This window comes from Castanea sativa, chromosome 9 (genome assembly GCF_040712315.1).
Source record: "Castanea sativa cultivar Marrone di Chiusa Pesio chromosome 9, ASM4071231v1".
In the NCBI taxonomy this organism is placed as follows: domain Eukaryota; kingdom Viridiplantae; phylum Streptophyta; class Magnoliopsida; order Fagales; family Fagaceae; genus Castanea; species Castanea sativa.
Window position 1 is genome coordinate 35,818,569 of NC_134021.1, and position 72,089 is coordinate 35,890,657.

Genomic DNA, 72,089 nt, shown 5'->3' on the forward strand with positions numbered 1-72,089 from the left:
GGTAGTAAGTTTTTTACACGAGGCAGCAATAGAATGTTAGTGGTCTAAGTTATATTGTACAAACTTCAATTCTTTCATAGTGAATTTGTTTTACCTTGAGGGTAGCTAGGTTAAATCCTCCCCAGATTTTTTATCGGTTTGGTTTTCCTGGGTTATTATATCGTTGTGTTAATTTTCTTCACTATTCACATGATATGATTTGAATGTATTTAACCTAGATCATATTCATGAACTTGTTAATCAACTTGGCTTAATATTAAGTTAAACAACTTGTGTTTTAAGGAGTATAAAAACGTACAAATATAATGGAAGTTCAGAAGTTTTGGAGTTGTTATGTTAATATCAACAAGTTGTCTATTGGGTTGTAATGTCTAATCACAAAAGTTTATGTGAGTAGTTTGTAAATTACTTCTTTTATAATGAATTGCCTTATTGGGATATACAATATTTTTGGAACGATTTTTTCTAGGGATGTAAAGCTAACCCACTAACCTGCTAAAACCAACCTGATCTAATCCAAATTGCTAGGTTGGGTCGGTTTTAAGGGATTGATGGGTTGAGTTGGGTTGTGAAATTTGTTTTTACAGTAGGTCAAGTTGGGTTTGGATTATAAGATTCACAAATCCACATGACCTAATTCGACCCACCTATATTTAATATATATTTAAAATTTCAAAAATATATTAAAAATATATATTATACAATTTTTTTATTTACGTTTTTTGACCTCTCTTCTTAAATAAAACTCAAATCCTAAGGTATCCTCATATAGATGGTGTTGGTTTGGTGCTATACTCTAGATTATTTGGTTATAAATTGTTCTTATATGTGGTGGTATTATTCTAATTCTCAATTTAGTATTAATAATAGTAATTAAAATAATGTCCAACCCATGAGTCCAACCTGATCCATATGGGTTGGGTTGGACTCCTGTAGTAGGTTGGACTGGGTTGAATTTTTTTTAATCCACCATATTGAATTGTGTTGAAAATACCTTTCAACTCAACCTATGCAAACTCCTAATTTTCCTTTCTCTAATTCGTTTACAAATTATGTGCTGTACTTCGTTACTTTTATATCTCTTGCATTATCATTTTGCATATGCTAAAATGTAGTATTTAATAATTATTTCTGTAGATCGCTTATTGAGATATAATGATATTATTGATAAGCTGGAAAGATTATATTCAAATTGATAGGTTGATAAAGGTAATTATATTGATTTGTCAATCAAATTTAGCTTAAATGGTATTTTCTTCGCTTATAAAAACAAGATAAGGATGATATAAAAAGTTCATAACCCACAAGATAAGTGTGTAAGTTATTAATAAAACAATAAATTAAACTGACTTTGATTTCTTTTAATTATTAGACACCAAAACACATCTTCAATTACACAATTTATACAGAATTTATTAATTATACCACTGATTCAGAGCTTCAGACTCATGATTTAATTGATTAATTCAATAGAAAACTTTTTACTTCGTTGTAAACATAGTAAAGCAACTAGAGTTCTTATTGGGTGCTCTAATGATCTGGTAAAACGGAGCACAGATTATTAGCTGCAATCTATGATAATGAGGTTTTCGCATTGACTAGATAGTGTGGCCCGTATATTATTAACCGCAAATCACCACCAAAGAGTCATGGATAAAGTTTCAACTCATCGAATTTTACTTAAAAGTTATTTGGAGTAATTTTATTTTTAATTCAAAAAACGATGTACATATCATTCTTTAGTTTTTAATTACACCTATACTTTTGTTCAACTTTTTTTAAATAAATAAAAATCTAGCTTAAGCAAATACTCAAGTTGTTAATAGCTTTAGCTGTAATACCGTAAGCATATACTTTGAATATGTGTCAGTGACGACAATTTCTTCCTACGCAGGAAGCATAGCTTAAACAAACGCTCCAGTTGTTAATAGCTTTAGCTGTAATGCCGTTAGCATATACTTTGAATCTGTGTCTGTGACGACAATTTTTCCCTACGCAGGAAGCATACTAATTAAAAGAAAGAATTACATTTGCTATTGTCAACAAATTAATTATGGTAGTTTTCTAGAAACATGAGAATTGTCATGGCGGACAGGAAATATATGATTGACCACTGGAAAGTTCTTGCTCAAGGTAAATGCAATCCGTTTAATTTATTGTGATTAGATGCATTCAAGCTAGTTGGCTTAAACATTTGTGGATTAAACTCTTTAAGAGTTTTAACATAATTTCACTGTTTCTTTATATCTTATTCATTCATTGTGAGATGAATGGATGAGAGATTTTGACAAGTCGATCAACCTTTAACACACTTGGATTAGCACTACATTTGTACTGATGTAAATTATTAATAATTTCACGAAATCAAATCTCACATCTCATTATATCAAGCTATATTATCGAGTTTTTGTGTATTTACTTTTTTTTTACTGTAAAACAAAATCTCACAATAGGTCGAGGTGTCAGTCTATTATATGTTAAAATAAAATAAAATAATAGTTTCAAAAAATAAAATAAAATAAAATAATTACTACTAAACATATCATAACTCAAAATAAATATATTGTAAAATGTTGTAAGGGTTTGTAGTGTTTATAGATTTTCTCCGTCATCTTTACCTAAAAGGCTGCACCGTACTTAACTTAGATCCTCACACTTTTAACATGTGATAATCAAATGGGACAAACTATGTAGAACTTTAACCAAATCCAATCCAAAATAATAAGTCAGATGCTAATTGATATTTTATTTTTTCAAAGAGAATGCATCCATGTGAGTGACGTTAGTTTTCTCAGAACGTCAGCTAAGATTATCATTACAACGAAAGGTATATGCCATGGTGCAATTCTCATTATTGGGGACAAATATTGTTGAAAACTTTTGAAAAATTGGACCGACAACCCATTAGCTTGGTAATGTTGCGTTTTCGCAAAGCCTTTTGAGAACATAGTGATAGGCACAAGGACCTCTAAAATTAAACAACTTTGAAAAGAGATTTGAAGTAACAATGCTAGTCACAATGCACAGAAGCCGCACATTCGCATCTTTATATATATCTCTATCATGTATGCTCTGTTAATACTTAATGAGCTCACAATTGCAGTTCATCCACAAAAAAGAAAAAAAAGGCAAGAACACGGCTAATAAAGCAAGTGGAATCCACATATTTACTATCTCAACCACTTTACTTAAGCTTAAAGAAATCATTTTCATTAAGTGGTGTTAGTCATTAACACAACATAGCTAAATTAAGAGAACATTAGGATTATTTTATTGCAGAAATTGCTTGTCAATGCACATAGACATACATCTTTTACACGATGAAAAACATGGAATATATGTTTTTAGTTCTTTCTTAAGCTTTATGAGACAGCTACTAGAGCCAACTTCATTCATGTACTATATAATTTAATTACCTGCTCGATCTCCTGGACCTGGATTGTTCTTGACCTTAACCCAAAAGTAATGCAGTAGTGGTTGCCAACTTCATATCATTCTCTAATAACAACCACATAAAAAACGGATACGTTTTTCTACATCCCACTTTTGGTTGGCGTCTTGGCATCAAATTCATATTATAATCGTGTTTGGTTTCGATTCTCATCGAATATACGGTTTGCTTTGTCCCGTAAGAAAAACAATTCCACAACCTGCAAATAATATAATCTTAAGTGAAGTATCCTCTCAGCCACATGAAATCTTTAAAAAGTCAATGATATCCAAAAACAAAATGGACAAGTCACTGGCGTCTAAACGAACTATGTCGGGATATGTTTGATACTCAAAAGTAAACTTAGTAATCGAATAGTTATTTCGCAATTATGTTTATAATTTTTTTTTCCTATAAATATAGTAGGATTCCAACTTATAATGTTCACTTTATAATAATTATTTTTATTATCGCGTTAAGACGATGTTAATTATTTTTTATTGTAAGTAAGTTCAAACCCCATGAAACTTACTAATAGTTATTCAATTTTCTTTTTTTGCACTTTTATGATTAGAAATAGATATTCAGTAGGAATGGTTATTCTCATAGTTATAACCCGGATTAAGAGTTGAGTCATGGAAAAAGTAAATAAGAATTATATTAGAAATAGATATTCAGTAGGAATGGTTAATAATTTTCCAAAATATTCAAATATATATGTAAATTGAAAAAGTAGGCATGACTAAAGTACTAATTAAAATTAAGTCTATAAAACGAACTATCTAATATAATTCTAACTCATTGTTTTACAGGCAACAAAGACTACAAAACATAAAAATAAAAGGATATCATAGGACTGTTGTCAATTCTCACTAAATGCTTTAATCCCATGGATTATGATCTGGCTAAACTTAAAACTCTATTTTTATTGAAAAATTCAGTATTAACCTTATTAGAATTCTGCTTTTCCATTAGAATCTAGATTCATAAAGTGGTATTGCAACGGACTTATAAAGATAATTTTGTTCAAAATTAGAATACTGGTTAAGTAAAAATAATCCATCCGGGTTGCACAAGTTGCACCGAAAAAAAAAAGGAAAAAAAAAAAGAAAATATTTTATTGGATCAATTGCATAAGTGATAATTAATTAAAAATTAGACCAACTTAGGTATAGGTTCACTGAATTACTGGTCCAACCAACTGAACCAAATCAGGTTTAATAACTATAATTATTCCTTAACCTACATAATAAACTTTTGAAAAAACTATTATGAATTTATGATGAGTTAGAATCAAGCACTACAAAAAACACATTTTTCAGCTACGTTTTTTTAAGTTGCGTTTGAAAAAAAGCAGCTATAGAGTGTGTTTGAGCTGCGTTTCACACAAACGCAACTTCAGCACCAGAAGTATAGCCGTGCGTGTTGAACGCAGCCCGAAATCAGCTCTGTATAATCATTTATTGGTGTTTCAACTGTGTTTTTCTGGGTTGGGTTGAAGCCGCGTTTCAAAAACGTGGCTTTAAACCCATTTGAATGCAAGGTCTTACTAGAAAATAATAACTCTTATGTAAAAGTGGTTCAATAATTCTTGTCTAATAAATTCTTAAATAATAAGTAACAACCTGACATAATTCATAACAATAAACAATAACATTAGGTTTCAAATTTATCTACTTGGAAACATACTCTACTATAGTTATACATCTGCTAACTTTCTCAATCCAATCCTTCTATTGGAATGGCTATGGTCGTTTTTGATTGCAGGGACCTTCTAATGAGGCAATGGGACGTTAAGCTGAACCGTATATTTTGTGAAGCTAATGGGGTGGCAGATCTTTTGGCTAAAGAAGGTACTGACCAAGTAAAGAGAATAAGAGAATAAGCTCGAAGCTCATTTTTTGTTAATCATGCAGTTATGTGTGATTGAATGGGTTGGGGGTGTAGGTAGACTTTGCCCATCTTTTGCTGTAGATATTATTGATGGCACTACCCCTTTTTTTTTTGTAATTACTTGGTTTACAGAACCTTTGATGTTGGGTGTATTATAAAGTGAGGTGGTAAAACTTTCTTCAAAAAAAGAAAAAAAGTGAGGTGGTAAAATAGATAAATTAGTTTTTTGAGGTGCTAAAAGCTAAATTTTTTTAGTACCACTATTGTGAATGCTATAATTTCAAAAATAAAAATAAAAATTTTAACAAGCCTAGTATTAATTTTTTTTTTCTTTGCTGATAGATGATTGCATCATACAACAATTTTGCATATTTATAATTTGTTAATACTATATGAATATGTATTTAGAGTAATTTTTTTTTTTTTTTCCCCGGTTCCTCTAGCTTGGAATCCGAAGTCCATCCATGCTAGAAATTAATTTGAACGACCGTAAAAACAGCGGATAGGCCTCATACATAACCAACATGCATAACTAATATCCATGATATATCCAAGTCCAGAATAAATACAACAATAAAACATACATGCTCAAAAGCAACAAGGTCCAAAACCGGAAGCTAAATATACAAGGAGTGCGGTCGCAACTCGCAAATGTCCAAAGTCCAATAAGTGTCCAGGCTAACAATAAACGTCTGAGTACGACTACAAAGACAATAGCTGAATACATCAACGTTGATGCTAATCCCATGAATGAACAACTGTTTCTCTAAGGCTCCAATACAATCATGCAAATCTCTCTCTGTATGCGAAGTGTCTGACTTTTACATATTGAAAGCATTGTCATTCTCAACACAGCTTACAAAATTATCAATGGAATTTTAAACATTAAGAAAATCATGTACAATACTAGAAAGTGTGAATTTATTATTGAGCTTTTTGACTTATTGACTATCTTAAATGTAAAAAGTAAAGAATTTCCAGAATAAGCATGTCCTAAAAAAAAATTAAAGAACATATGGCACATAAAAGCATTATTAAAAACAAAAGTTCTTTAAGAAGACAAATATAAATAGAAGGTTATGATGGCATATGGCAGTGGTTGCAATAGTTGTATATGTCACTACGTTCATTTAGCCTTCGGATTTGCTTGAACCATATTGTAGATATATGAGATCATACTAGCATCCACATGTACGTTAATTTTCTTTCTTTTGTTTTGATATTAGGAGTCGGGTATTTGGAATGATAAAATAGTTTTTGGATAAATATTAGGTTTCTTTTGAATTGAAATGTTAGTTCTATCCTATAAAGTCGTCTCTTTATATGGCTTAAAGCGATAATAAAGAGGTTATAAAATATTATTATTGAGTGAGTTTTCTGTTTTTTATTTTTAATTTTTTATGATAATCATTATTGAGTAAGTTTTCACTTTGGAAGTTTGGATTCTCTTGAATAATCAATTTTTCAAATAGGAGATCTTGGTTCACTCGAACCAACCAACACAAAAATGGAGTACACGTCATCACACACTCGATATTAAGGGAATCATCTATTAAATTAGTTTCTTTCATAAGAATAGTAAAAATATTATCTAAAAGTTTGTCCATTTATTGAGAAGCCAAATAATAGCACGACAATTTCTCTTCAAAGATCAAGTGTAAAGAAATGGAAATTTCCTTTTCATTTTTCGTTGTTTTCATTCACATTGTGATTTTTATTGGAGAACCAACCTTCTATCCATCTAAGGCAGAACAATGTTTGGGCATATACTACAAGTTTACCTATCTAGCTCCTCTCTGTGGGTGTTTCTTAAAACAAGAAATGTTTACCCAATAGTAATCCTCAACCTTTGTTCCATTTAGGCCTAGATCGCTTCCCGGGGGACTCTTTCCACAGCCTGCCATTTTTGTGGCCAATTTAAATTCGAGCCTAGTTACAAGTATGAGGCCCAAAGCAAGCACAAGCCCATGAAAGAAAATTAGAAGAACAAATTCTCCCAAGGAAAATCGATTAAACTGTTGGGGTGCACGGCTGCACCGAGAGTCCAGCCCAATTGGGAATTTATTGAAGACTCCTAATTGTAATAGAAATAGGACTAGTTGGCTTGCATGAATAAAACTCCTTGTCCTAATTATACTAGGAGTGTAGGCGGTGGCAGGTGCTTTTATAAAGCATTGAAGCATGTGGTTTCACGTAGAAAGAGATATAGAGAGATTCAGAGATACTGAAGATTGAAATACAGTTCTGATTTTGGAAGCTGACTGAAGAAAAAAGAGTAGTGATTTGTGCGGCAGTGTGGAAAAAAAAAGAAGAAGTGATTTTTCGTTTGTTCAAGGCAGAAGATAAATTAAGAGTTTTCTTTGGGACGATTATTTGGGTGCTACAACCATAAAAAATTGAAGTATTTAAAGTGAAAGATCTTACTACTGAGTTTTGTGATGAGATTGTATTCGTTCCTAGAAATATTATTGTATTTTTCTAATTTATTATGAACTCAAGTTTTGGATATAACTTGAATGTTGTAATCTCTATTTTATTACAATGGATTGATTGGCCATATAATTTTTTAGTATTCTTGTTGATTGATTTTTTTATCACGATTTCTATTTTCTTTATTGCTTGGGTTATATTTTTAATTTACAGGCCACGATTTATCCCAACATAAACAACAGAGATTTCCATTCGTTGCAGGGGACGTGAAAGAATTACTGAAACAAATTGAGTTAAGGTTATTAATTCCTGTAACAATCAGAAAGGACGACAAAGAAAATAAAAATAAAAAATAAATTGCACAGATAAAGGAATCCTCAGTCACAAGTTTAAACTTGTCATCATTTCTTAAAAAATGACCTTCAATCGATCTAGGAAGAGATATGAAATATTTATTCTGGATTTGTCAACTCAAAACAGTTGCCAAAATTTGTTCTGGATTGTTCTTAAAAAAATGCTAATAAAGTGATCCAAGAAGAGATGAAGAGAAGAAACAATGCTACAGTGGGCCTTGTTGCACCGCCTGTTGGGTGCACGTGACACCCTTTTGGGTTCCAGCACACCATTAGTCAAAGCTCAATTGATGAGCTTGCTTCCTCAAGCTTCCAAAGTCAGCTTTTGGCTCAATGCAAAAGCTGAGCAAGCATTGGGAGGTCTGACCTCTTAATGAGAAGTGATACAAGCGTGTCTCACACGCTGAAGAAGAAGAAAGGACATTCGGCCTGGAGGAGTGCTGAAGAAACAGAGCCAACATTCGGCCATTGTGTGAGAGTTCCAGAGAGAGCAAGAAACACAAAAGGAGAGAGCTTCAGCCATTTGAGTGGTGCAGTCCGAGTGAAGAGATAGAGAGAAACACAGTGAGAGTGGGAGAGAGTGGAAAATAGACATTTTTCTTTGCTCAAATTACACACAAAGAGAATAAATTAGTGGAGTTCTTATGGAGTTTTTGAGTACTGCAATTATGGAGAGTTTGAGTATTTAGAGAAAGATTTTGCTACTGACTTTGTGGTAAGATTGTATTTACTCATTGAGATTTATTTGTTGTATATCCAATTTATTGTAGACTCTAGTTTAGAATAAACTTGATAATTGTAATTTCTATTTCATAGTAGATATTTTTCGGAGCTGCTCCATGGTTTTTCCCTTTATACCGGAGGGTTTTTCACGTAAGATTTAGTGTTCATGTGTGATTGTGTTTATGTGGTGCTTACTGAAATTTTTGTTTTCATAATATTGTGCTAAGTAGTCATTAATTTTAATTTACACATAGACATAGAGGGATTAGGATTTTTCCCCAACACCGTCTGTCCTTCAATTGATCCAGGAAGTTTTGAATAGAAGTAGAGATATAGGCTTCGATAGATTAAGGGTCAGTCGAGAGTTGATCGAGAAAAACTGAAAGTACAATGATTCGATAAAGTTTCGATTGATAAAGGGGCAGTTCGATATGCAATTCTTTAAAGCAAAACTTGCAAACTTTGATGCTTATGAATTATGATGCAGAGAGACTCTCGAAATCTTATCATCAATACCAACTCACAGAAACACCACTCATAGGGGAAAAAAAGAAAGAAAGAAAAAGAAACTCGCCATGCACTGATATTTTAGGCATCACATTTTCACCCAAGCGAAGTTCATACGTTCCTAACTCCTGATGGCAAGAAAAAATCTTTTTAACTTCAAAATTGTGGGCTTCAGGTACATTATTATAATGATTCAATACAATTAAGAGGTCAACTATGTTTTAAAATTGATTTTTGACTCTTACTATTATTAAAATGAGAACTTGTAAAGGGAAAGAATTAATGATGAAATTAGTTGAGAAATAAATTTCCAAGACTTTAAAACAAGTTCCAATATAAAACATTTTAGATTTCAAATTTTTTGAGATATGAGCCTTCAAATTTCAAATGTTCTGAGATATAGGCATATACTTGGTCTTGAAAATTGTGTATGCTAACCAAAAAGATTAAACTTTTCTTTGATATCAAACTCACAGTTTTCAATGTTTAAACATTAAAAACTTATTTGGAATCCTTTACCAAACACACCATTTATATTACATCTTGTTGAGGGACAGAGTATATATTTACCCAATTGAAATTGGAGGTCACCCTTGTATTCTTTGTACAAATAGCATCCCAGATTTTTTAACATGCTGAATGAAATATTCATAAAAACAATCTGTAAATTCTCGGAAATGACCATACTCAGGAAACTTTTAATTACAAGAACGTGAACATATTTGAACGCCCAGATGCAATAGGTCTTTGAAATGCATATAGCAGTGTTTGAAACCCTTAGCAATACACATTGTACGAGCTAATGATTCATGTGTATATTGAGATTGTTCACAAATTTCCATTTATGAGACACGATATGTATTTTGAAAGTCATCAATTTTAGAGAGATGAGGAAGTGAGAATGAAAGCGAAGATGGATGAAAAGAACTAGAGACAAGGTGACTGGCGTGGACTACAATAAGAATGAGGAAAACCGATTGCATCATTTCCGCTGTATGTTTTCTCATAACTTTCGTAGCCATGTATTACAACCAGTGGCGGAGCTAGAAATTTAGGTCAGAGAGGGCAAGATTAGAAGACAAGATTAAAAGTAAAAAAATGAATCTGAAAAATTTTTATCAATATTAATAACAAAAGAAATAAACAACTATATGCTAATGTAATTACCATATATATAGAATCTAACATAAAATCATGGTTTTAAAAACCAGTACGGTAAAAGAATTGAAAAAGAGACTGGTTATCGGTTTTTTGGTCAGACCAGTGGTCAAACTGATAACATCATAAATAATATAATTAATTTTTTAAAATAATAAAAATTAAAAATATATATTTTAAGTTTTTTTAACTAAGAATATTCAAATTAAACATATATATATATATATATATATATATATATATATATAATTTTAAAAAATAACGTGAGTTTAGTTTTCGTGCATTAAATTTAGGAATAAAAATAACAAAACCTAACAGTAATATTTTTAATTTTCCAATGATATTTTTTTAACAAATCTAGTGGAGCACTTGTGGCAATAATATAATGACTTGTAAAATCATCTAATATTAATATGAAGTGCTATGTTCCCAATATTTGTACAATACTTTCACAACAAATCATGTGTGATAAGTTGTTATTGATTTAATTTGAACACACCACTTAAATTATTTTTATTCACTAGTATTAGCTAGTAACTATCCTACACTTAAGATTTATTGTAAAAATATTGTGAAAATATTGTGATAGCATTTCTTAATTTTAATTTTATTTTTCCCTTATCTCTTTTTTCTTTATCCACACATTTCTTTATTATTATTTTCTCTTTTTTTCTCCTCCACACATATTATTTCCCTTCTCTTTGATCTCTATCTTCACTTTTGACCACTTTTCTTTTTACTTTTCTCCACTACCAGACTACCACTTCATCCACTTCATATTCCACAACATACCAATATACTATATTATAATTATATATATGTAAAAAAATTTGCAAGTTCAGGGGGCACCTGCCCCCTCGCCCCCCCCCCCTCCCTCCGCCCCTAATTACAACCCACTTTAGAATAGTTTTTTTTAACTAGAAGCTTAAACATTTAAGCCTTTAAATACATTTGAATGATTTTGCAAGTTCAAAATACAAATAATTTAATATAATTTTTTTTTCTCCCTTTCATATAAAATGTTGTATAAGAATTATTGTTTCTTTTGAAAGTATGGGCATTTTCAAGTTGGTTGACTTTAAGTTTAAGTAATGGCTTTTGGCTAGATTCACAAGGTTTTATAATACTTTGGGTAAATTATAAGTTTGGTTTTGAATGTTACAAAAGTGTTATTTTGGTTCATAAAATTTTGTTATTATGTCAAAATATTCCCTACCTTAAAACAGTTGATAGAAAATGCTGAAGTGGGAAAGTGGCTAACAATATTACAATAAAATATTAGTTTTCTAGGCGACCTAATATCACATGTCCTTAATTTTAAAAAATAACATAAAATAAAAAGAATGATAAATGTACTACAAGTTTTATTATATGAAACTTACAAATTAATGTGACAATAAAAGTAACTGATAGGTGAAAGCTCGGATATGTGTGAAAACACGAGCTGTTTAGACCCCTAAATTAAAAATTACGGCTCGGTTAATTTTACTCTAACTTAACTAAGTGTGGAATAGAGTAAATATGAGCGAACAAACAATAAAACTACTCTAAGCCATATTCATCATATATCAACAATAAAATGAAAGTTAAAAGAGTAGGGAAGAAGGATGCAAACACAAGATAACACTGAAATGTGTTATAGAAGAGGAAATCGAAGAACTTGGCGAAAAACCTCTCCGCTGCCTTCCAAGTGGTAAATCGATCCACTAGACAATAAGTTGGGATACACGAATAGCAAGAGACCCTCCAAGCCTAATCTACCCAATGCACCTAAGCCCTCTAAGCTCCTACTCCAACAAGGCTTCTCGAAACCGTGTTTTGTCTAACTTTCCAGATCTCGCAATTCAGTCCGATTGCATCCACCAACGCTTAGCTTCTTCCAATACTTCCCACCAGCACCAAAACCTCACTTTACACTCAGAATGGGTGTGGTAAGTGTTTGAGCTATCAATTTCTCAAAGATATAGATATGGAGATGTAGGAGTTTGAGGAAAATCACAAAGGATTGTGTAGAGGATTGTGTAGAGGATTGTGGGTATAACAGTCTCTAACTCTCAAGTGTGTATGCTAGGGTTTTCTCTCTAAAAAGCACTCCTTACAATATGTGGGTAATGTGGGTATATATAGTGTGGGTGAAGATAAGGTGTAGCAGATATGCCAAAATAGTAAAATAGAATGTTTCGCGGGTATTTCGCAGGAAGGCCTTACCCGCAAATTACTGGCGAAAACTAGTTGTCACGACTATTCACATTGCAGTCATGTGCTCTGCACATGGCTCACTTCTCAGGAAGGCTTCTCACAAAACTTCTTGCGAAATCCACTTGGTCTTCAATAAAAGCTTGAGTCTTTACACATTCTCTCACAGACAACCCATATAATGAAATCCCACATAGACTATAGGATAAACATGATTAAACATAATTACAATCAAATTCGGCATGAAATTGAAGCTAATGCAAAATAGTTGTAAATAACGACTTTACAATCTCCCCATTTGGCTATTCCATGACAAAACTCCTAAAACAGACTCTAGACTTAATCATGAGTTTGAAAACAGTGGTAAAACTCACTTACACCTAATCTAGAAGTTGTGAAGCACTTACACATATACACCTGTATCTTGAAACACTCGCACACAAACAAAACTTTCATTAAGTTTATGACAAGTTGAATACAAGGTACGTTTAGGAACAAGTAAAATGTGATCAAGGAATTAAACAAGATATAAACTATGAAGCATAACTTGAGACATATGCTCTTTCTTAAGAGAACTGCACCATAGCATGTATTTCATACTACATGTGCTTACTCGACCAAAAGTGGAGGTGAGAGAATAAATCCTTGCTTCTTCACCGTGTGAGTCCTATGGATCTTTCATTAAGATCCTACTTATGTGCTTGTTACTTTTGACTATGTTACGAAGCTGAGGTTTTGATGTCTGCTACTTTGGCATGTTACCTATGGTCATGTTGGATTCGGTCTAAAGGGACATTGTTGGGAAAGCAATTAGACCAAAGTTAAAGGACATGAGTGCAAATGGAAGATTATTTTGTAACACATCCTTATATTTGTACTCACTGTTGACAGGTTATAGTGCTCATGGTAGCGAAATAATTGTGAATACATCTAGATAGTTATGATGGATCAAGCATAAGTCTGAGTATTAAACTCAAGAGGGGTTAGAGATGCTTGATTCGATGTGTTAATATATGTCTCGGGCATAACAAGATACTTTAGGGATGTTGCTATGCTGGTCTTGGTATAAGATTTAGTATAGTGCTCCCAAATATGTTTTTCAAGTGTGTTTGGCGGTCGCACAACCTATTTTCCAGTATGCATGCACTGAGAAACACATTGAGAGATGGATAATAGGGCCATGCCCACAGTGGATGAGTGGGAGATGTTAGAAACTGAAAAGGATATGGATGGACGCCCAAAGTGGGCATGTCCTTCTGTATACCTCATCCAAGAGTTATAGAGTAATGGTTTGGACCGTTACTCTACCCCATTAAGTCCACTATCCCACTCAATATTAATGGAGTGGTGTGTATATAAACACCAAAAGTGGTATCCATTGAATAGTGAACGAATTTTACATTTCTCATAGTGTTTCAAAGTGTTGTGAGGCTCTTAGGTTGTAGGTTATGTTTGCATTACTCTAGTAGTGTGCAACACCGTCGGAGAAACGTTTTTGGTTTGTGAATCATACAAACTAGAATTTAGAATGTGTTTGAACAGGTGGTTTGCGTGGAGGTTGGCTCTAGACAGCGTAGAACAATCTCAAAGCTCCTGTGTGATCATCGGTTTAGACCAAGAGAGGTATGCCAAAAAATCGATTACTTATATTCTGCTGCACGTTTCTATTTCTTACAGATTCATTGGTAAAAAGTAACAAGTTGGTGGAGACACTTTTTATGCATTAAATTGCAATGAATGAAAAGGGAGAAACCAAACATGCATGATGATATAATAAGAAGGGAACTTGCAGAAGTCCCACATGGCTTGTGTATGAGATACCGAGCTGTGGAGCTAAATATAAAAGTAGAACAAAAGCAAAAGAGAAAAGCATCTTTGTGCTTGGGGCAATGACGTAGCTAGTGAGGTTCTAACTGAGGCACATCTATTGCTGGTTGAAAACTATTTCAAACGCCCTCTTAGGCCTAGGTTTGGCCCTGACCTTTGAGAATTTCTGCAAGGACTCCCTCCGGGGTAAAGCCCTTCAATTGCTAGTTCCAAATGTTTACTTAACGCTCTGTTTGTTTCAACAATGATGTTTTCTAGAAAATAAGTCATTTTCCAAGAGCATTTTCTATAAAACTATCTTATTTTTCAATGTTTGGTAGCAATTTTAAATGAGTGGAAAAACAAACTCTTAACTTCTTTTATTTAGTTTGTTATGAGATAGAGTTGTTTTCCAAAAAAATTTATTAGAAAACAATCTCAAAAAATAAGCCATACTTTTTATGTTGATCAAAGATAGTTTTCCTTTGACTTATCTTTTATTATGCTACCAAACACTGGAAAACAAGGAAAACTATCTTTATACAAGGTTTTCTATTGAAACAAATAGAGTGTAAAGTAAAAAAAAAAATTAGAAGCATACTAGGAAAACTATACTTTTAAAGTAAAAAAAACAAACAAGGAAAACTATACTTTTAAATTACAAATTACTATTTTATTTGGCAGTTTTCTAAGTTTTAAAGTAAAAAAAAATTAGAAGCATACTAAACAAAAGTACTACAAGAAACCCAAGGGATTGAAAGTCAAAAAGTGTAATTTATAATTTAGCCTTTATATCTTAGAACATTTGCACCATCTAATTTTCCAAAGAAATTGTGGGAGAAAAAAGTAATCTAGAATTAGGATTCAAACTCCCTCTCTTGACTTACAACAATTTAATTATTAAACAAAAAAGTCCTTATTCTTGTTGACATTTACCTTCGTAAATTTTGAAATGGGAGATATGACTGGCATTTGCAAAAGAAAATGAGTCATTTATTAGAAATACTGAACATTGAAGCCCTATAGTTTATCATGCTTTCTTTCACCGCTCAGAATTTCAAAAGCAGAACCCTTGTAGTGTTGGCTAGTGCTCTATAATCTATATGTAATAGTTCTTCCTATGCACTTTGAAATGACCTATTTCATCTAAATTTCTAATCTGGACAACAGACTTTAAGAAAAGAGAACAAAAGAAAGGTTCAACTCTAAAATTTCCAAACAAACTATGCACTACTCCAATTTAATGATAGTGGGCATGTCTCAAAAAGCTTTTAAAAAATTTTGAGGGATGCATGCAATTATGGTTTTTTCAAGATTCATATAAAGTTTACATGCTGAATAACATAGGGCATGGCATAATTAGAAGGAACAACCCAATTTCTTGGAATCAAGACTTGCAACTAGTCCTAGACTCCTACTATATGTCTTTAAAATATAGATTCACTCAATAACTTTGTAGTATGTGTGGTGAATCTATTCCTTGGGTTTTCCTAGAAATGCGTTTAGTAGCCTTCATGGGTCCAAACTGCTTCAACTACCCTTATTTGCTAGATCATTTACTACACTTAATAGTTCATACTACAACAAAATTATTACTTAGCAAAAGTTTCATACAATATAGTTATACATTTGAGCCAGCTTTTAGCTTGAACTATGTGCTGGGTTTAGGCCTAGCCATCCATCCCTAAAGGCTCATACAACCCATGTCAAGTGCTAATTTGTTTCCTCTTCAACATATGGAAGTTCCTTTCCTACTTTCAACTTTTTTTTTTTTTTTTTTCTAATGGGAAAACGAAGTCCAAAGCACATAATTGTCCAAACCTGATCCTCTCATTTACATTATATCTCATTTCCTAGATGACAATATTTCCTTCTCTTTTATATTTAGCAGCCAATCTGTTTTTTTTTATTCAATTCATCTATGATCTCTATTTATTGCTACTTTTAATTTTTTTTCTTCTCAATTGGTACTCATTTATTTCATACAATTATAAGTTATTCATTTTGAACCTCCAAGTGATCATTTTGTGGGCCTGTGACTCGAAAAATTATACAGTCAGCTTAGTAATTCTTGTTACTAAGTTTTTTATTGCAATAAGTAGGATCATGATTGGTTTGTTACCATGGTAATGTTTTGGTTACTTTGATATGGAAATCTAGCCATGGATCGGATCATGAAACAATTTTTCTTTTTATTTGTTCTTTCATGAGGAGAAATTATTCTTCTATTTTTTTTATAAAGTGGATGAATTTTGTGCTGACTCATTATATGGTCATCTTTCATTTACTTAATCATGAGTTTGCCAATAATAAAATTCTGGCAATACTTGATCATTATATGGTCATCTTTCTTTTTTATATGGTATATTCTGTTTCTTTCAATTTATTCAGAAAATTTTATGACACCATTTGATATGTGAATTTTAAGTTTTGACCCACAATTTGATAACTATATGGTTTGATACATGAAAGAAAACATGATTTTCTATTGTAATTATATCTTGTCATAGAGTGAATCCTCAATAATTGCTAACAATCTATTTGCTGTCATGTCAAATATGCAGGCAATTGATAAAGTGGATCCTGGACCCGACCATGATACCCAATTGAGGTGGCAGCTAGAGCATCGGTCAAAATTGCTTTGGAGGCACACCGTCAACGAGGTATGTAGTTGTATTATTAATACATAGTCATATTATTACCTCGTGTGTACTACCTAACACAATGCTCGTCCGTGTGCAGTAGGTGCCTAGCGTCATAAAGGTTTGACGCCGTAAATGTGTACTACCGCGGGGTGGGCTAAACCCACGTATCACGAAATACATCAATACAATAGGTTAAACGCAAATTCTAACATAATTTTTTTGCTTAAATGCAAATTCTCTTCTATTATGTTTGTAGTCTTTCACTCTCATTCCCTAATCACAAACTTTGTTTTTCCAATCTTTTCTAATTGGATGTTGCTATTTGCTTTCATTTTTTCAACCTTAAAGACAAACTAATGGTTAAAAAAGGCTAATTATGTTATAGATAACGAAAGTTTTTTTCTTTGTTGGTTAAGATGAATATGAATTTCAATTTACATTCACTTTTTTCTAAAGGTTGTTGAATGTCAAGACATTTGCAGATCAAACAATGACGTGGTCAAGAAGAATTTTAAAAGCGTGCGAAAAAATGAAAGAATGTAATTTCATACATAGTTAATTAGAAATTGCTTCTTCTTTTCTATTTTTGTTGATGAATTCAGAAATTGCTTTTTTACTTATTGCACCTTATAGATTTCTCATCTATAAAACTATCATGATATGCAGTACTTTGAATTATTTAAAGTTTATGAATTTTAAATTAAAATTTATCGATTAACCATAACTTAACCCTAATCTTGAAGTGTGTTTGTTTCATTCGTGTTAGACTGTTAGGAAATAGACAGTTTTTAGGTTAATTAGAAAACCAAAAATTGATCATCTTTGTTTTTTATATATTGTTGATTTATGACATTTGAATTGGATGTTGATTTATGGGGTTTTTTTTTTAATGGCCAAAAATATTGAAGGTTGACAAAACAATAGTGGTGATGATAATATTTCTCAAATCTCAAGAGCATTGATTTGGTCCCTTCGCTAACTCGCCCCTATATGTAACTTTTTTAATTTTCCTTTTTTGTTGTTGTTTTTTACCCCTTTGAATGAATTTGCATAGAATGAATAGTGAGCAATGGTTAATATTGGAGCAAGAAAATGCAAAAAATTGTTTATAAAATTGACCAACTTTGTGCTAATTCAAAACCTATCTAATCAGATTGTTTCGATATCATAAGAAGCGTGTATTAGAAACAAAGCATTGTATTTGAATAGATGATGGAAATTGTTATTACATTTTCTTTATTTTTCTTATTCACTAGATTTTTATTGGTTTAGATTGAAATTGCAATTTTATGTAAGCTTATTTTAGTTTAGGAATCTTTTTAACATTGGATTATGACTTATGATATTTCTGATCTGTTGTTAACAAAATTGGACCTTCAAGATTCAAAGATGAAGCATGAAGTCATAAAGCATGGAATAACATATTTGACTGAATTTTTAATAATCGATGTAACTTTTTTTTATTATCTATTTTTGAATGATTTCATGTATTAATTCTATTTATTGTTTTTTTTTTTTTTTTTAACTTGCAAGTAAATATATTGATATTGATTGCCTTGGAAGTTGTAGAAAATAATTATATTGAACCCTGAATCTAAATATTCATGAGGTTTAAATTTACTTGAAGAAAATTATTTGTTTCCCAATGTTTCAAGTTTTTTATCTTTTGATTTAAAGTAAAATTCATGAACAAATCTTATCTTGAATAAAATTTATAAAATTATTTAAAATAAATTTAAAGGAATATACAACATCAAATCCGATGAAATTATTCATTATCTTATCTATTATCAATACTTAATACAATTGTTTGATCTTTTGAGTATTTATTATATTTTATATTTTAATTTAGTAAAATTTGCATATTACACATTGTGTTTACTTTAGGTAATTCATTGTATAATTAATATTTTCTTAAAACAATTAAAAACTCACAAAGTTCACACTATTTAATTAATAATATTTTTTTATTTTATATATAAGATAAAATTCTACTCTAGCCTAATCTAAGTGTATATGTGTGTGAAACTCCCTTTTGGAGACTTTAACCCCGGCCCTTGCCCCCCACACTCTACAAGTACTTATACTTGTGGAGTGACCATCACATTAAGGGTGTGCGGTGGTATTTAATTAACAAATTTAAACTCACAAAGATTTATATAATTGATCATTCGCATAGTTATTGTTTATCAAATAAATTTTATATTTTATAAGTCTATACTTAAAGTCATATAATGCACGGGTTTTTAACTAATTCAATATGAAAGAGCAGGTTTCACCGGATTATTCAAGGTTCTTGATATGGAGGTCGACCACGCCTTAATCACGACCTTGGTCAAGCAGTGGCATTTGGAGATGCACACGTTCCACTTGCCCCATGGAGAAATGGGTATCATATTGCAAGATATAGAGGTGATGCTGGGATTTCGGTGGATGGGTTGCCTGTCACTGGGAAGACAGACATGGAGTGGAGTGAGCTATGCCGAGAGTTGTTGGTAAGACATTACTTCTCTTTATTTATTGGGAAAACCTTATAGCCATACTCCAATTGGTGGCATTCAATGAATAATCATGAATTAGAATAAGCTCATTTTTCTTTCCCATTAAATTAAACATTTTGTTTTAGGAGTTCTAGGCCACAATTAAATAAACCCAGTTGATCTATATCCTTTTATTTTAGATGTATTCTTTATTAATTTAGGAAGCTTCCTTTGTTGACAAGCAAACATCGAAGCAAACACACACGAATGTCGTGTTGAATCTTTGAGTCACTATAAAAGAAAATCATGATGGCTTAAGTCGCTTAATATATTCATATAGATTGGTAATGTATGGATTAAAAAATGGTGTCCACTAAAGAATCATTAAAAATATTCTTTAGAGGTGAAAATGCGAAGCACAATGAGTTACAACATTCACATTTTGATGGTGTTTGGTTAAGATAATGCCAATGATATTATTATCTTTTATTAAGATTTTGAAGTGAACGCCTTGCTGCTGCATGAGTGTTTAATACGTGTTAATGAAAGCCCCTTTAGTGAGATTCATCACATGAAAGTTCACTAACAAGTATTTGTCAAAACCCCATGTTTGCTAGGTGGAGTGGGCCAAAGAGTACCGCACAGCTTGCCACACACATCCTTACTGCATACCGGACGTCGTTCTCTACACTACGGGCAGAGCAAAGATTCAATCAATTTATGTCCTCAATTGCATGATCACATTCTATTGCCTGACCACATTGGATAGAACGTGGTCACCTCTAATCTATTGTTTCTAAACTGGTTTAAGCAAATCTTCTATGATCTATTGCATGACCCTTTACAATGATCGTCTAAATCTACTATAATTTTTGTATGACCATTCATATTGATTGTCTACGTGTATTTTAATCACATGACCAGTATGCATCATATACCTAATAGTATACATGAATGATGATTTGAATCATTACATACCTGTTTATATGGTTTTATCAATTTCAGACATTTGTGGTTTTATGGAAGTTGCTAATTTATTTGATTTCGGCTGTCCACTTATGCAAATTGTAGGGGAGCGTAGTTAAACAAGCGAAGTGAAGCGAAGGAAAAGTCTGTTCTTGCCGCCGTACACATATATACTAGGCTCCCTGCCTGCGTATTGCATTGCTGGCCAACATATTTGGAGGGTCGAGGTGCCATTGATATATTTTTGGATAGTGGAGGGGCATCATCCCGAGTGTGTCTTCTGTCAGTTTAGGATCAAGCAACCGCTTCCAGAGTTTGTGGATATGTCGAGCGACCTTCACAAGATATCCCTCCAGGGTAAATGGGAGAAGGACTTGGCGGTAGAACATGCTGTCCATATTCAGCAATGGGGCAACCGAGGGCAACTTGTTGCCCCTCTTCTAGATGGTGATACGACGTACCTTGTTGAGTACATGTGGTGGTACAATTGTAGCACAAGGCGGTACATAACACTAGAGTCTGCGTACTGGGAAATCATGGTGAGGCAACAATCCCTTCCCATTTTTCAGTTTTGCAACATGCGTGAGTTGCTGCATGCTTTCTTTTCAACCAATATGACCCCTTATTATAGTTTTGCATCATACCTGCATTCCTACTTTTATGATGTCCTTTTTACAACAAATTTTAGGCATTTTTGCTCGAATTAACAATATTTATTACTAATGGGTTTGGTTTATGTTACATCTAATGCTTCTTTGAGAAATGGTACATGATTTGTACTTTTTATAAATCACGATTATGAACTACATATGTGATTTTTAATGTAAATGTCAAATGCAATATATTTTTGGCCTAATTATTAGTTGTTGTTTTTCATTTAAATTAATGCATTTTTGTTAGATATATTATTGCCAAATGAATTGGGTTTAAGTTAAATTTAGTTTAAATTTAAAAAAAGTTACATCACACTACTTTTGGGGCATAACCTCATGCACACTCCAGAGCAAATCCCATCATAGTTTTCACTTCCTTCATCATATTCCGACTTTTTAGGCAAAACAAGTACTTCCTTGTTATTTTCTTCAACCTTAGGGTCTTGGGCCTGGGCATCTTTAGCATCACCTGAGACATCATAATCCATCTATCTAGGCAAAACAAGTCCATCCTGGTCATCTTCAAGCTTGGGATCTTGTGCCTGGGCATCTTTAGGATCACCTGAGACATCTTGTAATTGCAAAAAACTCGATAAAGATCAATCCAGGTACTTGCGATTAGTTATTCAAGCATAAGATAATGACAGAATTTTATTTAATAGATAAACCCTGCAAATGCAAATGAAATTTAGTATAACAATAGCTTACCCCCAGGGTTCTTAGGCTTGAAGAAACATCATTTTGTTGCTGCTGCATAGTGGTCCTCAGTTCTTGATATTCCTGGTTTCAATTTAATTAAAAAAATATTTCACAAAGATAAATCTTTTAAAAAAATGGAAGGATAAATCTGGAGCACCACTCACTGATCGAAGTTGATCCACTTCAACATTGAGTGATTTCTTGAGTTCCAAAAGCTCCTATAAGAAGAAAGTGAAAATTGCATAAAAAAAAGTTACAAGTGAAAGTTTAAGAGCAGAGTAATCTCCACACCAATGAGAGAATATCCAAATATCAAACAAAAACAATCAAGAACGAAAGAAATTGAACAAAGTAATGTTTGCACAATCATAGTCACCATGGGCCATAAAGTATGCGAACCTTTCATTCCTTTGTGGCTAGGTGTGGTAGTTCATCAGAGCTTTCTTTTTCACTTGGTCCATCATAATCGTCACGAGTTTGCTTGCCTTTTTAACTTTCTGCATAGATCCCCCTATGAGAGAGAGAGAGAGAGACCAAAGACAATGAGACAACATACTTTTATCCTAATTTAGAAGCATTTTATCCAAGTGAATTAGAGAAACAACACTCATTTTTCAAACAAATGGCTCTTTCTTGTTAAGGGTCTAAGAAATAAGAAAAGTTCAAACAAATTGCCCAAAATTCTTAAAACAAGAAGATCTCGATCAAATTCATCAGTAGTTTAGAAAAAGTTCTGAAAAATTAGGAGAAACACAATCAAAATCATTAAATTAAATAAACAGTATATAAATCAATTAAAACCAAAACAACTAACATAAGACATCAAAGATGCCTATACTACTCCATGCATTTAACTAATTGACATTGACACATTTTAACAGTCTTTTTTTTTTTTTCCTGACTTGAGGAATTATATCTAGACTTTTAGTACCCTACCAAAATTTCACCCCATCAGCAAAGAAAACCTGGATTTTTTTCCCCTCTGGACAGTTTTTGTTAACAATTTTGTTATGTGGCCGAAAAACAAACATTTTAGTTATGAAGCATCTCCAGTTTCTAAGACTTGAGTTCACTCAAGAAACTCATGTCTTGATTACTCGAGTTCCAAGAGGTGGCAAATATGATTTAGACAAAAAAATCAACGTGGGGACTCGAGTTTGAATAAAAATTCACATGGAATTCGAGTCTCAATTCCTTAAAGGAAACTAAAATGTTATAAAAATCCTTAAGACTCAAGTTCTCTTATAAGTTATAACAATCTTATAATTTATTTTAAGAAACTTGAGTCTCTAAGACTTGAGTTTTACATGGATTTTTTATCCACACTAGCTTTGTCACTTCTTAGAACTCGAGAGTAAGATGTTTTTTTTTTTTTTTAATAAGAGTGTTAGATGTTGGGTGTACACGTGCGAGTGAAGTCCAACATCGAATAACAATGAAAGAATTGAGTGATTAATAGATCATAATTGAGCTCATATATGTTGGGTTTCGGCTTTTTAGGTTAAATATATTTATAAGTTATATTAACTAAAAAACTAAATGGAGAAAAATCCTATTGAATGTATTCAACATTAGTGTTACTATTTATCAAAAAAAGAAAACTTTAGTGTTACTAGAATTACACTTTCACTAACGTGTGGAAAATCAGGTGGACAAGATTTTGGGGACCCATGAGATTTACTCTACTAGAACTATACTTTCATGGAGAAAACTAGACACTATAACGTGTATAAAGTTTACACTTTCTTGGAAAAACTAGATGGTGGACAAAATTTTGGGCACCCATGAGCTTTACTTTACTAGAACTACACTTTCTTGGAGAAAAGTAGACACTATCAGTCTATAACGTGTGGAAAGTTTACACTTGGAAAAAATAGGCGGTGGACAAGATTTTGAAGAGCCATGAGCTTTACTTTACTAGAACTACACTTTCTTGGAAAAACTATACAGTGAAGAAAACTAGACACTAACGTGTGGAAAGTGTTGCCCAACGTAAAGGCGGCTTTAAGGACTTTAGAAAAGAAAAACGAAGTCTCCAAACTCTCTTTTAAGACTTTAGATGTTCAAAGTCCTTGGATTATAAATTTATAATTTTCAAAAAAAAAAAAAAGTATATCAATTGAATTATCATTATTTGAACAATTAGGAGTTTAGAATTATCGTTTTGTATTTTGATCACAACGGTGGCAACATAGCAGCCTCATTATAGTTAGGAGGCATTTGATCTAAATTGGATTTTCGAATAAGAGACTCAAAGTTTTGGTCATTTTTATTCAAATTTTATGAGTCTTTTAGCTACATAATATTGACATTTGTGTTTATAGGTGTTATGTTGATTGTGTCAACTACTTTAGGTAATTGAGAAGAGATTTGAGAGAATTTGCTACCCTAAGTATTAAATTCCACAAAAATTTGGCATTAGTGGTACCGAATTAGGGGGAAGAGAGGAGGGAAACTTTGATAGCAAATTTAGTACTTCCTTTCATATTACTATGATACTAGTTGTCTCTATTAACATCATGCAAACTAGAGGACTCCTTTTAATACACACACACACAGACAAGTCCTAAGTCGTCAATTAATCAGTTAAAAAATAAGTAAACTATCAATTAATCTCTCATTTTCCAAAAAAATGAGAGATTCAAACTAATGACTTAGTTTTATGAAGGATTCTCCCTAATCACTTGTGTTACTCAAATTCTTCCCAAAAAAAAAAACTTGTGTTACTTAAGAAGAATTCAAATAAGTGTAATGGCACACAAAAAAAAAAAAAAAAATCATAACTATCGAAAAGACAAATTATTATTAATAATTTGATAAGTGAAAACACGATATTGATGACATGCTCAGATAAGAATTGATAAAAATTTGTCTCATCAACTATTGTAAAAACTGCTGTGTTTAGAATATTTCTCATGCAATTAATGTCTTTAAAAATGAAAAACTTGCTTTTTATGGTGGAAGACTTTTATTTTTTATTTTTTTATTTTTTTATTTTTTTGTAGTGGAAGACTATGCAAAAGGGTTTATGTTTTGTGACTTGTGAGAAAGATGATTGTGGTTGCTTTTAGTAGTCTAAACTCTATGAACATGAATCATGAATTGATTCGAAATTTTGAATGCTTTCGATAAGACAAAAATATCATTATTTTTTGCATTTTTTAGTGGAAGACAAGCCTTTTGTTTTATTTTATTTTTAATAAAAAAGTTATAAAAAAATGTTTGGCCTCAAGGAATGAAAAATGAGAGATTCAAACTAACATCCTTCTTATTTTATCTAGCATACTCCCCATCAAATGTGTTAGACAATGCCAAACAATAAATTTTTATTTTTATTTTTATTTTTGACAAAACAAAATAATAAACTTTTATTTTACAGAAAAATGAAAGGCGCACAACTTTTTAGAGTGGAAGACTTTAGGAGACTCGCCCTTTTATTATTTATTTTATGTGAAATATGCTATATTTTTTATATTTTATTAATTCATTCATCATCACGTGAATCTCAAGGGTTAAAAATAAATAATAAATAATTAATTAACTAATTGGCACAAGACTGTCGTCAGTCTCTATAAATTAGCATCCAATGTTTAGTGTAATATATTATGAGTAAGCCTTGCAGCTAATAATATAAAAATAACCTGATGATGAAGGGTTCCTTAAGACCCATTTCATTTCTTTTCCTTGCCTTTCTCTTTATTCCTAACTACTTCTTCTACACCGGACTCTTTGAGGTTCGTTGCATCAATACCAAGCGACACGCTCTTCTCAAGTTCAAGCAAGACCTTATTGATCCTTCTAACCGGCTCACCTCTTGGACTACCCATGGGGATTGTTGTCTATGGGAGGGTGTTGTTTGCCATAACCTCACTGCCAAATCGATTTAAACCAAAATAACTTAGGTAAAAAAATCAAAGATACTCCATTCATAAACTAATTGACAGTTTGACACTGAACTATTTTAACAAGGTTTTTTATTATTATTTTACTTAGGGACTCACACCTTACCAAAATTTCAAGTTGTCAACAAAGAAAACCAGTTTAATACTATATACACAATGACAATTTGTGAATAATTATCCTACACTTACATCACGATATGTCTTAACTTGAGTGTCCAATTCTGATCTCCAACTTTGCAAATCCTAAGAGCATCTCCAGCAATCTCTTCAAATTTTTGCACTATTTGGAGAGTGAACAGTTTATTTTATCTTTTACCTACCTACTTTTTCATATACACTTTCCAACAGATTTTTTATCATTTTCTCTATCCCATTTAAATATTATTTCTTTATTATTTCTTTAATATTTCTTTTTCAATCTTCTTTCATTCATCTAATTTTAATGAGAAATGCTACGTTCTTAACATTTTACAATATTTTTCACAATAAATCATATGTGGTAAGTTATTATTGATTTTAATTTGAACACATCACTTAAATAATTTTTTTTCATCAGTATTAGTTAGTAACAACCCACCATTTAAGATTTATTGTGAAAATATTGTAGTAGCATTTCTCAATTTTAATTTCTTGTTCTTTATTTTATTTTTACCTTGTCTTTTTTTTTTTTTTTTTCATCCACACGTTTCTTTTCTTTTCTTTTTTCCTCTTTTTTTCTTCTCCACACCTTTCCCTTATCTCTATTTTCTCTAGCACTTCGTCTAGAGCTCTATCCTCACTTTTCTTTTTTCTTTTCTTCTCTAGCAGCACCTCGTCTGGAGCTCTATCTTCACTTTTCTTTTTTCTTTTCTTCTCAAATGGGTCAGCTTTGCTCTTTTTTTTTTTTGTTCTAATTTGATTAGTTTTAATTGTGATTTGAGTTTATATTTTGATTAAGAGCTCCATTGATTTTGTGCTTCAACGTTGTTTTCTAATGAAAAGCAAAGAGAGTTTTTTCTAAAGAGAAAAGGGATGAGAGAGAAAGAATTATTTTTTTATTCAACCGGGTATTATTTTAAGGGAGAATATTGTTTAGAGGTGCCACAGTAATTGTTACAGTGCTCTCCAGGTTAAGAAAGCTACTGTAGCAAATCTAAGGGTCCGTTTGGTTGGGAGGATGAAAAAGTGGAAGGATAAAAAAAATTTTAGTTTCTCTCATTTGTGTTTGGTTGGGAGTGTGGAAAAGTGAAAGGATAGAAAACTTTTTTTTTTGAAAATAGAATTTGTATAAATTTACCATCATGTCCTTATTAAAAAAAAAACACATTATACTTTTAAAAAATTGTGTATAGATGGAAACTTCAATAGAAAAATAAAAAAAGCATAAGAAATTAACCCAAAACTGTTTTCTAAAAAAAAAAAAAAAAAGAACAAAAACAAAAATCAGCCAAAATTAATAAGAAAATAAACATGAGTACTTAAAAAAAAAAAAAGTCAACATGTCCAGACAAAAGCAAGCAAAGCAAATTAAAAAAAGAAAAGAAAGAAAACCAACACGTTAGTTCCGAAGAAAGAAAAAAAAAGCATATTGGAGATGCTCTAAGTACCCAAAAATAAGCACATTGAGAATTGAAGCTTAATAAAGCAAATTGAAGAAATAATGAAACGAACACCACCACTAAGCTAAATGTGACCTATTTCTGTCCTTGAATTCTATTAAGCAGCTCAGTCCTTGATTCATTTAGTTCCTGAGAGCAAAAATAACGTAAATCAGAACGTTACAATTTACAACTTGAAATTCTTGTTTGGCTGCTGAGAAAATATGGGGGCAGATCATAGAAAATAGCTGCTCTTACTCTTTAAAAACAAAAACAAAAAACTAAGCCTTAATCAAGCTAAACGAATTCATTTCTAGGTTTTTCTTTTCCAGCCATTGGATCGATAACTCCGATGAGACTTTTAGGGCTTGTTTGGGTTTTATTGTTTTTGCTTGATTTGAATGAGGTTCTAAGCCTTTACGAAGTACTTGAGAATTGAATGTGAAGTGTTTGATGTTTTGCCACAGAGAGAGAGAGATCAGATTAAGAAGTAGTGGACAGTGAAAGACAAAGTGGTAGGGAAAGAGAGAGAGATTAGGAAAAGAGGCAAACAGGAGTGAGATTTCGAAATTTGAGTTTAGGGATGTATTTGGGCGGGCTATGTCAAAATTAAAGCACTAGTTCTAGTAGTAGTTGTAGCTACTTGAGGAAGATATAAGGCCAATTGGTCAAGCTCAAACTCAATTGTGTTTTAAAACGTTTAACGTAGTAGATCTCTCACACAGTCACATGGGGAACATGAAGAATTATTGTACTGAAACTCCAGGGGATCTCTTTCAGTGTAGTTACTTGCACCTTTTCAGGACAACCTATCACTCTATTTACTTTTATTAAATCACAATTTTGTTGAAACCATTGTGTGATTTAATATCTTTAGTAGGTTTATCATGCATGCAAAACTTTACAATAATTATTGTCATTAAATCTCTATAAGTTTATTTTTCATTATATTTTTTTTAAAAAATACTATAATTTAAGTTCTTCATAAATAAGTGAATTTGTAGTATCCAAATTCCAAATCACCTTGATATCTATAATATCCAAATATTACATTATGGGAAAAAGCTATCAAGTACTATAATTTTGTAAAAGTTACCGTAAATGTAACTTAAATGTAATTTATTTTGGCTCAAAGAAGTAGTTTTGTTATTTGTAACATAATCTGTGGTACCCATAATAGCTTAAAGTTGCGTTTAAGTAGCTTTTACAGTAAAGACACTTGCCATATGTTATAGAATGCTGTAGGTGTAAGATTATATTTTTTGAAAAATATTGTTTCACATTCACTCATATTCATTATTTCCGGCACATATCAATAACTGATATGAATATTCACATTTTAGCACATGCAAGGGGATATGTGAGAATCAAAACCCTTCAAGTTTCATTACTTTGTAACCAAAATAACTTTTACGTTAATAAAAAGATAAATTCACATGACCCCTTATTATAGTTTTGCATCATACTTGCGTTCTTGCTTTTATGACGCCCTTGTTTTGCAGGTTCGGTCGACGCTTAGGTCTCTACAGAGGTGCGATCGAGGTTCCGACATGTAGAATGACCTTAAGCTAACATTAGAGGTTGTGGAGGAGCTGGGCCGACTTAAATTGGCAGATGCGCTCGCGGAAGTATTCGACATTGGTACACAGGCCTCGGGTCGCGACGGGAAAAGTGGTGGGTCTCTAGGGCATGGACGCCGTGGAGGTGTTCGAGCTGGTCCCGACCGTACGACCGAGCCGGAACCCATCTACAAGGAAGGGGATGAGTTGGGTGCAGAAGAATCATGGCTTGAGGGTGATTGGGTACTGTCTGACGACGGCAGTGGGACGCCGCAATGCACGTCTGATGTTGGTGCTGGGCCATCCCACACCGCCGGTCATGGGGACACTGTTCCAGCCCAAACTATGTCTCGTGGTGCTAGCAAGAAGTACGAGGACCCTCCCTATATGTCGCTCCCAGTATTCAGTGGATCTACCCATGATGGTGGATGCATATTTGTCCCCACACCAAGCATGCCCACCCCACCTCTAGTGCATGTGGAGCCCACCATGAGACCTTCATCTCCAACCCTCCACGAAGAGGCTGTATAGACTGAGTAGATACCGAGTGAGGACATTGAGCCGGTGAAGGGTTTGCGGAGATCGCGACACCCTCTTGCGCACGCTCTCGATTGCGAGACCAGTGATGGTATGTAATTCGTCTACACTTCCCATTTTCTTGAGCTAATTATACTGTGCATTTGATTGAATATGTTCATTTAATTACACTGTTCTGCCTAATGAAACAGGTAAGATGAGACCTGTGAGGGCATATGGGCGGAAACGAAAAGGTCATTGAGCAGTCAGAGAGGTCAGGGTGATCATGCTGTCATGGTGGCGCATTTCGGGTAAAATTCCATTACATGTGTTTGTTGTTGCCATTATCGTGTGTTTTCCCATATGTTGTCAGTGATTCATTTAGGCTGCGTCATTAAAGTAGACTTCAAAGTTACTTGTTAAAAAAAACTGTCAAATTAAGATACTTAGTAAAAAAACCAAATAGGAAATCAGTGTTTAATTCATTCAACGAAAATTCTTGTAATTTAACTTTGTCCTGAATTGGATCTTGGATAGTGTGTATTTGCAGTCTGCTCTTGGAGGAAATCAATTTTATCACCATTGAATCTGTGCACTTTTTGCAGCCTTGGAAATTTGTCTTAGAGTCTTGATTTCTTTGTTCGTTTCTTGCTTTTAATGCAACTTGGTCATCCTGTGTTGGCAGCCCTTATCCTGTTTGGATTTTAGACTAGCAGTTTCATTTATGCCATACAGAACTGTAGATATGTGAGCAATCGTGGATTTTGTTTTAGTTGGTTTGGGTGAAAGTGGAGTTTGGTTGCAAATTTGCTATATGGCGGGCTAGGTTGGGCATTTGCTTTACTGCTAATGGTTATGCTATATATGAATCATCTTCGTAGAGTGTGTAAATGAAGTAGTGGATACCTTACAATGCTTTATTTCCTTATTTATGTGAGAAACCTGTATGCCTTTATCAAATTCAAGGAATTATAAATCTTTGTAGAAGTCTGATGTTTTTTATTTTTCCCCTTGCTCGAGCTTATTCATTGATGTTCTCGTCTCTGTGTTCTTTCTTGCTCCTTAATTACTTGTTTATTTTTAAACAGATAGCTGCTTATTTTTTAATTTATATTTTTATTATAGAAGCTTGGATTGTCGGTGATATGTCAGGTTACTTTTCTTGGTTTCGTATAATTCCTGCAGCCCTGTGTGATGTAATGCAATTCCAGGTTTTTAAACTAGCCCGATTGTATTTTTTCTTGCTTCTCCATCTTACATCCTTTTTTTTAGTACTCTTCCTTCTTGCAATTTGTTCTTGTCTAAGTTGGAGCTTGGATTGTTTGTATTTTCAGTTTGCTCTTGCTGGAAATCAATGCCTGCCCCGTGGGTTTCCACTTCCATACATGCTTGTGCATTCTTTTTATTTTCTTGCTCTTTTAGTGCCACTTTTTCATCTTGTATTGGCAACCCCATATACAGTTTGGATTTTAATTTGGCTGTGCACTTGTTTGGAGCAATAATCAGATAGAGGTTGTGACCTGAGTATGGTTGCTGGGTGAGTATCTTCATTGGAAAAATGTGAACACAAAGATTGTTTGTTTATCCCGTTGTGATTACATATATGTTAGGCTATTATTATTGCTGATTGTGTCAGTGATTCATTTGAACTTGGATTGCTGCTTATTGAATTTCTAGCCATGGAAAGTAAGTGCGCAGATGCTGACCATGTTCAACCAATGTTTGTCATTAGTTTGAGGCTCTTGCTATTCTGGATTCATATCGTATTTTAGCACTCAGTAACAAAGCTTCTTTATGTGTGGGTGATGTTTATTTTTTGCTTTTGTGATGAATACTTTCATAGTTCCTGCAACTCTTTGTACACTCGTGAGGAAAAATATTATAAATTGCCAATGTTTGTTTTACTTGAGCAAGAGTATGTGTTGTTTTAACTGCAACAATAAGCAAACTCTTCCCTTCTAAAGATTTATCTTAAGTCTTTTAATATTATTCACCCAAATGTGATAATACTTGTTCAATTTATTTTATTGATTTTGGTGCTTGGTTGCTTTACAAGGCGTTTGTTGCAACAAAATTGACTTTGGTAAATCGATTTGGTACTCTTCTTGGGCGATGAACTTTGTTAGGGACCTAAGGCAATAAGCTCTCTCTATCTCTTGATTTTAGTACTCCTGTTCTAAAATTTGAAGGTTTATGTATAGGATTATGAGTGAGGTTTACCACTATTATGAGTTTAAAAAATTTATATTTTTTTGAAAAAAAAAAAGAGGTTTATATTGAGCATAGTTATTTATCATTACCTTTTGTGCCTTTGTGTTTTGGATTTTACTTTCACTTCGCATAGAGTAAATTTTATTTCTAGAGTATTTTACTATGACTCTAAAACCATACAATAAATTGACACCCTTAAGCTATGGTATAGGCCTTGTTGTACTTTCTTGTTTTAGATGATTTTACTGCCTGTGTGGTACCAAGTAAAAGAGATTTTTGTTTAAACCAAACAAATCGTATTTGTCAAAGCAATCACAACTAGTTTGATTTCAATCTTTTTGTATTTTGATCACGAAATATACTCAAGATATGTATCAAAGAATTGCTTAATTCAATAGAAAACTTTTTTATGTCCATCTCAATGGAAAGAGGGGAGGAGAGGCTAATCTTGAGAGAAGATTTGAAAATCTTGATGGTTTCTATATTAATGTGAAATTGGCCATGGATGTGAACTTTAAATATATTCTTCATAGAAAGCTTTTCTTGTAGTAGTATCTTCACTCCTACTTTTGCTGTCATTTTGAGAAGCGCATCCACTGATGTACCTTAAATCTAGAAGATGGCCATTTAAAATTTATAATGTATCTACATTGTCATGCATCAAAAAAGTAATTGTTACTCTGTTTACCATTTTTAGGTGGATTCAGAGCCAATGTCACTGTAGATGGGGTGGACTTTGAATGTACACCAGGTGGTGACGCACGTTCCAATCCTCAGGAAGCAAGAGAATCAGCTGCTGCACAGATGCTGGCCAGGTTACGAGCAATGACAAGTTCAACCCCATAGCTTTTAGGTCTTTTCAATTACAAGGAATAGGAAGGCATGTTAGCTTGAGATTCATACCATTTAAAGGTTCGTTTTGAGCACTAGGATAAGGAAAGAACACGTATGCACAGGGTTCTTATGTTACCATGTTATGGACGTCAAAAGCTCAAATCTTTGATGTCTGTGCAAGCAAGATACTTCAAGTATTAACTACTTATATAATACCAATAGGTTGATTTCATTGATCGGTCCTTGTATGATGTGGTACACAATTTCTGAGAAAGTGGCCTTAATTCTGTGTATTCAATCCAAAGTACAGGTACTTTAACCTACAAATTAAAGGAATATAATTGAACACAAGTCAGCATTTTGGGTTTTGTTCGGATATATACATCCTGGGTTGGTTACTTAACTATGGAATGTAGATACGGTCATAATTTTCCATCGCAGTATCAGTTGATCAGATAAGGCCCGATACTAGGAAAATATAGAACTAATAAGATCTTGTTAACATCAAGAAGTACTTGCACCTCATAGTAGTTGATCAGATAAAGCCCGATACTGGGAAAATATAGAACTAATAAGATGTCTTTCAAATATATAACATCAAGAAGTAATGCCAATAATTATTATCAAGCATCACAAGAGAATAAATACTATCAAATTGAATCATTTTTGTGTAAGAATTTTATGAGAACGTTTAAATTAAGATATGTATTATACCTTTGAATATGAAAAAAAAAAAAAAACAAACCAATAGGGATTTTCAATGTATATTAGCTTCGTGTGTGTGTGTGTACACACACACACACACACACACACATAAAGCCAACTTTGTTATTGATGATGCCGAAAATGTCACCAGTAAGTTGCAAGCACTCCTCAAACTAAAGCAATACCTGCAAAAAGAAAATAAATGACCCAAAAGAGAGCACCGGTGTGGTGCCGGCCAAAAACCCTTTGAAGGTCAAGTTAGAATCTTGTTTCTTTTAACCCTAGAGTGCCAGAGTTAAGAATATTATGTGTACCTTCATATCTAGGGTTTCTGGGGTATTTATATTGGGTAGAATTGCCTTTCTTTTTTGATACAACTTCCCCCTCAAGTTCCTTTCCATATAGGAGTCTTCTCAAACGTGTGTCGCAAGAAGTCCAAGTATGCACGCTTGCGTGGGGATAAAGAAAACGTTGATTTAAAACATATCAAATGACACACAACCTGGAATCTTCAATTAATTCGTACATGACGAATACTCAGTTAAATTTAACCGTCATAGTCGCGTCACCTACGGTGTCGATCCGTCTACATGCCTTTCGTCCCTTCGTGTTCTATGGGAATACCCGTCTCCTATTTTTATCCCCTTCAGTTACCTATACTCATCTCCTTTAAAGATTAAAGTTTTGATGTCCATTTCAAACAATCAGCTGGACCAACATGTTAAAGAGAGACATGCATGATTGTAGGCACCTTTTAGGTAAAATTTAATATAATTTCTGTTGTGGTCTCGGGCGTTCATCTCTTGTGCAGGTATTATGTGCATAGTGGATTGGGTTCTCCCATTCTTTGTGGACTGCCAGTTCCCTCCCTATAACTAATACTGTCAGTTGATTTGGCTGGAATAAATTTAATGTATCTATGCAGCTGACCATTCATTATCTTAATCTTTTTAGTTAGATTGTATCCTACGTTTTTAACATATTTCATTTTAGGGTGCATCCTCCACTGGGTCATCAACAAATTGAGATAAAAAAGTAGTGCTTCTCAAATATAATAAGGTTAACCAGAAAATGTAATAAATGAAACAATTAGCAGGTTTGCTATGATGCATCACAAAATAGTAAGACATGCTCCCAAGATAACCCCACTACTAGTCAAACAGCTGGAAAACGATGACACTTCTAGTTAAACCACATGCACGAAACTAGTTACTTGGCATATATACATATCTTATTGAATACCACAACAAGAAGTCATACTTTTGCATTCATTTACCCGTACGTTGTCTCCTCGGTTCATCAACTTCATCATCCCCCAGAACATGGGCCACCACTTCATTCAACATGTTCACACTCAAGGTTGCAATCCTCCTTGCGTGGTCACGCTCCTCAATGGCAACTTCCAATTGATACCTCAACAAGGTGTTCCTCATGTCTCCACTGCCATAGTTGGTTCCTTCGCTTGGAGACGTGCTCGGTGGACTTGAGGTCGACATGTTCGAAGTTGCCCATGATGCAGACGCACCACCTTGCACGTCTATACCATTATGATGCAAATACTCCATGTATGCGGCTTCTGCTTCCCTTCGATCTTTATATGATTTGTGATTGGCGTTCGGGAACTTATGAACTTGTCTGCTTACATCTAGCCAACTGTCGTGTATGCCTGGAGCACGACCATTAAACACAACGTAGGTACGTCCCATCCCGTCTCCAAACGCACTATCCTTCGAAGTAGGTCTAGGTGTTTATAGAGAAACTGGGAAGTAAAACTCAATTACAGGGAAATCGAGTTATTCATAAGACCCCTCTAGACACTTGGATTTCTCCTGGATTGCATCTGGATCTTTCCAAAGCTTTGAACTGCAAAGGGCATAACTTGATTCCTGATTAGTCGAGTTACACCCAACTCGATTACTCATTTGCTGAGTATCTGAAATTGCCATCACATCATCAGCTTTTGGTAAATGTTTCTCGGCCACTGAAAAGTCGAGTTTTTAAATAACTCGACTTTGAACAAGTCGAGTTATGATTTGTTACCCTAGGGACCACATATTAGAACCCATGCACGGCTCTAGGTGTTCAGATCTTAAAAGGTTGAGAGGTCTGGACTGCAAAAGTGGTGTTAGCATTTTTCTTCTCACCATTTCATCTTCACCAAGCATACTACAATTGTGGTCCCCGTCTTCTCTGTCGTGGCACATCTCCCCTGACAGTTATAAAACTGTAAACATATTCCACTGCAACTATATCTTGACTTTTAGAAAAAATGTGATTACACTTACTGTGGCACTTTTGTATGAATGTGATTACATTTTTGAATGATTCTGACATTGTGTGTGTATACACACACACACACAGACAAACACACATATATATGATTGTGACACTGTGTGTGTGAGTATATATGTATATGTATGTATAGATATATCTATATATGAACAAACATACCTACATAAATATGATCATATATATATATATATATATATATATATATATATATAGACACACACACACACTTCTGCATTCCTACATAGGTATATTACACACACACACAGACAAACACACATATATATGATTGTGACACTGTGTGTGTGAGTATATATGTATATGTATGTATAGATATATCTATATATGAACAAACATACCTACATAAATATGATCATATATATATATATATATACACACACACACACTTCTGCATTCCTACATAGGTATATTAGTGTTCACATGTACTTATCACAACAATGATGTAACAAACAATCATGAGTTTAAATTGTCTGGTTTGAGTGCATTTTGTGTACAAATGAATCAAACTTTTTAACAATACTTAGGATATCATATAGTGCGTTTATAAAAGTTTCATTGTTCGTTCACGTGCATAAAGATTAATTACAGTTGCATTAACATAACCCCTATCTTCTGCATGATAACCACAATTAATTATCCTTATCCAGGTTTGCCATAGGTCATCATCACTTCTGTGTTTACTACGATGGGGAGGTATATTACCATGACTTTCATGGGCTGTCCTATCGAGGCCAGTCACTGAAGCAAAAGTTGATTAGGTTGAAATGCATAGCATAGTAGAGAAAAATGCACTGAAAGATAATTAGAGTTCTAGGGTTAGATAGGGAGTCACATCAGATATTCATTGTGTACTGTGCTCCTCAACTACTTGTGAATACTTAAGTTTTCTACAACTCGCATATGTTGCTTTGCGATGATGACATGGACATGATGTGGGTAGTGATTAAGCGGACCCCCCAGTTCATAGCATCCGACTTGTATGTAACTGCTGAGGCTGTTGGGTTCCATGCTGGTGCAAGTTCGCAGCTTACCAATGGGGTGGAAGAGCCACACTCATCTCCCCTTGATGTGTATCCTTCCATTGCCGATGCCACGCCTTTGTCCTACAACACTCAACAATGTAGTGCGGTTGATGACTTGGACAACACTGAAGTAGTTGAAGTGTTGGGCGCCACCTCGACACATGATATGGGAGGGTCTAGTCACGCATATGAACATGTCTAAGCCTATATGGATGGAGGGACTTGATATTGATGCCAGCCGAGATGTGTACGAAGAGTTCATTGATAATGATGGACCGGTGGACAATCCAAAGGTCTTAGATGAACTACAAGTCGAACACAATGAGGAGGCTTGCCCTAATACAGTTCCTATCCCAAAATGGTTCACATCAAGCGCATGGGACAATATTAATGACCCATCACCTTCTATGGATACAAGACATATAACAAGTTGGCATATAGGTGACCAGCCGGCGAAAGGGAAGCTAGTCAAGAATAAAGCCTCTGTTCAGTATGTGTTGACCCTATACTTTGTGGAGAATAATAAGCAATACAAGCACATCAGGTCTGACTCCAATAGGCTAGTAGCATGGTGCATACATGAGGCATATTCGTGGTCAATTCAGGCTATTTGCAGCAAGAAGCATGGGATGTGGCTGATCACTAGATGTAAGGGTCCCCCTAGTTGCACATCCCTCCAGGTAGCGATCAATGGAAGGATGATGGATTCGAGGTTCATTTCCATTACACTTAAGCAGTATCTGAGGACATTGCGAGATCCATAAAGGACGTACGTAGTATGTTGCGTATGAAGCACGGGCTTGAAGTAACTATGTACAAGGTTTGGGAAGCGAAATAGAAGGTGGTTGCATGTATTTACAGGGATTTTGATGAGTCTTATGCGGAATTGCCACGGTTTCTAGCGGCATTGGACGATGCAGATCCAAATACTGTAACTTTGTTAAAGTGCGACCCCTGTGTCTCGAGGACTTGTATATTCATCTTCGCATTTTAAGCTTTTGGTCCGTGTATTAGAGGGTTCTGGCATTGCAGGCCAGTGATAAGCATAGATGCAACGCACCTCTATGGCAAGTACAAAGGCAAGCTATTGATAACAATGGCAACAGATGTTAACAACGAGGTTTATCCACTCACATTTGCCATTGTTGAAAGCAAGAGCACAGAGACATAATGATGGTTCTTGGCATGCCTGCCGACCTATGTTACAGATCGAACCTATATGTGTATAATATCCGACAGGTATCGTGGGATAAAATCATGCTTCGATGACATCACTAGGGGCTATTTGCAAGCGCCCTTAACCCATCACCGATATTGCCTCCGCCATTTAGTAAGCAATGTTAACACTAGGTTCAATAGTTTGGCACTGAAGAACTTGGTATGGAGCAACTGCGAATCAAGTTAGGAAGTTTGAGAACACAACGTATTTAATCAAGAATGTCAATTCGGTAGTGTACGACTATCTTAAGGTTGAAGACAAGGAATAGTGGACACTTGCACATGACCATGGGCATTGATATGGGGCAATGACAACTGACCTGTCAGAGTGCTTCAATAAGGTACTTAAGGGAGCACGTAGCTTGCCCATAACCGCAATGGTGAAGTTCACATTTTACAAGGTGAACTCATACTTTGATGATTGTCGTAACAAAACCCTAGAGTAGATGGAAGGGGGCAAGAATGGTGCAAATGTGCCTATGACAAGAGTTTGAGGCAAATCAAAAGAAGGCAAAGCTTTATATCGTTAAATGGATGAGCGCGCAACAGCGTTTATATACAGTGGAGACACAATTTAATCTTTTGGCTACTGGCGGAGGAGATCACACTTATAAGGTTGATCTAATGGAGATGACATGCACATGCGGGAAATAAGAAGCTTACAGGATCCCCTGTTCACACTTAATAGTAGTTTGTGCTAAATATAATTGCGATGCGACAAAGTTTATGGATCCTTTCTACTGCATGTCCGAATGGTACCACAGTTATGAGCCAATATTCCAACCATTGAAAGATAGGTTAGAATGGCCGGATCAGGAAGAAAGGAGCACAGTGATCATTGCACGGTGCACGTAACTCGATTATAGGGAAATCGAGTTATTGAAAAGACCCCTTTGTACACTTAGATTCCTCCTGGATTGCATCTAGATCCGTCTAAAGTTCTAAACTAGACTTGGAACCAAAAGGGAGTAACTCGATGTCGTTAGCGAGTTACGTTACACGTAACTCAAGAATAAAGAAATCGAGTTATTCATAAGACCCCTCTGTACACTTGGATTCCTCTTGGATTGCATCTAGATTCGTCCAAAGGTTTGTACTGGACTTGGAACCAAAAGGGAGTAATTCAATTTTGAGGTTATCGAGTAACTCGATTATTAAATTATCGAGTTACTCGATTACCTAAAAATTGAGTTATGCCCTAACCCACGATGATAAGTTCACCATTTATGCAAAATTTGTAGCAATTGATAAATACGGTTTTCAATTTCTCTTAACACATCTAGAATCGACAATTTCCCACGCAAATTCTTCAAAGATTTTATGTAGTAAGACTCTTTTAACTGTTATTGTCTTTAAAATTACACATGGCAGTGCATTATTCTCCAAGTTTTGTTCTCAATTTCAAACTTCTTTGTCTATGTAGATTGGGTTAGGTAGTATGAATGTTGTTTGCCTGTATAATACTCTGTAGTTGCAAAAATTACATTAGATTTTGTTGAAAACTAAAAATCTAGGGTTGATAATGCATACTTGGCAATTTGTGGATTTCATGATTGTGGGTGCAAATGTCAGAACTGGTTAATGGGCCCTTGTGTATGCATTTTTTCGACAAGTTTTATACATCTCATTGAAAAATGTCATGGTCTCTAATGAAATACAGAAGTTGGAGGATTAGAATGTGGGTTTGCATGCGAGATTGAGGATTTTCATGAATGTGGGTGTTTTGTTCTATACGAGTCATTGCAAACTTAGTTGTTGATAGGTTCTATACCTTTCATGTCTTTAATAGTTGGGTTTGGTTCAGCATATTATGTATTGTTGATGGATTAGGAAAACCAAGACGAAAATAAAATAAAATATAATATATGAAGGTACAGTTGGGAAATGAGTACGTGTTTGTGTGTATATATTTGTCCCCGTGGTTGCTTGTGTGTTGGTGGGTGAGAAAGTATGAACAAATTTAAACGAAGTTGGGAAATGAGTATTTAGTGCTGAAACATTCATCGTTACTTTAATGAGTATTTTTAGAAGTAGTTTTCCCCCTTTAAGCTATCAGTAATAATTATTTAAGACTTTGATTAGTATTGTTTCCCAATCAAGATGACTGCCGAATATATTTAGGGTTTACCGAAGTAGTACTTCATGCATAATGCGTGTCTATGCATCTTGTGCAGTAAGAGGATTAGAATGTGGGTGTTGTGTTTATTTGTTCGTAATGCGGTTTTTGGGTTTTTTTCAATTTTTTTATTATTTAACTTGGGTGTTGTTTTGTGAGATGATCATGTTTCCATTGTTAACCATCAGTTAGTTATGGCTTTGAGGAGGGGTAAGAGGGGAAAATCCAAAGCCAAAGGGGCTACATCCGAACCTGAAGTGATGTTTAATCAATTAAGGTTCCAAACGCACACATGTGAGCAAACCTTTGAAAACTTGATGAAGTGTAGGTCTATTTGGGGAGAAAGGCAAATCAATCTGGATGAAATTGCATCCTTCTATCCATGGGAATCTACAGTCTAGGCATTGGCTGTCTCTGTGTACAAATATAGAACCCCCTCCAACTAACTTGATTAGAGAATTTTATTCAAATCTCGTGGTGTATGAGGATGTTTGCAATGGTTATTATGTGACATTGTGGATACGTGGTGTAACGTGTACAATAACTAAGGACGTAGCATCCGATGCTTTTGATGTACCTGTGATTTGTAGACCTACTTATCCATACTCTGAGTCTCCTCTTATTGATGATGTTATGAATTTTCTTTGTGGAAGATCAGTCAGTTGGGGTTCTGATTGAAGTATTAGCTCAAGTGAGTTAACTGAGCTTAATTATATCTTTTTTAGGATAGCTTGTCATAACATCTTCTCTATCTCTCATGTCCATACAATCCCTATAGATAGGTGTCTCTTTCTTTATGCCCTCGTCACCCATAGTTCCATTTTTTTTCCTTCGCTTTTCCTTCAAACCATTGTGGAGGTCCATAGGAGAAAGTATAACAGGCATGGTTTGTTCTTTCCAGTTTTCATCCACAAGGTCCTCAAATACTTAGGACTACAGAACAAGAGTTGGTCCACATCTTGGCCCCCATAGGAGCCAAATTTCTGAAACAGCAGAGTTCTAAAAAGAAGTTTGTCAACCCCAATGTTGGTTCATCCAAGAGACCACGAGTACGGTCTACTACTAGAGATGTTCCTGATGAGGACATGCATGGGGATCCCACAGCTGCTGTTGCCGAGGATGGTGATGATGAGGTAGATGTTCACACTGCCGCTACAGCACAAATAGGCCCTCCTCCTCCCTCTCTTTGAGCTATGATGGAGACCATTATGACGATTCAAGTAGCCCATAGGCAACTTTTAGATGGTCTTGTTATTGATGTTGCAGCTCTATGAGCGGAATTAGCTGACTATAGACATCCTGTCCCACCTTTTCCACCATCTAACTCCTGATGATTGTCATTGGCCATTATACCCAAGGGGGAGACGAAGTTTTTGTAATTGTTGTGTAGTGACTTCAACCAGTTGTATATTTTTTTATTTTAGTGGCAGTTTAAAGAACATGGTATTTGTGGAAAGTACTTTGATACATTAATATGATGGTTAGTTTAGTTTCATGCCCATCATTATTATTATTACTATTATTGAAATGGTTCTATCTATAAGAATTTTTTATGCTATTATGTGATTCTATGTAATATCAAGTAGATCCAAAAATATAAATAAGATTTATTTCATAATTTTTTACAGCGTTCACGTGTTATTAGATTATAGTAATTATTAATACAAATTGAAGGTTTGTGAAATCACAGTTGCTTTATAGGGTTTGATATTGCCAATGAACCACCTAAGAGATTTTCCTTGGAGCAATGGATCACACTAGCTAACGAAGTTCGAGTAATTGTTTTTATTGCAGGTTTTGGTTTTTCAGTCATGTATTTTCTAGTGATTGACCTCCCCTTTTTTATGTATGGGCTTAATATTGGATTTTTTTTCCCTCGTAAATGAGCATTTATATTATTCTGAATTTGGTCCCCATGTGGACTATACCTCATGCATCATATTTTCATTACGAAATTTATTGATGAACCATTTCAGTGTAGTTTGTTTACACAATTAATGAGATAACAGTAAAATATGTTGAGGTCGTGCTTTGCGTAACAAAAAATAATAATAATAATAATAAAAATAGAGAGACACTTGGCACGACCTCATGCACTCCTGCATTAAGTCTAAGGGGTTTTTTTTATTTTTTATTATTATTATGAAATATTGATTCTTTTGCTTTCGCGCTACAAGAATGGAGTATATGAATGTTAATATTATAGAAGTCTTATGATGCTATTTACTCTCATTTCTTCATCGTGTTGTTCAATTGGTCCATGCATCGCACGGGTTAGTGACCAGTAATAGTCATAATAACTACAACAGGGTAACTCACATGATAACTTTAAATTCCCACTGAACCTCAAAGAGCAAAAACAGTATCAGTCCAAAAAAAAAAAAGAATAACTTGATCCGCCAGCTACTTTTGCACCAAGTCTAAATCTATCAAACTGCTTCACGTGAATAATCTCTACATGTTGTGAATATATACGCAAAATTTCTCACAGTACCCTCATCAGCCCGTTACTATTGCCCCGATTCTAGTCTTATCAAACCAAATCACATGAATACAATTCAAATGACTAATGCGGCCAAATTTTCCATTGCTATGCGACAGCTTCTTATAGTTTCACCATGCTCATTGAGATAGAAACACATTCACGTGATTCATTACACATGCTTCTGCACTACACTACATGGACCTATCGCTGTTGCACCAAGACCAGTCACTTCAACCACATCAGACACACCACACATGCCAACAAACGTTATGGTTGAGTCGAGTCTTTTTCTCAATTATGTGTGTACTGTTCGACACCCGATCACTATTTCGCCCCTGTCCAGCCAGATCAAGCATAAGTCCTACTATCGGTCTCACGTTATACTATTGTTACCTAGTACACTTCACTGCATCAACTTGGAATGGCTACACCAAGTCTAGTCATATCAAGTGAACAGCCTACATGAACCAATTACTATTATGCAGTTCAGCTTACTCCTTACCAATTATGAACTGCTACACCCAGTCTAGTCATATCAATCAAACAAGCTAACTCATGTACCAATTACTATTAACTGGACAACTTGCACATGGCTGACACTACCCCATCACACAGTTGCCCATGCAATCCTTCTATATATAGTCGTGTAAGCATCGCATCTAGATACAGCTTAGTCAAATTCACCTTTTGAAATGCCAATGCACAACTGGCTCCTTCCCTATTTTCCTGATAACTACAGAAGGGAGAGAGACAACAATGAGAGGGAATATTATGCAGGACTACAGTGAGAATGGGAGTACCGCATGAACGAGTCCAACTCTTTACATAATGATCTCCTTCTACTCGGGGCACCTTTGGTGGACCGAGTCTCGCTGACAATGCCAAGGGAAAACATGGAGCAATGTAGGTGGCCGTGGCCAAAATCCGAAAGGAGAACAACCTGATGTTCTTTCATAGGTGCATGTATCACTTGCTACAGCTTGCAGAAGAGCAGGCTGCTGCAACCAATAGGCAACTTACCCCAGCAGAAGGTAATAATGTCCTCAGCTATGAGGACTACCTGTCAGAATGAATATCTATGTGCTACATCGCCTAGTTAGGTTCTATGTGGGGTGCGTACTATCTCTAAAATTACGTTATCAATGTTGGTAATGCCATTTGGTCGATATGTAGGTCATGCATATTGATGGCATCCTATGTAGAAAAATTTAGTTATTATGTGTTATGCATCTAATAAATTGCTTACCTCTTTGCTATAAGTAGTCATTCAAGATTATGCATAAAACGTGCATATTTGTGCAAACGATGATGAGGTTTACATTGTCCGCTTAACATAAACACTGTTCCCCACACAGTATGAATACAACAACAGTGAAACACATGCATCTAACACATAATTAAGGATAATAGTTATACATCAAAGTGCGGGTGGACCACAACACGATTACTTTTCATCTTACATCTCCACGTTCGACTAATAAATGGGTGCTGCAAGAGGTGATTGCATGTATTGTGCATGCTCATACAACTTACACTCCATTGATTCTTGAATCTCCACTTGGGTCCAATATCGATTGAGACGTAACTTCATTCGATTATCTTCTTCTCTTATGCGGCACAATACTCTACGAAGTTCATCAATAGTGTCTCTTGGCCTTTGCGATGTGAGTTGTCGAGGCACTGGCAGCTTATAACCGACCATCTCATCATAAAACATCTCCTGTTCACGGAGTAACTAGTCTCACTCCGGTCTGATGGTATTGTGGACCTATGCCTTATTTCGCAGGTTAGGATTGATTGGATAGCTGAATTCATCTTCTGATACCTAGCAACGACCCATCCCGGTGAACACATCGTATGGCCTGTAGCGATAAGGGTCACCCATTGACGTTGACTACAATAACATCTAAACATCGAGTTAACAATGTGCATCAACTGTTAATAAATAATGTATAGCTGTATAACATGGTATACGACTAAGACATTTATAAATTGATGTAGTTTTACATGCTAGATCTATCATGTGGCCCGTAACATAAATAAAAGAATAATCATACAATAATGCATAATGCATGGCACTGTGTGAATCAAAGATGAGGATCTGGTCAAGCACACTGCAACTATGCAAATATAATTGACTTATACTACTATACACATGTGGAAATACACTGTAACAATGTGAGCATGGGTACTCCCGTTCATGTACTGTTTTTCCAGCTTGTATTGACATGACAAGCCCTAATACTCATATATAAAATTTTTAATGATATTTGGACCATAAGATGAGCTTATAAATGCACCACAATACTGAATGAATTATTTCTATCCTACTAACTTCTTTGACTAACTAAGCTATGAGTTGCAACACCTCAAGCTCAAAACGTACGGTGCGAAACAAGTTTGGATCTACTTCAACAAATGCATCATCACAAGTTCCAGTAGAGTAACAACTACAAACATACACAGACCACTATGGAGGAAAATGGTTTGGAAAGAAAAGAGATTTCATTGATATTCCAATATACACGTACGAGAGTTTAGGAAGCATCGGACACATCATAGTCGGCAGACCTGCACAACTGAGTATAGATACCACCACAACAGAGTTCACCGTAGCAGAACAACCATGGTCAGAAGAGCTATACGAGAAGAGGTGTGAGTTGGAGGTGTATTGTCAATAGCATGGGTTACAAGTTCCTAAGGCACGGTCAGTCAAGTTACCTAGAGATGAACCTACCAATATACTTGCTCGTCTTAAACGAGAGAATAATCAAGTGCAAAGGTGACTAGACCGTTTTCATGCAGTCCAAAAGGTTAGGAAACATCTATTAGGGAATGCACAAAAGTGAGCTATCAAGTCTATTAATGAAATTACAGCTTTAAATGATGATAAGGATATTTCAGAATTCTCAGATTTAAGCAATGAAGATTTCCAAAAATTCCTACGTACGAAGATTAGACGTTGTTGTTAATATTTAGACATTCTGTGTAAGATGTAGTGTTGTTGTCAATATCTAACAATGATGATTATGTACGTTCAACTAATGTATGGAATGCATTAATGCATGATATGTGAGTCCCACCACCTATGGACTCATATTAACAAATAATAGATAAGGAGACCAGATACAATTTCGTCTATAGTAACCACTTTTATTGCTTTTGCATTGTTGATTTGTTAATAAAAGCCTTCTAGAGTTATCAACATGACCATAAATGCTACTTATCATATTCTTATAATTATGTGTTATCCTTCATTTCACTAACCATCTTATAACAATCTAAGAAAAATAAGGTATATAGTTGATTACTTCTTGCTATGCTAAAGGTTCTCATTCTCTTGTGATTAAAATTTGCTACAACAAACAACCAAAATCACACCAATGTACTCACATAACACTCATTCAACCAAAAAAAGAAAAAAGAAAATCAGTACAATATCAAATGAAAATACCATTGCAATAAAATTCTGGTATGGGTTTTTTTACCTGAGGTGATAGAAATTTTAGTTCAGTTCGGAAGTAGCTGTGGATCTATGGAGCAACAGTGGAATTTCGTTTAGACTGAAAGTGGAGCAATAGTGAAATTCAGTTCAGACTGAAAGCAAGATAGTCTAAATAGGAGTAGATGTAATGGTATAACACAAACATAACTCGATTTTAGAGATATCGATTTTCCTTTATAACTCAATACTTTTATAGTTGGGTATATAACTCGATTTTACAGTAATCGAGTTATATATGGATGCAAATTGCCAGCGTGGCAAAAAACTCGTACAAACTTGATTATAATATTATTGAGTTTTACGTAGAACTCGATTATCGTAATGTCGAGTTTTAAAAATAGGGGAATTTTCCTATATAGTTTGAGAAATGGGGCAAAATGCTGGAAAGTTTTGTAGAAAGGGTTAAAACCCCATTTTGCCTAGGAAAAAGGTTAACAAGAGAAAGGTCCAATAGTTGGTTTAAAAATTACCACCAACTTGTAGAATCTACTATATAAGATTGAAACTACAAGGAATATACCCAATTCCAAAGTAGCTACCTATAGTAAAACTTATTAAGAGCACAACACCAACTCGTTTGATCGATCTACTATAACACATGGATCTCTTTAGTGCACGAATCTTTACTGCAATCCTTTGTTTCTTCTTCTTCTTTGAGCCAAGTTGGGCATCCATCCTTGCTATGGCATCCTTACCAATAGCTGATTTGGTTTTGAAGTGGGAAGGAACATACTGGAGGATTTTGGGTACAACTACAGAATAAATGAGCTTCTCATGAAAAGAGGGATTATTGTAGAGCTCAATCATTAAAAAGACAATGACAAAGGGGAGGTCAATGGAGAGATCCTTAAGAATGGCATACAAGAACTGTACACATGACTCCAGGATGATGTACTAGTACACTAGATAAATTTTATAGTACATGATCAAGTTCAAAAGGTGTGTCTCATCATTGGTGCCTATGTGAAGCAAATAACCCTAGGAGGAGTTTGTACCACAAAAAGTGATCAGATGCCAAAGCGTTAGTGAGTAGAGTGGAGTGGTGATGCATGAAAATATTGGGTGCATCATAGTCTCTCAATGTTGGCATTCTAAGTTCCAATATTGTGGTTCATAAACTCAAGCTCTCATAGTGTGTATGGAAAATCACTATAAGGATGAATTTAGATGTCTGCTTCATTTATATTGATTATAGAGAAAATGCTAGCTACATTTACACCATAATATGACTATTCAAGTTTTAATTGGTGCTCAATGTAATCACTTGTAAACCCAATATTCACTTAGCAATTACAACAATGGGACTCTGCACACATCCATTCAATACACACTCATACAATCCAAGATCCAATCAAATTCACACAATTTTGAGTATCACAGTCTCTCCCACTTAAATTTTTTACGACATTCTCATGATATGTTATAGTGCACCTGAGCCATATTGTGCTACTAGATTGGCTATTATACCATTAGTTGCACCTTAAGGAAACACATCAGCACTGTGTCCTAAAATGTCTAGTTTAGTCACAATTGAAGTTCCAACTAATCACTTATATACTTAGGATCCACTTAGTAAACACCTGATATAGGAATTAGCATAATCCAATCTGATCAAATTGACACAATTTAGGGTATTGCAATGATGTTGGTACTATCCAATGTCACTACAAAAAAAAAGTTCTATAGCCGCGTTTTTAAAACGTGGCTATAGGTCAAAAAAACGTGGCTATAGGACAATTTGGTCTATAGTTGCATTTTTTTAGGCCACATTTTTACCCATGGCCTAAAATGCGTGACTATAAGCTTGAGGGGTCTATGGCCACATTTTTATAGCCGTGGCTATAGTCCAGGACCAATGGCCATGTTTTTATAAACGTGGCTATAGGAAATACTCTAGCCACGGTTTGAAAACCGCAGCTATAGGGGCAATCTATAGCTGCGTTTAAAACGTGGCTATAGTATTTTTTTTTTTTTAAATAGAAAAAATTAATGTATAGTTATTTCTAATACGTATTAGAAATAACTATACATTAATTTTGTCTTTTTTTTTTAAAAAAAAAAAAAACTACAGTAATTTTCATTTTTCAAATTTTTTTTATTTATCATTTAATATCAGCTAGTAGATTCAACATTAAACCATCAAATTACGCAATTGCATGAATACGCAATTGACTATCCAAAATAATATATATTTCATTCTAAAAAAAAAGAATAATATATTTAGTAAAAAAAAATTAAAATTAAAATTTTTCCCCAAATTTACGTTTCTTTTCTGTTTAAGAGTTTCTTAAGGAACAACCCTTCAAGTCATGTGAAGATAAAATCAAAAGGAAAAAGTCCAAACGTACACATCAAAATCACATAAAAATATAATAATAATAACAAAATAATTAATAATAAAATTCCCAACAATTTTTCAGTAAAATATTTTTCCAGCCAAAGTCTCCAAAACCGTATTAGAACATGCTTCAAAAACAAGATAATTTGCTAATCCCACGTCAAACAAAGTCAACATCTCATATATTACGTCTATGATCATGTTATTCAATCAAATTTCTATATTTCTATAAAAAAAAAAGTCAAATAATCACAATTAAAGAAAAAGAAAAAGAAAACCAAAAACTCACCGTATTGGCCTTGAAAACTCTGATAGCTTCAACCCAGTGGACGAAAATCATACCGGACCGGAACATGATTTTCAGATCAAAAAGAAAGAAAAATTTTCAGATCCAATATCTCTCTCCCCTCTTTTAGTAACACATTAACTTACGGTCTCTCATTATACTGCTGTTGCTGCCAGAAAATCACCGCCACGTTGCCGGAGTCCCATTTCACTGATCTCCTTCTCCTCCCACTTCTTCATCTTCTACGTTAAATTACCCAAAACCTCTTTTTTGGCTTTTGTTTTGTTTTCGTTTAGCTTTTTAATTTCTCTTATTTTGTCCTTTTTGTTTATGTGCTTGACAGCTTTACCCAACTTCAACCCCTTTATTATTAATTTATTTGAATAAAATAATTATATTTTTTTTTTATTGTTTTACGTGTCTAACATCTAATACGTTTGAATTCAAGTTTGAATACATCTCCCTTTATTATTAATTTATTTGAATAAAATAATTATATATTTTTTTTATTGTTTTACGTGTCAACATCCAGTAGTGGATGTTAAGTTTGAATTCATCTTCACGTGACTAGTCACGTAAAGATGAATTCAAACTTAACTGAAATTTTTTAAAAACTTAGCCTATAGCCGCGTTTTCTAAACACGGCTTTAGGTCTCCCTTTTAAAAATATTTATATTGGCTAAACCTATAGCCACGTTCATAAACGTGGCTATAGACTTAACTTATAGCCGCGTTTTTAAAACGCAGCTAGAAGTCCTCTTTTAAAAAATATATATTTGGCGGGACCTATAGCCACATTTTTTGAATGCGGCTATAGACCTATAGCCACATTTTTAACACGCAGCTATAGGTCCTCCTTTAAAAATATATATATATATATTTGGTTGGACCTATTGCCACATTTATGAATGCGGCTGAAACCGCTTATAAACGTAGCTACAAACTTAATCTATAGCCGCGGTTTAAAAACGCAGCTATAGGTTAAGTCTATATCCGCATTTTGTAAAAACGCGGCTTTAGATTAGCTATAGCCACGCTTTTGTAAACGCGGTTATAGACCCGCGTGTTTTGTAGTGTGTGACCATAAAAGGAATATAATTTTTTTTTATATATAAATTTAAAAAAGGTTACCAACACGTGTGATCTAGTTACCGTCATATTTGACATTGTTACTATCAAATGTTATGATGGGACTATCCAATATAATTATATAAGGAATTTAAAAAATATAGGGTAAATTACAAAATTAGTCCCTATCCTTCATATTATATCTCAATTTGGTCCGTAACCTTTCAATTGTGTCAATTTGGTCTCTAACCTTTTAGTACTATGCTAATTTGGTCCCTGTTGTTTAGTACTGATGAAAATTGCTAACGTGTGTAATGGATTGATTAAATTATTATTTCCATGCCATGTAGGTGGACACCTGGAATGCCATGTCATATTACATTTTTTTATAAAATGTGAGTGGCTGATGTGGTTCTTGCACGTCAGTGTCTATTTGGGATCAAATTATAGATTTCCAAATAAATCATGATTTTAATTTCATGGGTTTTGCTTATTTTGGTTTATTAATTTATACAAATTTATTTTTGTGGCTTTCTGATGATGTAACTTTGCTATTTAATAAAATTAAATTGAAGTTTGATTTTGTATTGACAGGTTCTTCTGGGAGATTTGGTGTTTATACATGGTCCTAGGATGAAGAAAGTTGGTAGGACTTCAATAATAGATTAAAAAAAAAAAACTGGATCTTTGAGAACTTTGTTACTTTCCAGTTTCCGCCGCAAATGTATTTTCTATGTTTTCTCTGCCAGTCCCATTCCTGAAATATGCAAAACACAAAATAAGCACATGAACGAGTAATCCCACAACAAATCCCAACATCCAAAACAAGCAAAACCCAAGAAATTAAACCATGAAATTAAAGTCTCTGATCCATTTTAGTTCAGCTAAGACAGAGAGAGATCGCAAGAGAGAGATCATGAGATAGAGAGAGCAAAAACTGACCGGAACAGAGCTAGACCTCGCCGTCAGACCTTGTCATTGCTCCTCGCCGCCGAAACCTCATAGCCTCACCCTTTCTTTCTGGAGCAAGTGCTAGCTGCTCCTCAGATTTTAGGGATTTTAATCCCAAATAGAGACACCCACGTGCAAACGTGAGTCAGTGAATTAGCCCTTTTTTTTATGTAATATTATGTGGCATTCCAGGTGTCCACCTACATGGCATGAAAATAATAATTTAATTAGTCCGTTAGACACATCAGCAATTTTCATTTAACACTTAACAACAACGACTAAATTGGCATAATACTAAAAGGTTAAGGATCAAATTGACACAATTGAAAGGTTAGAGACTAAATTGAGATATGATGTAAAGGATAAGGACTAACTTTGTAATTTACCCAATAATATATTACATTAACAACAAATAAGATGTAATTAGTGTCATATCATGTTTTTTTTTAAATCCAATATGACTATATAAGGAATTTATCTTAATAATAATAAGGAAATAAATATTTATGCATCAAAATTTTTGTTTTGGTGGAAGGTTAAATGAATAATTTCATTAAAACTTATTGCTTAGTTGGAAGGCTCAAATAAATAGTGTACTGGACATCTTTTAGTGTGAAGATTTTTAGCGAGCATGCTAGTTTACATACTGGCTATGTCCATGTTGGAAAACCATAAATATTCATTAAAATCTTTTCTTAAATGGTAGATTAAATGAATTGTATATATTTCTCAATATCACTTGATTAAATCTTTTGGGTTGTACTTCCTCAAAAAAAAAAAAAAAATCTTTTGGGTTGTAAAAATAAAATGATTAGCGCTCTTCCCCGGCCATTACATTGTAATATTCAATATGACAGTAAGGGTCCGTTTGGATAGAGCTTATTGCTGAAAACTGAAAACTGAAAACTGAAAACGCTGTAGCAAAATAATTTTTAAATGTGTAAATAGTACCGTCGGACCCATTTTTAATAAAAAAATTCTGTAAAGTGAAGTTTGTGGGTCCCATGAACAGTACACGGGACCCACAAATGTGCTGAAAGTCAGCAAAATGCGGCTACTATTCATGCACAGTAACATGAACAGTAGCCTTGTCCCCCTGACCCGTGCTGCTGCAGCAGAAGAAGAAGAAAAAAAAAAAAACAAAAACAAAAAACTCAGACGCAGACGCAAAAGAAGTTGTATCCAAACTCAGCTTAAATGTAATATCGGATTAATTATTGGAGGCTTCATTAAAAAACCAAAAAGAAAAACTAAAAAAAAAGTGTGGGTGGACCTGAAACCTACATTATTCGGATCATAAAGCTCCAATTTCATGTTCAAAATTTCAAAGTGATCAATTACCCCACCTCACCAGCTTTGGTTTATTTTCCTGTCTCATTGTGTGGTTAAGCGTACCTGCTATCTTGTCAGCCATATTTAGCCACAAACCTTGGTATAACTTCTTCTTTTTTTCTTTTTTTTTATGAACCTAAACTTGGTATAACCTTTTCCACGTATCGTTACTATTTTTTTTTTTTTGATGAACACGTATCTTCACCATTTATTATTAAGACACAGACACTTTATTATATTATATATACTAATTAAAAACTCCACAATTATCTACAGCTTTAAAACCATATATAGCGCTTGTACTTCATTCATTTCTTATCAATTGAATTCTTTTCTGTTTGTCTCTTCCAAACGCAATGGAGTTCTTTTCTGTCCAAACTTTCATCTTCTTCTTTCTTCTTTCTCTGTATCTCTACTTTCACTTCAACTCTTCCAAGAAAAAACCCATTAAAAAATCAGGCTTCAAAATCTACCCTATCGTTGGAACTTTGCCTGAATTCTTGATGAATAGGCACCGTTTCCTTGACTGGACGACAGAAACTCTAAGCAATTGCCCCACAAACACTGCTGTATTTAGGCGTCCAGGCAAGGTCCGTGGCATCATCACAGCCAATCCATCCAACGTTGAACACATGCTCAAGACCAACTTCGAAAACTACCCAAAAGGCAATCGTTTCATAACCCTTCTTGAAGACTTTCTTGGCCGTGGAATCTTCAACTCTGATGGTGAACTCTGGAAGCTCCAAAGAAAAACAGCTAGCTACGAATTCAACACCAAATCTCTCCGCAACTTTGTCATGGAAAATGTCACCGTTGAGATCAATACAAGACTAGTTCCTATTTTAACAAAAGCCTCGGAAACACAACAAGTCTTGGACTTACAAGATATTTTGGAACGATTTGCGTTTGACAATATATGTAAATTGGCTTTCAACGTCGATTAAAGTTGTCTCAGTGTTGATAAAACAACCACTAGTGCTGCTGAGTTCATGCGGGCTTTTGAGGATGCTACTATGCTTAGCTCTGGGAGGTTCTTGTATGCCATACCATTTCTTGGAAAAGTCAAAAAGTTTCTCAACGTTGGATCTGAGCGAAGGCTAAAAGAATCAATCAAAATCGTCCACAAATTTGCAGACAGTATTATAAGGTCAAGAATGGATCAAAACGTTGATAGAGAAGAAGACTTATTGTCACGCTTTATCTCAAACAAAGAAAATTCACCAGAATTTCTCAGAGATATTGTCATAAGCCTTATTCTAGCAGGACGTGACACAACCTCTTCTGCTTTGACCTGGTTCTTTTGGCTCTTATCATCTAATCCAAACGTGGAACAAAACATATTAAAGGAGCTTGAAACAATCCGGGTTCGTAACAGAAAATACATAGGCGAAACATATAGTTTTGACGAGCTCCGTGACATGCATTATCTACATGCAGCAATCTCAGAAGCACTAAGACTTTACCCACCCGTACCAATCGATACCAAAGCGTGTTTAAAAGATGATATATTGCCAGACGGTACTTTTGTTGCGAAGGATTGGTTTGTGTCTTACAATACTTATGGTATGGGGAGGATGGAAAGCATTTGGGGGAAGGATTGTTATGAGTTTTTGCCTGAAAGATGGATTGAGGATGGAGTGTGTAAGCAAGAAACCCCGTTTCGGTTTCCAGTATTTCATGCTGGGCCGAGAATGTGTCTTGGGAAAGATTTGGCGTATATTCAGATGAAGTCCATTGCTGCGTCAGTGATAGAGAGGTTTGGGATGGAGGTGCAGAGTAGGGTCAAGGTTCCTGAGCACTTGTTGTCTTTAACGTTGAGGATGAAAGGTGGGCTACCCGTGAAGGTGAGGCAAAGATGTGTTGATGAGAATAAGTGATCTGCAATCATATAATATTCTACTTGTAGTGGAGAAGGATATTTGGGGGAAGTGATCTTCTCTTTTTTTTTATTTTTTTTATTTTTTTTTTTTTTTTTGAGAAGGATATTTTTTCACCTTTGTATACTAAAGTGGTACTGGAATTTTTGTATAGACTTATCTCTATTGCAAAAATGAAAAGAAAAAAAAAAATCTGTCATTGGATGGTTTCAGTTAGCTCATTCATTAATAAAGTTTTTTGTGTTACCCAATATTTAAGGGTCAATAATGTTAGAAGAAGACTGGTGGTATTTTCCTATTAGAAAAAGAGACTAATAAATTGGTGGTATTTTTTATTTAAAGTCAAATCTCTTCTACCTGAAGAATAAATTGGTGTTTTTTAGTCTAATAATATGGAGCAAAAATCTTTTCTGAATTTCATGAATGCGTAATTGTAATATTTTAATTAGTACCACTATCATGTTATACTATAAAATAAATAAATGACTGTGATAGTGTTAGTTTTCTAAAATAGTTTACTAACATATATACCTTAAAGGCATATGTTAGTAAAACCATTGTATAATTTTATCTCAATTGAATTTTTAAATTTTGATATTTTAAAAAGGGTTATACTAACGGATGTTATTAAGATAATAAAAAATAGTTATGCTAACAATTTATTTTAAAAAAGTTTTAACACTACTTTTATATAAAATAAAAAAAGCTATCAAAATATTTTTTTTCTTTTTTCATAAATTTTTTTAAAAATAAATTATTGATTTTTATTCTAAAAACATGCTATAATATTTTAAAATTTTTCCTTCTAAAAGTAATTATTCCCCTGTATCAGCCCCAGCCTTGGATAGACGTGGGGAAGGGGAACTCCTGGGGACGCAGTCAAATTGTCACTCATTTTCTTTGATGCCGGCCCCTCAAAATTAAACTACGTGGAAATTTGTGCGATGATCCCATCTCTATCCCCAAGGGAGATAGAATATTTGCCCATGCGCACCCTGTCTGTACGTACTACGGACTCAATTGAGATTGAGACAACTCTACATGATTAAATAAATTTTTAAGGGGCACAAAAGAATCCAAGACCACCAAATCATGTTTGTAAAATTTAATTGGAAAGCTAATGTACTGTATTTAAATAATTGTGCCTAAATGTTCTTTGATATTTGTGATATATGAAAATTTTAAGATTTCAGAACGTAAAAAAAAAAAAACAAACAAAAAAAAAATCAAATTGGGTGAATTAGTAAATAAAAAATCATATATTCCTATTTTTTAGTGTATTAATTAGGTTAGTGAGGTATATTCACAAGAGATTATTGAGAAAGATTTTCTCCAGTATTATAAAAAGGAGAAGATTTGAAGACTAAATTTTAATGCCAAAATCTTCCTACTTTCTCAATGGAGGTGTTGTGAGGGAAAGAAATTCATATTAGAGGTCTATTTGGATATTTTTTATTGTTGAAAACTAAAAATACTATAGCAAATTTTTTTTCAAATGTGTGAATAGTGTCGTGTGACCTAGCTTTAAAGGTTTTTTTTTTAAAAAAATAGTTTGTAGATTCTGTAAACAGTGTACTGGACATTTTAGAAAAACTGCATTGCTGGAAACTGCAAAATGCCCTTCCCAAACGGAGGCTAGATGTAATATGCAGAAACATGTTATTTGCTAAGCTTTTGGTTTAGTGATTTAATTATGAATTTGACTGCCTTGTGTTGTTCTTAAGGTGTCATAGTTATTACCTACTTCGCCTTCACACACACACGTACACACACAAAAAAGGTGTCATGGTTATGAAATTTTGTACACCGTTTTTTATTTATTTATTTTTTATATGAATGTAGTACATTTTATAGGCGATCTTGAGAAACGAAATTCTCAAAAATACATTGTATTTCTTCTATCCAAGCACTAAAATCTCAAAGACCTTTGGCATGTTGAGCTAGTCCATGCACATCCTTGTGTTACAATCTTGTGGAATAAAAGAGAATTGATACCTTTTGAACTACTGAGTTTGAAGTAAAGATCCCGAAATTTTATTAGATATGCTTAGTGGAGGAGTGATCATGCTTAACAGAGTTAACCGTGAATCTCCCTAAAAAATCGCATTCCTAATTCCCATCTCCCAAGTAAACCTCATTCCTTCTTCCATAGTCTTTCATCAAATCCAAATGTAGAACAAAACATATTGAACGAGCTTGAAACAACCCGGGTTTGTAATAAAAATTAAAGAAAATAAATAATAAAAAAAGAGGCGAAACATATAGTTTTGATGAGCTCCGTGACGTGCATTGTCTACATACAACAATCTTAAAAGCATTAAGACTTTTACCCATCTGTACCGGTGAATACCAGAGCATTTTTTTTTTTTTAATAGAATAAACAGCAGAATTTTATTCAAAGAAAAGAACAAGTCTATACAATAGCAAGGCAGCATCTTAGACCAACAATGCTAAAACTATAACAGCTAAAGAGCATTCTCTTCCCCTAACAAAAAACACACTGTCTATATATAAATTTACATCACAGATTGCCTAAACAATAGCAAGACTATCTTACAAGTGCTCCGATGCTGGTCCATACGAGAGCATCTTTAAACAATGATATATTGCCAGACTGCACTTTTGTTCGGAAGGGTTGGTTTGTGGCGTCAAGGGCTTCGGGGGGTTCAATGAACCCCCTGACTTGATAAAATCTTTTATATGTATAACATATTATTTTATTAGTTTAGTTTACCTTTTAAAATATCTTTGCACACTCTGACATAGATCAATTCAACCCAAAACTAAACAACATAAATAAGTTCATCCTAAAACCAACCAATAACATAAATCACAGATCTCTCTCCCTCTCATGAATCTCTTATCTCTATCGAACTATTGGTAACTCCAACTATAAGAGTAAATAGTGAGTGTTTGTAACTGTAAGTTGTAAGTATATCTCTTTAATTATAAATTTATATATTATTTGTGTGATTGTGTGCATTATTTATTTATTAATAATGTTTTTTGTATGAATGTGTGCGTATGTAGTATAAATATAATATAATTTAATAATTAGAAAATATATAGAGTTCATTATGTGTGTGTATTGTTATCATGTTATAATAATATTTTGTTATAAAGTTAGTGAATAAAAAAATAGTAAAGTTAGTAATTCTTTAAATATTTGATTGATTAAGTAGACACATAGTGTATTATCTATATATGTATGGATTGGTGTGGCTCTTTAGGTTAGTAATTAATACAATGCACATGGGTTGAGTTTTTTCATTCAATTTAAAATATTTTTATAAAAATAATGACAAACATATAATGACAATTGCAAAAAAATAAAAAATGTTATACAAACTATGGTGGTGTTTTCCCAATGACCTTGGGCTCGTTGGGCTTGAACCCTAATTAATTTGTATTCTGTACTGGGTTTAGCCGATAGTAGGAGATCCCAGGAGGGGTTTTACTAATGGTAGACAATATAGAATAGTATTATGGTGACTACTTGTTAGGAATGTGTCTAGCCGAGGGGGATGATAGATAGCTGAGGTGCCCCTTTGGGAGTCCGAGCTGGGTCACCTTACCCCAGAATGATGTTCTAGGCTCTCACTTTTCTCTCGTGTATTTCTCCCCCAAATTATGTTCCAAAAATCCCTTTTTTCTTTCCCCTTCCCTTTACTTTTATACCCTTGCTTTAATGGGCCTGTCATGATAAGGGAATATCCTTCACGTATATGGGTCCCTCCACTCATGGAGTTTGGGTGGCTTCCTTAGTCTAGGTCACTGTTCTAACAGGTCTAACCGTATATCAAGAGTGCGACCATAGCTCTACTATTGGAATGATTTTCTAGTAACTTGTCCCTGACGCTAAATCTTGTGTTTGATGGGGGAATTCCCCCAAGGCACTACCTTCTCTCCTCGGGGATAGTGGGGTTTGTTCAAATAATTTGGTCATGGACACGCAGTTCTGTGTTGTAGCTTGGTGTTTGTCAAGATTAGGCCAAACCTAAGCTTAATGATGCTCGGCTTAGGCTCAGTGTGGGCTAAACTTTTGCCCTCCTACCCAAACTTTATAAAATAAAATGGTTACACTTACCCACATTGACAATAGATAGTAGAATCCCATGATAATGTCAACATATGAAAACTTGTAGAAGGAAATAGTAAAATTTCATGTATTTGCATGATATATATATATATATATATATATATATATATATATATATATATATATATATATATGTATGTATTTGTTGATAACTCAATATATATAAGTTTTTTTATTAATTTTTTTAAATTTAAGTTTTTTCATGACCCCCTAAAAAGAAATCCTAAAACCGCCATTGTGTGGCCTACCGTAATTTCTTATATAAAGTGGGATTTTCATATACAATTGAAAGTTCACTTAGTGTGTAAAACATTAGTGAATGTTTAGACCCCCAATTTCAAATTACCAACACAAGCTTATATTCAAACAATGTATGTGCAGAATAATAAATATAAGCTATACCCAAACAAGTAAACTACTCTAAGCCATAATCAAAACACAACACAGCAGTAATTAAAGGCAAAGAGTAAGGGTTAGAGAGATGCAAACACAAGATAACACCGGCACGTGTTATCGAAGAGAAAACCGAAGAACTCGGCGAAAAACCTCTCGCCGTCCTCCAAGCGGTAAAAAGATCCACTAGAAAATCAATTGGGATATATGAACAACAATAAACCCTCCAAGTCTAATCTACCCAATGCACCTAAGCCCTCTAAGCTTCTTGCTCCAACAGGGTTAAGCCTAACCTTGTTTTTTCTAGCTTACCGAATCCCGCAACAAGCCCATTGCATCAACCAAATGAATTGGTCCTTTCTGAACTGCTTCCTAAGCACCAAATAACCTTCTCACTAATATGGGTATGGTGAGATAAGAATTTGGCTAAAGGTCCTCTCAAGGGCATGTCAATGGAGAGAGTGAGAGTAAAGGAATTTGAGAATCAAAGGTATAAAATTGTGTCAATCTTGTGTTTCTCTAGGGTTTCTTTCTCAAAATTCTCTTTGGAAGCCCTCTACATTTTGTGGGTATGAGGGTATTTATAGAAGGGTATGAGAAGGAATGTGAAAAATTATTTTTCTGTATAACAGGGGGTTCCAACGACTTGACTGGTGACCAGAACTAGTCATGAGTTTCAGTCGCAAAATAACTAACTAGTCAGACTATACTTTTTGTCCTGTAATGCTTCAGCTATCTTGAGCCTTTGGCTTCCTGCATATTTCACACGTGTGACACTTCTGGCGAGTCACCACTCATAAGTCACTCGCGAGATCCAGTCGTGAGAATCCTCTTGATTGTACACACACTTGAATTCTTCACTCTCTCAATATACAATTGTATGTATTATATTATGTAATGCTTTGGATTCAATTAGCCCCAGTTAGCTCACCCAATCCATAATTTGTTTTTGAATAAAATATTTAAATTTGAATCTCATCAGCATAAAAAAAAAAAAACAATTAGTATTTTTTTATGAATAACTTGTAAATTTATTAAGAAAATGATAAATTCATTACATCATGAGTAATAGATAACTCAATCAGTGGAGGATTTTCCTCCATCCATATTACAATATTATCATTGTTTTCTACCGCTTTGGCATATTTTGCCAAGATATAAGCTGATCTATTGCCTTGACACTTCACATGAGACATGCGAAGTGATTGAAAATCTTGGATTTTATGGGCTACCCCGATTAAGATTTTTGAGACAACCACACGTATAGTACAAATTACCAGGATAGTATCGGCCACAATTTTAGAGTCACATATAAAAATCTCATCTCTTATGCCTCCCTGGCTTTTGCTACAACTTCCAACGGTCCCAAAGGTTGGTGAGATTTTAGCTTAAGGCTACCGTGACTTTGCCCTCAAGATCTCGAATTACCACACCAATTCCTAACTATCTACACTGAGCAAACGTCGCTCCATCCACATTCACCTTGTAATTGGAAATCACCAGCAATGTCCATCTAACCTCAGATTCCTCCCTCCATTGAGTAACAGAGTGGTTTGTGGCTTGAAACTCATCAATCAACATCCTAGCTTTCTGTACTACCATTTGTACCAATTGGCGTGTACTCCCATGCCTGACACTGACAGCATTTTTGTTGTACTATATACACCAAGCTACCATGAATACCAACTCTAAACTTCCATCCCCAACATGCTGGACAAACATTAAGTACCAAATAAAGTCCACGAACTCACAATAATGAAGTTCTACATAGATGAGAACTCAAGAAATCAGAAAAAGATAAGTGCAAAAAAAAAAAAAAATCACTTATCTCAACCGATCGAAATGCACATCTCAATCGTTCGAGATTTGTACAGATGTGGATTCTCACTTTCTTTCTTAGCCATTAGATTGAGCGTTTTGATGGAACCTAAGAACATTTAAATAAAACCCAAAAGCATGTTTTTACACATTCAAGAGGACAGTGTTTTATACACAGATCTGGAGATTTTCCATACCATTTTGAAGCTACAGCTGGAGACCTAATGCAAACAATAGATCCAATTATAAAGTAAAATTGCTACATCAAGCCAACCATAGTTGCTAATCTAAATTTTTGAGTGGAGATCTCAAAGTGACAAACTGGATTATTTGTGTGCAACAATTTCACAGTAGAAGAGTCCGTAAATTTGGAGTTGCGTGTGATCACGTAAGTAAGTACTACATGAGGTAGCAGTAACTTTAGGGTCAAAGCTATTTTACTTTGAAACCACAGTACCAAAAGTTTTTCTAGGTCATCATTCTTGGTGTTTATGTGTTCTGTGAATGTTTGATGTTTATTTAAATGAAATCATTAATCTAATGAATTATTTAGCTAAGATTTGATAAAATATGACTCAATTGGGCTCTAAAACCCTAAAAAAGTTTCACTCTAAGGTTAGTTACGTTTATAGCCTCAACAAGTAGAATTTTGTCTCTAAGAGCCCATAACTCGTCCTTAGCACTATTTAGGTAACCAGAATTTCTTGCAAATCCTTTAAACCACACACCATCATGATGGTGCGTATCAACCCCCCCTCCTCCAAATTTGGTTGTGTTTCGGATTCAAGGCAATGACAAAGAACACAGTTCCCTTATTGATACACAACACATCTTTGGTGCTTTTAGGGTCTGCAATGCCAATGCGAAAATGCAGGCGGTCCTGTGCAACCATAGGTTCCCTAGTTGATAGTCCTATTTGAAAGAGAGAATTCCAACCTAGAACTTTGCACATTAGGGTACTCTTATGGAAACACAGCCAGATGAAGAAAAGAATCCTGGGAATTGCTCTAATGTGCCAAATCCACAAAGAGGATGAAGTTTCTAGGTTCAAAGGATTTAGCCCTTTGGCCATTAAATAGGCAAGTTTTAGAGAAAATTATTCATCCTTAGAAAAGGCCCAAGAAACTGAATACACAACATTGATTTAGTGTCCGTTTGGACAAGTTGTTCAATGTTTCTAGGAAGAAAGCCTAAGCAAAATTTTTGTTTAATAATAATTTATATTGAAAAAATAATTTTTAACAAAATTATAGATAGACAATCTCTTTTCTTTCTCACCCCAATAATGCCTCAAAAATTGTGCGTCAATAAAATCCAAACTAATTAAAATCCTAAATTAAAACTTTCCTTAACAATATATTGTTTACCGAGATAAATTAAAACTTTTTTTTTTTTAAAGAATAACAAATCTTCATCTTTTTTTGTGAAAATTTATGCATAAACCATAATATGTTTTATATTAAAATAGTCTTAGTTTGCTTGGAAAATTCTTAGGTATTCCCGGAGTACAGTGAAGTGGTGCTCCCTCCTCTAACATTCATGGTAGACCCCACCATGAATTTAATGAGCGGACCTCACTATGAATGTGAGAAGAGGGAGCACCATTCTCAGTGCTCCGAGAGTACTTAAGAATTACTCAGTTTGCTTACTATTAATTCATAGAATTGTGTGTTAAATTCTTCTTTGTTTGGACATGTTCACGTTTTTGGGTGATTTTAATATTAAGTGAAGTCCTAATAGTGACTTTAATAAATTAGATTGAATGTTTTACACAAATAAAAATTGTAAAAGTGTTTCTTTTATTTGCAACTATTGGTTAATTATAACTTCTTGCTAGAAATATTTCAATTCGGTTATGAAAAACTAAAAAGAAATAAAATTGAATACTATATTCTACATGCACAAATAGCTTTCTAGATTCATAACAGTAACATTGTAATAGTCTACATCGATTGTGCTTATTTAAAAATAGTAATAATAATAACTTTATTCCAAAGGCCCAAGATCTTGTGAAGAGTCTGAGACGTGGCCACGTGGGCAACTTTGTTTGCTTGTGTGGGGACGCACTCACATTGGCACCTATTTGGTCCCGAATCACTCTAAATTAAACTATGTTAAAATTAGTGCAATGGCCTACGCGTTTTGTCCTCAGTTCACTATTCTATGAATAAATATTGAACCGATTGAGACCACTCCACATGTCTAAAAACAAAATTGTTACTGGGTACGTAGATCCCGAGACCACCTAATAACCATGACTGTAAATTTAATTTAAAAGTTAATTTACCGCACTTAAAAAATTATACCTAAATTCTGCTTCATAAATGTCCGTTAAGAACTTATTCTTTAACAAAATAATATGAAAAATATTAAAGTTTCAGGTGAGAAAAAATCAAATTGGGTGAATTAGTAAATAATAAATCGCATTTTTTTCAGATTTTTTACTGTATTAATTAGGTTATCAAGGTATGTTCACAAAAGATTATTGAGAGATATTTTCTCCACTATTATAAAAAGATGAAGATTGAAGACTAAATTTTTATGCCAAAATTTTCCTACTTTCTCAATTTAGGTGTTTTGAGGGAAGCAAATTCATATTAGAAGTAATATGCACAAACATGTTGTCGATGCCTCACAGTTACGACCACCCCAAACAGCGACGCGTGCTCTCCACACGTGTGGACGAGGTTTCAGAGAAAACGGGTCTCTCCCCCCTTTTTGAGAATGATGCACGGCTCAGGTTTGGAAATATGTTGTGGCACATATAATACTATTCTCACCAAAATTTTGCCGTGGAAATATGGCAAGAAGATGCCACATTTTCACAGTGAAAATTTGGCATAGTTTCGCATTAGGTGCGCCATGGCGCATCAATAGGGTTTCATACCTATATATGGCATACATCAATATACTTGGACTAAGGCATGCTAAGGCTCATCGAAGTATTGAACACATGATGCATGTCAGATACACAGGTAAACCGATATCGCTAGCTAACTTAGATTTGGGCAATCACACACGTGGTAGGTCATGCACCTAGTGTGTAAACACCTCATTTTTTGCCCCTTATGACTCAAGTCTCCATTCCCCAATGATGAAAACATTAGGAGGTCTTGGGCTAATCTAGGGCCTAGCTATAGAAATGTTTGGTTGAGAGATGTTTTTTGAAAGAAGAAAAATCCTTACAAAACCCTAAGGGTGCGTACGCGGCCATGAGCCTGAGTAAGCAACTAGGGTTTCCAGATTCTATGTAAAACAAATATTTTCACAAAATTCAATGGAGGCATTCCCATGTCACTTGGAATCGCCTCCACCCCTTCTCTTCAGACACTATAAGAGGTCTCCATGACTCTTTTCGCAATAGACGGAGAATCCACTCCAAAAAAGTGATTTAATGCCAAGAGTTTTACTTAAAAAAACATCATAAACTAAAGTTTTTTGGCTAGGACTTATTTTAGTCAAAATCCTCTTGTTAAACTTACTAACCTTTTGGTTATTTTGTTTTGTAGATTGACCGAGGGAAACAATCAAAATCAAGTTCTAAAAGTTTCTTTTGTGAGGTACTTGTTCTTTCTTTCATCTCTTTGTTTATTTTGTTTTCTTATCTATTTTATTGCTTTATTTCCTCTCAGTGTAGTTTAGGTTTATTGTTTATTCGTTTGGAAAGCATGTTAAATTGTTTAAACTAGGTTTGTTTGATGTTTGCTTGCTAAGTTTTTGGGTAGGGTTGCATACGTAGGCTCATGTGTAAGTTTAAGATGGCCTATTAAAAGACTCTTTAATGGGTCTAGGATTTGGAATATAATGAGTGGAGGCCAACCTATGGGTCAAGTGGAGTTGGGTGTCTAACACCTTCCTATCCTCATACCAAAACTCTAGACACATGCTGTGGTAAATATCAGTCCTTTCACAAGGGCGCTACATATATGGTTACTAGGCGTAATCAAGGTGGCGAACCATTTACACCCTTTGCCCTATCCACCTTAAGCCGAGGTGTACTTCCCATGAGGAAACCACTCATCGTGGGCACTTGGGCCCACATAGTGAAGGCTAAGCCAACATCATCAAAGTAATAAAAACATGTTAGAAAATTTAAATAAAGCAATAGACATGCTAGAAAATTGAAATCAAGCAATAAAGCGGCTAGAATTAATAAAAAAAAAAAGGGTGTAGATTGTAGCTAAAAAGCTACACCTACACCCTCCAACCTCAAAGTCAAGGAAGAAGGACCAAGGATGAGGAGATGGAAGCAAGAACGCTACCTCTTGATGTATGGAGGAAGAGAAATCAAAGGGTTTTTTTTTTTTTTAGCATGTGTTTTGGGAGAGAAATGTAGAAAAAAGTGAGAAAACTGCCTAGAAAAGATGCCCCAAGACCCCAAATTTCATTCCTAATGAAATCTCTAGGAGGAAGGGGGGGGGGGGGGGGAATATTTTGTGCTTTTATGGGGAGAAAAAAGGCCTACCACACACTTAGTGTGCACCAGCGGTACGTGGCTGACGTTAGTTGTTTTGTCTTTTTTGAACTTTTTAGCTTATTCCAGTTTCATTGGAAAGATAAGGATGCTTTGGGAAGTGAGTTGACATGCTTGACACAGTTTTCATGATATTTCAACCATTTTAACTCTATTTAGAACCATGAGTCATCATTTTGAAGGGAATTAAATATTCTTCACATTGGTAATGTTGGTTTTACCCCGATCGGATAATCAAACCAAAATCAACTTTCATTCGCCGCAAAAAGTCAATTCTAGGTAAAATTTGGTCAAAGTTGACAAAAAGCTCTAATAACCTTGGGTTTGATATCAAACCATGGAAAATGTCATTTTGGTGAAGTTTTCACCAATTTTGACCTTTAGTAAACCCTCAATTGACTAGGGGCATTTTGGTCATATTGACCTGAATTGGCACTTTGAGTGCTCTGATGCTCAAACTGGTTAAACCATTATGATCTAGATATTCCCAAGGTCTCCTAGTGAGAAAATGATTTGTTTAGAAATTTTTAGATTCCACACAAATCGAGAGCGAACAAAATACGGTGTCAAAACATGTTATTTGCTAAATTTTTTAATTGGTGAATTAATTATGAATTTGATTAACTTATGTTGGTTTTAAGGTGTCATAGTTATGAAATTTTGTATGAGGCTATTGGAATTAGAGGAGGTAACTAACATTTTCCCTTATCGGTAGTGGTGGAGCTAGAATTTATCTTTGTAGAGGCCTAATAAACAATAAGATATTAAATCCTTGGACATTTAATTATGAATCTCTTCAAGTTCCACCTTTTCCGGATTCCACCATTGACGATCTAGAAGGATACTCTTTGAATGATTCAGAAGAATGCTTATTGGATGTTAAAGTTTTAACATTAGAATCCAACAGTGTATTATCTTTTTAATAGTATCTTTCTTTCTTTTGAAGAATGAATGGATTCTAACTTTACGTGCATTATCAATTAAATCATCATCCATTACGTATAATGACAGAAATTAAACAAATACTAACAGAAGACAAACAAATTTTCAAATTTCAATGTCTAAAATTCATAAAATAGTTAAATGTATAAAAAAATCAAACCAAATACAAACAATTAAATGTTTTTGTATTATTTTAGATATGATATAGTATATTATATTCATTTGTAATGTTAAATAATATAAAATAATTTAATAACGAATAATGTTTAAAAGGAAAAATCATATGGCACATACCTAACCACCTGGTTGGAGGTTCTCAATTGCTTTTAAAGACTTCAAAATTCAACCATACACGTGGTAGAGGCAGGAGGGCAATTGATAAATGTTTCTTAGTTGAAACAAAAGGTAACTCTGTAGTACTCTGCTTCGTAAACAACTAAAGAACCAAAGAAGTAAAGAAAAGAAAAACAGGGGGAAATACAAAAAAGCAGATCATATTAGTTTGTCATCTTCATTATATTTACGCGTTCTATAAAAAATTAAAAAAAATATATTATTATTATATTTGCGCAGGATAATAAGGTATTTCTGGGTGCATTTCGGCAGGTCAAAATTTCGGTGGTGCCAATCAAAGGAAATAGAGTTGCAAAGAAGGAAGCAAAGTAGCATGACAATTTCGCGTGTTGGATGGAAAATATATCAAATTGTCTTTCGAATATATTACTCTTTGACTTGCACTGCTGATTTTATTTCATTATTATTATTATTATTTATTTAAATGAGAAATGAAAAAAAAATGTCAAAATATTAATTGTTTTTTTTTTCTTTTCAAAATTTTTTTAAACGGATTATTAACCATTGTTTTAAGAGAATCTGTTAACATTTTCCTTTAATTATTAGGTATCTATGAGTTTTGGATGAATTGAAGCATGACTAAAAGAAGCATGGAAAGCCACATTTTTTTTTTGGAGGAATTTAAGTATGACTAGAAGGAGCACGCAAAGCCACTTCAATCTGCATATTTTATAATTTTAATAAGAACCCAAAATAATGTAAAAATGTGTTAGGTTCTAAGACCTTAGGGACTAATGTATTAGAACTTCAATGTGCAATGTGTTGGCAAACTATGATCAAAACATAGAGTCTAGGTTTAGACTTGCTCAAAGTATGTTTTGTTGTACAGTTGGAATCGAGTGACTGCAGAATTTATTGGACTAAATCTGCAAGGCTCAATCGATCGAACCATGTGCAGATTGTTTTTTCTGTAGAATTTCCAACTCAACCCAAGCCTGTTTGACATATAGGGTTTTATGTTTTACTTCACATATAAAAAAGAAAAACCCTAGCTACGTTTTAGAGGCTTTTGATGTGCTGTGTGGTGAATCTCTTGTGAAATCTAGAGGTGTTTACCTTCATACACACTTAGGGTTATCAAGATCAAGATTGATGTCAAGAGCTTGGTGATTGCTTCAGTTAATGCATAAAGAACTTAACGAAGATCTGAAATCTTTGAGTAGAGTCTCAAAGTCACAAGTATGAGAACTTGTGGTTGTAGTGGATCAAAGGAAAGAAGTAGTCCATGGACTCAGAACTGTTACGTGGTTGTGGTAGTAAGTTTTCTACTTGAGGTAGCAATAGGATGTTAGTGGTCTAAATTCTATTGTACAAACTTTGAGGATAGCTAGGTTAAATCCTCCCTAGGTTTTTTACCAGTTTGGTTTTTCTGGGTCATCAGATCTTTGTGTCCTTTATATTTTCGCATTATATTTATTTTACACATTGGTTTAACCTAGTTTTAATTAACAAACTTTTTAATCAACTTGTCTTAATATTAGGTTAAACATATTGTGTTAAGGGGTCTAAAACTTTACAAGTGGTATCAGAATGGGTTAGCTCTAGTATTTAGATCCCTTGATCTAAGAGTTGATCCTTTGTTAGGACATATGTGATTCATGTTAGGAACATATGTCATCATGTATTAGCTAATCCTTTGACAAAACGCATTTTACTTGTAATTAAGTAGTTCTAGGATGTGTTAAATGCTTCAAGGAATAAGGTTTCAAGTTCAAGTGTTAAAGCCATGAAAGTCTTTCCAAGAATTAAGTGATGAAGTGCTAGTTTTTAAAGCTTGACAGCTAGCTCGATAGCTAGTATATATTAACGTTTAAAAAGCTGTTTTAGCCCGATGCTCGACAGCTACTCGATTGATAGTATATATTGACATTTAAAAAGCTGTTTCAGCCCGATGCTCGACAGCTTGCTCGATTGATAGGGTATATATCCAAATTTATGAAAATCAGATTCTCAGTTCTGTTTTCATTCCAATTTGTGAGTATGTGTTTAGACTTTCTTTTTTCACAACCCTAAACATATATAAGGATTATTTTAAGGTCCGTCACAGGTTGCACAGTTGCACGAGTTTGAAGCAAAGTGTTCTTCATGCAAATTGTGACCAAAAACCTAATTTTCCCTAGTTCTTCTTTCTCTTGAAAAAGCTGCTATGTTTGTACACTGTAGGGTTTTGACCAAGGAGCTTTGTGATCTTCATCGTGTGATGAACTGAAGAACTTTACAGTCAACATCTTTCTCAAGTTGGTGATTAAGTCGCATACTGGGATCCGTGCATCTATTGGTTAGCCACGTACTGGGAGTCTTGCATTAAAAAGAGAGATTGTCACTACAAAACAAGTCTAATTGGGTATTGGGATAAGGGTTCAACTAAAGGTTGGTATAAGGTACTGGGATTTCTTTACTTATAAATGCTTGTTGTGATAATAGTGAATTCTCGAGAGTGGTGACCTTAAAATCACCCGGTCGAGTTTTTGCCTTCGAAGTTTTCCCCATTCGTAAACAAATCACCTTGTCAACTTTATTTTCTATTGCATTTTATGTTAGTTGGTGATTTGTTTGTGTTGCCACGTATATTGCATGTTAATTTGTTTAATTAATAAATGATGTTGTTGCAGAACCATCGGTTTCAAAACCATCTACACCTGTTCATGAAATCTAACAAGAACTAAATGAGCCTAGTTCTTCATTTGAACAAAAAGGTACCTCCACATCTTTGGTCAAAGGTCCATCTTCTAGAGTAAAACTAAATCACCCTGTTACAAACATACTGGGTAGTCTGAATGATAACATGAGGTTGAGGTCTAAAGCGTTGAATGTAATTACTCACTTATGCTATCTATCTCAATTCGAACCGAAGAAAGTAGATGAAGCACTTCAAGATGCTGATTGGATAAAATCTATGCATGAAGAACTTCATCAATTTGTTCGAAATGATGTATGAGAGTTAGTTACTAGACCAGAGGGAGTGAATGTGATAGGAACCAAGTGGATTTTTAAGAACAAGTCAGATGAACATTGTACAGTTGTTAGAAACAAATCAAGACTTGTTGCTCAAGGATACACACAAGTGGAAGGGATTTATTTTTATAAGACTTTTGCACCTGTAGCAAGATTGGAATGCATTAGGATACTCTTGGCCATAGCCAGTCATTTGAATTTCAAGTTATATCAAATGGATGTTAAAAGTGCATTTTTGAATGGGATGTTGCAAGAAGACGTGTATGTTGAACAACCAAAGGGTTTTGTTGATCCTCACAGACCGGATGATGTCTACAAGCTGAAGAGAGCACTGTACGAGTTGAAACAATCTCTTAGGGAATGGTATGATAGATTGACTACCTATCTTACTAAGCATGGATTCAAAAGAGGATTTGCAAATTCTACTTTCTTCATACGAAATGATAAGAATTATTTTATAGTAGCTCAAATTTATGTTGATGATATTATTTTTGGTGCTACTAATGATTCTCTTGCTATGTCTTTTGCAGAAGAAATGAAAAAGATGTTTGAAATGAGTATGGTTGGTGAACTAAGTTATTTCTTGGGATTGCAAGTGAAGAAAACGGATTCTATAATTTACATCAACCAAGCAAAGTATGCTAGAAAGCTTGTCAAGAGATTTGGACTTGAAAATGCTGCATATGCTAGAACACCTATGGCTGCAAATGCAAAGCTAACCAATGATTCTTCAGGTGAGTCTGTTGATGTTACTCTATATAGAAGCATGATTGGTTGTCTTTTGTGCATAAGGTGAAGTCTCGGATATAATAAATTCAAATGAAATAAAATTTGTGTGTACATTATTGGGCTATAATAAATTCACAATGAAATAAAATTGGAGTGTACATTATGAGGCAATACAAGAAAATTTCATGATTGCAAGCTTGTTTTCTATGAGATGTGGGAGTTATATGATGTAACTCTGTAGGTGATAGTCACTTTATGTGATGAATTCTGTAGAAAATGTGATTGATTATTATCTACTTATCACCTCACATGTATCTCATGCTTTTACTAGTTGCACACACTACACAAGTTGTTCCTTGCTAAACTTAGTACATGATATTGTGTGTGAATGTATTTTGGTCATCCAAGATTATATGTTCCTTGATTTTAATGCAAAATGTGTTTAATGTTTAAGTTTTGGGGACAAATTGTGTGAAAATCTTGTTTTTGGAAGATCTGGGTCAAATTCAAGTGTTTTTTAAAAACTTTTTATCTCATACTCATGCATTTTATTTATGAAATATTGCTTTGAGGAGTTTCTGCATAAAATTTCACTGTTTCTCAAAAATTTGAATTTTCCAGATTTTCGATCGATTGAACTAGTTTTTTGACCAATTGAAAATGCGATAAAAAATTTGGTTTGAATCTGCCTGGCTCGATTGGTGCTTGATTGATGCTTGATTGATCGAATTTAATTTTTGATCGATCGAAGCTAATTTTCGACCGATCGAAAATCGGTCAGTGAGTGTTTTAAAAAGAGTTTCTCACGTGTTCTTTTACTATTCAAACTTTTTCAAACACTCTTCTTCCTTTTCTCTCGACCGATCCAATCTAAAGCAATTTTTGTCGTTTTCTTCCTAAAATCTTTCAAGGGTTTATGTCTTCAAGCACTATTAAGTCCTTTATACCCTTCTCTTTTCAAGTTAATTACATGTTTTGTGCATTTTCATGCATTTTTTTCTAAAAAATTCAAACATATGATTTTTGGGAGTTTTGATTTTAGGGTTGTTTTTAATCATATTTGATCAATGGGTTTTTGTTCTTAGATGTTATAAACATGGTTCCCATGCATTAATTTGATTAAATTGGTGTTTTGAGATCAATTGAAATTTCTAGGGCTGGAAACTTTGTGAAATTGGGGTTTTTGTTCAATTTGGCCAAAATTGTTGAAATTGATTTGTGTTATTGATTGATAATGTCATTATATGATGTTTTCTAACTAGTGTAATGGTTAATTGATCAATTTGGTTGATTTTTGAAAAAGGGTTTTTCAAAATTTGGGATTTTTCTCAAAAAATCTGTCTTCAAGTCAATTGACGGTTTATGAAGTAAAATTGAACAATTTCAATGCATTAGAGCATGCATCATATATGCATTCATCACATGCATCATATAGATTGTTATTTATTGAGATTTTTTTGCTCTAACCTTCTCTAATGCAATCTGCCCTTGTGTTTCTTTCTTTCTTTCTGTTTTCCTTTTTTTTCTAATCTCTTAGCACCATAGTTAGGAAAACTAAAGCAAATAAGAAAACCACCACCACCTCTACCCCTGTTTTTTAGAGTGATAGGTTTAGAACCGAGAAAAACCAAGAAACCTATTAGAAGCTTAACATTTATAGGTCGGTTTGGGCTGAGCGTAAGGGGATTCTAGATGAGTTAGATCCGGAGATTCGTAGGAACTTTGAGTGTAAGGGCTAGTTACCTCTCTTAAATGTAGAGCATCCTCCTCCACTCCGATGATTCCAACACTTAGGTTATGAGGAGTTGGATAAGGGGTGAAAAGTATGTCATTACACCCCAAGTAGTGGCCTCTGCTATTGGTGTACCTTTGGTACGACAGCTTGTGTACCCTTACACTAAGACCCCTCCTCTTGATGACAATATGTCCTTACTCACCGGTACTACCATTAGATGGGGTATTGATCCTTGGATCACCTCCCATGAGCATACTGAGCTCAATTATCTGTTTTTTTCGGATTTCTTGTCATTCCATTTGGCTTATCTCTCATTTACACACTATTCCTCTCGAGAGATGTGCGTTTTTGTACACTCTTGTCTCTGATGCTCCTATCAGTTTTCCTTCTCTTTTTATTAGCTCTTTAGTTGAGGTTCATAGGAGTAGTGCAAAATCTCATGGTCTTTTCTTTCCTATTTTCATTCATAGGATTTTGTTAGACTTAGGTTTAGAGAACTTTCCTGCATCTGAGCCTATCCATATTATTGCTCCCATAGGTGCCACCTTCCTTAGGTAAAAAGCGGCTCAGATGAAAGCTAGCTCTAAACGCCCTAGAGTCGAGTCTTCCATAGGTGATGCATCTAGGACTCCTTCCTTAAGTGATCCTATTGTTGAGGAGTTTGTCGATCCTACCACTGCTGTTGATCCTCCACCTTCTTCTTTGAGTGATTCCTCTATTCGGAATTTGTTGATATTGTCATGACCGTTCAAGCGGCTCATGGACAGATTTTGGTGGATGTGCTCACGGAGCTTCAGGCTTTGCGAACTGATTTGGCCGGTGCTTGACGGTCTTCTCCA

The 72,089-nt window shown here is 34.2% G+C and overlaps 1 long non-coding RNA gene, 1 other non-coding gene and 1 pseudogene across 2 annotated transcripts; all 3 read left to right on the plus strand.

Annotated features, from left to right (window-relative positions):
* The first annotated feature begins 14,561 nt into the window (after nt 1-14,561).
* On the plus strand, nt 14,562-14,711 carry LOC142611455 (U4 spliceosomal RNA). Its single transcript, XR_012840039.1, has one exon. It is a non-coding gene; the product is annotated as a U4 spliceosomal RNA (small nuclear RNA).
* A 14,692-nt stretch (nt 14,712-29,403) lies between these two features.
* LOC142609574 (uncharacterized) lies at nt 29,404-32,706 on the plus strand. Its single transcript, XR_012839630.1, has 3 exons — nt 29,404-29,605; nt 29,706-29,804; nt 32,402-32,706. It is a non-coding gene; the product is annotated as an uncharacterized LOC142609574 (long non-coding RNA).
* Nucleotides 32,707-52,184: 19,478 nt separating this feature from the next.
* LOC142610061 (cytochrome P450 CYP94D108-like) lies at nt 52,185-53,995 on the plus strand (annotated as a pseudogene).
* The last annotated feature ends 18,094 nt before the right edge of the window (nt 53,996-72,089 follow it).